Raw genomic sequence first — 69,338 nt, forward strand, 5'->3', positions numbered from 1 at the left:
CCGGGTGAGGGGAGGGAGGGAAATCCCAAAAAAATCCCCAAAAAAATACACCAAAAATCACCGAAAATCCCCAAAAAATCCACCAAAAATCACCCCAAACTGACCCCTGACTGGTGGGAGGGACTGAAAATCAAAAAAAATCCACAAAAATCCATCGAAAATCCCGAAAATCCCAAAAGTCCCCCAAAAAATCCACCCAAAATCACCCCAAACTGACCCTGACTGATGGGAGGGACTGAAAATCCCAAAAATCCCCAAAAAAATACCCCAAAAATCCCAAAAAAATCCCCAAAAAAATATACCGAAAATCACCAAAATCGACCAAAAATCACCCCAAAGGGACCCTGACTGGTGGGAGGGAGGGAAATCCCAAAAATCCCCAAAAAAATCACCCAAAAATCACCCCAAACTGACCCCCGAGGGAGGGGAGGGAGGGAAATCCCAAAAAAATCCCCAAAAAAATATACCGAAAATCACCAAAATCGACCAAAAATCACCCCAAAGGGACCCTGACTGGTGGGAGGGAGGGAAATCCCAAAAATCCCCAAAAAAATCACCCAAAAATCACCCCAAACTGACCCCCGAGGGAGGGGAGGGAGGGAAATCCCCAAAAAATCCCCAAAAAAATGCAGCAAAAATCACCAAAAATCCCCAAAAAATACATCAAAAATCACCGAAAATCCCCCAAAAAATACAGTGAAAATCACCAAAAATACACCAAAAATCACCCAAAATTACATTAAAAATCCCCAAAAATACACCAAAAATCACCCCAAAGGGACCCCCGAGGGAGGGGAGGGAGAGAAATCCCAAAAAAATACCCAAAAAAATGCAGCGAAAATCACCGAAAATCCCCAAAAAATACATCAAAAATACACCAAAAATCACCCAAAATCCAAAAAAAATACACCAAAAATCATCCCATGACCCCCCAGGGACCCCGAGTGATGGGAGGGAGGGAAAATCCAAAAAAATCCCAAAAAAATATACCGAAAATCACCAAAAATTCCCAAAAAAATACACCAAAAATCACCGAAAATCCCCAAAAAAATATACCGAAAATCACTGAAAATACACCAAAAATCACCCAAAATTACATTAAAAATCCCCAAAAATCCACCAAAAATCACCCCAAAGGGACCCCCGAGTGAGGGGAGGGAGGGAAATCCCAAAAAAATCCCAAAAAAAATCCCCAAAAAAATATAGCGAAAATCACCAAAAATACACCGAAAATCACTGAAAATCAAAAAAAAATACACCAAAAATACACCAAAAATCACCCAAAATACACCAAAAATCACCCAAATATCACCCCAAACTGACCCCCGAGTGAGGGGAGGGAGGGAAATCCCAAAAAAATCCTCCAAAAAAATGCAGCGAAAATCACCCAAAATCACCCAAAATCCAAAAAAAATACACCAAAAATACACCGAAAATCACCCAAATATCACCCCATGACCCCCCAGGGACCCCCGAGGGAGGGGAGGGAGGGAAATCCCAAAAAAACCCCCAAAAAAATATAGCGAAAATCACTGAAAATACACTAAAAATCACCGAAAATCCCCCAAAAAAATCCCCAAAAATACACCGAAAATCACCCAAATATCACCCAAAAATCCACCAAAAATCACCCAAAAATACACTGAAAATCACCCAAAAAATACACCAAAAATCACCCAAATATCACCCCAAACTGACCCCCGAGGGAGGGGAGGGAGGGAAATCCCAAAAAAATCCCCAAAAAAATACAGCGAAAATCACCAAAAATCCCGAAAAAATACACCGAAAATACACCGAAAATCACCGAAATCGACCAAAAATCACCTAAAAATCCTAAAAAATACACCAAAAATCACCCAAATATCCCCCCAAAGGGACCCCCGGGTGGTGGGAGGGAGGGAAAATCCAAAAAATCCTAAAAAAATACAGCGAAAATCACCAAAAATCCAAAAAAAATACAGCAAAAATCACTGAAAATCACCCAAAATCCAAAAAAAAATACACCAAAAATACACCGAAAATCACCCAAATATCACCCCAAACTGACCTCCGAGTGACGGGAGGGATTGAAAATCACCGAAAATCAAAAAAAAATACACCAAAAATCACCAAAAAATACACCCAAAATCACCCCAAAGGGACCCTGACTGGTGGGAGGGATTGAAAATCCCAAAAATCCCCCAAAAAAATCACCCAAAAATCACCCCAAACTGACCCCCGAGGGAGGGGAGGGAGGGAAATCCCAAAAAAATCCCCAAAAAAATACAGCGAAAATCACCGAAAATCACCCAAAATCCAAAAAAAATACACCAAAAATACACTGAAAATCACCCAAATATCACCCCATGACCCCCCAGGGACCCCCGAGGGAGGGGAGGGAGGGAAATCCCAAAAAAACCCCCAAAAAAATACACTGAAAATACACCGAAAATCACCGAAATCGACCAAAATCACCAAAAAAATACACCAAAAATCATCCCATGACCCCCCAAAGGGACCCTGACTGATGGGAGGGATTGAAATCCCAAAAATCCCCTAAAAAATACACCAAAAATCACCGAAAATCCCCAAAAAATACACCAAAAATCACCCAAAACTGACCCCTGACTGATGGGAGGGACTGAAAATCACTGAAAATCCAAAAAAAAGACACCAAAAATCCACCAAAAATCACCCAAAAATACACTGAAAATCACCCAAAAAATACACCAAAAATCACCCAAAAATACACCAAAAATCCCCAAAAAATCCACCGAAAATCCCCAAAAAATACACCAAAAATCCCCCCAAAATCCACCAAATATCACCCAAAAATCCACAAAAAATCCACCAAAAATCACCGAAAAAATACACCAAAAATCACCCCAAAGGGACCCTGAGTGAGGGGAGGGAGGGAAATCCCAAAAAAATCCCAAAAAAAATACAGCGAAAATCACCAAAAATCCCCAAAAAATACATCAAAAATCACCGAAAATCCCCAAAAAATACAGTGAAAATCACCAAAAATACACCGAAAATCACCCAAATATCACCCAAAAATCCACCAAAAATCACCCAAAAATACACTGAAAATCACCGAAAATCAAAAAAAAATCCACCAAAAATCCCCCAAAATCCCCCAAAAATACCCCAAAATCCCCCAAAAATCTCCCAAAAAATCCCCCAAACTGCCCCCAACCCCTGGGAATGCCCCAAACCCCCTGGAGCCCCAAAATGTCCCCAAAATGTCCCCAAATGTCCCCCTGGGGGTGATTTTGGGGCTCTGGGGGGATTCAGGACCTTCCTGATTGCTGCTTCTGTCCCCAGGGAGCTTCCGTGACACCAGTGAGTGACCTCTGTGTGACCTCTGTGTGACCTCTGTGTGACCCTGTGACCTTTGTGTGACCTCTGTGTGACCTCTGTGTCACCCTGTGTGACCCCAATGTCCCCCCCTGACCCCTCTGTGTGACCCCTGTGTGACTCTAATGTCCCCTCAGTGTCCCCTGTGACCTCTGTGTGACCCCTGTGTGACCCCTTTGTGACCCCTGTGTGACCCCAATGTCCCCCCGACCCCTCTGTGTGACCCCTGTGTGACTCTAATGTCCCCTCAGTGTCCCCTGTGACCTCTGTGTGACCTGTGTGTGACCTCTGTGTGACCCCTGTGTGACCCCACTGTCCCCTGTGACCTCTGTGTGACCTCTGTGTGACCTTTGTGACCTCTGTGTGACCTCTCTGTGACCCCTGTGTGACCCCAATGTCCCCCCCTGACCCCTCTGTGTGACCCCTGTGTGACCCCAATGTCCCCTCTGTGTCCCCAAATGTCCCCCCTTCCCCACAAATCCACCCCCGGACCCCCCAAATCCCCCCAGACCCCAATAGCCCCCCCATGACCCCCATCCCACTGACCCCCAAACCCCAAATCCCCCAGACCCTCACTGACCCCCCGTCCCCACCACCCCCAAATCCCCCTGTAGCCCCCTAGACCCCTCATGACCCCCAAATCCCCCAGACCCCAATAGCTGGACCCCCATCCCACTGACCCCCAAACTCCTCTATAGCCCCCAGACCCTCACATGACCCCAATCCCCACAACGACCCCCAAATTCCTCTATACCCCCAGACCCCTCTGGCCCTCACTGTCCCCCAAATCCCATGACCCCTCACTGACCCCCAAACTCCCACAGACCCCCAGACCCCAATAGCCCCCTGTGACCCACATCCCACTGACCCCAAATCCCAAATCCCCTCCAGACCCCTCACTGACCCCCCAAATCCCCCCAGACCCCTCACTGCCCCAAACTCCCATACAGCCCCAGACCCCAATAGCCCCCAGACCCCCAAACCACTGACCTCCAAACCCCCAAATCCCCCAGACCCCCAAATCCCTCACTGACCCCCAAGTCCCTATAGCCCCCAGACCCCAATAGCCCCCGTGACCCCCAAACCACTGACCCCCAAACCCCCATGTAGCCCCCAGACCCTCACTGACCCCCAAATCCCCCAATCACCCCCCAGACCCCAACAGCCCCCTGACCCCCATCCCACTGACCCCACTCCCCAAAAATCCCCAATCCTCCCCAAAGACCCCCGGACTGACCCCCACTGACCCCCGTCCCCCAATGACCCCCAAATCCCCCTTACAGCCCCCAGACCCCTCACTGACCCCCAAATCCCCCAGCCCCACAACGACCCCCAAACCCCCGAAATCCCCCAGACCTCTCACTGACCCCTCACTGACCCCCAAACCCCCTATAGCCCCCAGACCCCTCACTGACCCCCAAAACGACCCCAAACCCCATACAGCCCATAGAGCCCCCAGACCCCAATAGCCCCCAGACCCCCATCCCACTGACCCCCACCCCAAAAATCCCCCCAAACCTCCCAGAGAGCCCCGGAGCCCCAAAGGACCCCCAATCCCCCAAATGCCCCCGACGGCCCCCCCGTCCCCACAGAGCCCCGGGACCCCCTGGAGCCCCCAAATCCCAAACCTCCCCCAAATCCCCCCAAACCTCCCCAGAGACCCCGGAGCCCCCAAATCCCCCCAAACCTCCCAAATCCCCCAAACCCCTCCAAATCTCCCCGACTGACCCCCCGTCCCCGCAGAGCCCCCAAATGTCCCCCTTCCCCCAATCCCCCAAATCTCCCCCACTGACCCCTGTCCCCGCAGAGCCCCCGGGACCCCCTGGAGCCCCCAAACGACCCCACTCCCCAAAAATCCCCCCAAACCTCCCCAAAGACCCCCGGATCTCCCAAATGAGCCCCTAAACCTCCCAAATCCCCCATGACTGACCCCCCTGTCCCCTGCAGGGCCCCCACGACCCCCGGACCCCCAAATCCCCCCAAAGACCCCCAATCCCCCTACTGACCCCCCGTCCCAGCAGAGACCCCGGGACCCCGGAGCCCCCAAATCACCCTCCCTCCCCCAAAAATCCCCCCAAATGTCCCCCTTCCCCAAATGCCCCCCAAACCTCCCCAGATCCTCCCCAAACCCCCAAATCCCCACCCTGACCCCCTGTCCCTGCCAGAGCCCCCAAACGACCCCCTCCCCCGAAAAATCCCCCCAAAGCCTTTTCGGACCCCCAAATGACCTCCTTCCCCCCACCAAATACCCCCAAATCCTCCCCAAATCCCCCTGACCTCCTCCCCTGTCCCGCAGAGCCCCGGGACCCCCAAATGCCCCCCGGACTGACCCCCAAAATGATCCCCACTCCCCACAAATCCCCCAAAAGCTCCCCAAAATCCCCCAAATCTCCCCCAACCTCCCCAAGACCCTGGATCCCCCAAATGACCCCAATCCCCCAAACCTCCCCCTGTCCCCGCAGAGCCCCCCGGAACCCCTCGGACCCCCAAATCCCCCAAATCCCCCTTCACTGACCTCCCCCTGTCCCATGAGCCCCCGGGACCCCTCGGACCCCCAATTCCCCCAAACCTCCCCAAATCCCCCCAAACCCCCGACCTCCCCGTGTCCCCGACCCCCGGGACCCCCAAATCCCCCCAAACCTCCCCAAATCCCCAAACCCCCGCTAACCTCCCCCCTGTCCCCGCAGAGCCCCCCCGGGACCCCCCGGAGCCGCTGCCCCTCAACGGCAACTTCAACAACAGCTACAGCCTGCGGGGGGGTCCCGAGGCTGGGGGTGGGCACGGCTCGGGGGTCCCGGCTCGGGCGGGGGGCTGTCCGGCCGCGCCCCCCGACCCCGCGGCGCTGGAGAAGATGATCATCTCGGAGCTGGTGCACAACAACCTGCGGGGGGCGGCGGGGGGCTCCTCCTCCTCCTCCTCCTCCTCCCATCCCCCCCCGCCGCCCCCTCCCCCCCCCGGCGAGCCCCCCCCCGGCGCCCCCGAGCTGGGGCTGCTCTACCAGGAGCTGGCCAGGGGACCCCCGGCCGGGCTGCCCCCCCTGCCCGACCCCCGGCACGCCCCCCACCCGCCGCGGGACTACCCCGACAGCAGCCCCGAGGGGCTCCCGCCGCCCCCCGCCCCCCCGTACCTGGGGGGTCCCGGCCGAGCGCCCCCCCCGGCCCGGCGGCACAGCCCCGACACCTTCGGGGGCTCCGAGGGGGGCGCGGGGGGCGGCGAGCCCGACGGGCAGATGCAGCTGGTGACCAGCCTGTGAGACCCCCGCGCAGGGAGGGGGGCTCGGGGGGCTGGGGGTGCTCGGGGGGCAATCCGGGACCCCCGCTCATATGGGGCTGGGGGCGCTCGGGGGGCTGGGGGCACGCGGGGGGCAATCCGGGACCCCCCAGAGCTGGGGACACTTGGGGGTCACTCCAGGACCCCCCCCCGGATAGGGGCTGGGGGCATTTGGGGGTCTCTGGGCACTCGGGGGGCACTCCAGGACCCCCCCCCGGATGCTGGGGACACTTGGGGGTCAGTCCAGGACCCCTCCTCACACACGGGGGTCAGTCCGGGACCCCTGGGCACACAGGGGGCTGGGGACACTTGGGGGTCACTCCAGGACCCCCCAGAGCGCGAGGGGCTGGGGGAACTCGGGGTCCGGCCCCAAGCCAAGCCCCCTCCTCACGTGGGGGTCTGGGGACACTTGGGGGTCACTCCAGGACCCCCCAGAGCGCAAGGGGCTGGGGGGACAGGGGGGGCTGGGCTTGCACGAGGAGCCCCCTCGGTCAAGAGTCTGGGGGTCCTGGGGGTCTGGGGACACTTGGGGCTCTGGGGACACTTGGGGGTCTGGCCCCAAGCCAAGCCCCCTCCTCACACAAGGGTCTGGGGGTCCAGGGGGTCTGGGGACAGACGGGGGTCCGGCCCCAGGCCAAGCCCCCTCCTCGGTCAGGGGTCTGGGGGGTCCCTCAGGGCTCCGGGGTCACTCTGGGGTCACTCTGGGGTCCCTCGGGGGTCACTCGGGGGTCCGGCAGCCCCCAGCCAAGCCCCCTCCTCACTCGAGGAGCTCTCACAGCCAGCGGCCTCAAAGTCCAACTCGAGTGTCCATCCTCACCGGGGGTCCGGCCTGGCACGAGGGTCCAGCCTGGCACGAGGGTCCAGCGGCACGGCCTGGCACAAGGGTCCGGCGGCACTCCAGGACACCCCCTGGCACAAGGGTCTGGCCTGGCACGAGGGTCCGGTGGCAATCAAGGACACCCCTTGGCACGAGGGTCCAGCCTGGCACGAGGGTCTGGCGGCATGGCCTGGCACGAGGGTCCGGCGGCGATCAAGGACACCCTTTCACGAGGGTCCAGCCTGGCACGAGGGTCCAGCCTGGCACGAGGGTCCGGTGGCACTGCAGGACACCCCCTGGCACGAGGACAAAGGACCGAGCCACACCCCGGCCTTGCCCAGAGTGGACAGTGCGGCCTCAGGCCCGGCCTGGCCGAGGGACAGCGGCTGTGCCAGGGGCTGGACAGGCTGCCTTGGCACGAGGATTTGGTGTCACACGAGGATTTGGTGTCACACGAGGATTTCGGTGTCACACGAGGATTTCGGTGTCACACGAGGATTTGGTGTCACACGAGGATTTGGTGTCACACGACGATCTGGTGGCACTGGGGGACCTTGCACGAGCAGCCAGTGTCACCCGGGGCGTCGCACGAGGAGCAGGCCTGGCTGCCATTGTCACCGTCCCCTCATGGAGGAGCAGGCCGCCATTGTCACCGTCCCCTCAGGGACAGCCCGGCCGCCATTGTCACCGTCCCCTCACGGAGGAGCAGGCCGCCATTGTCACCGTCCCCTCACGGACAGCTCGGCCGCCATTGTCACCGTCCCCTCAGGGACTGGCCGGCCGCCATTGTCACTGTCCCCTCACGGAGGAGCAGGCCGCCATTGTCACCGTCCCCTCAGGGACAGCCCGGCCGCCATTGTCACCGTCCCCTCACGGAGGAGCAGGCCACCATTGTCACCGTCCCCTCAGGGACAGCCCGGCCGCCATTGTCACCGTCCCCTCAGGGACCGGCCGGCTGCTGTCCCCTCGCCCAGGACAGTGCCACAGGACCTTCCGGGGGTCTCTCCCGCCCCCCCTCGTGCCCCCAGCCCCCCAAACCTGGGGGGTTTTTTGGGGTCCCACCCCAGCCTGTCCCCCCCAAAAGCCATCCCCCAAAACGAGCCGGGGGGGCGGGGGGGGCATGAGACCCCCCAGGCTGAGGGGTGACCCCCCCGAGATGGGGAGAGACCCCCAAAAATGGGGAGAGACCCCCAAAAATGGGGAGAGACCCCCAAAACTGGGGAGCCCCCCCCAAAAAAAGAGACACATTTTCCTTGTAATATAATGTAAATGGACCAGCCCCCCCCCCGGGGAAACTGAGGCACGGGGGGGGGAACCCCAAAACCGCCCCCCCCACCCTCCCCGGGGGTCCCCCAAGCCCGGCGGGACCCCCCCTGGAAGCACAACCCCCCCCCAGCCGGGGGGGGCCTCGCCTCGCTGTACAGAGGGGGAGGGGAACCCCAAAATCGGGGGGGGGAAGGGCGAAGGGGACCCCCGAAAGTTTTGGGGACCCCCTAGGGTTTGGGGAACCCCAAAATTCACGGGACCCCCCAGTTTGGGGATCAACTTGGGGGGTACTTCCTGGGGTGGTGAGACCCCCCCGGATTTCGGGGACCCTCCGAGATTTTGGGGTCACCCCCGGATTTGGGGACCCCCCCGGATTTTGGGGACCCTCCGAGATTTTGGGGTCACCCCCAGATTTGGGGACCCCCCCGAATTTTGGGGACCCCCCCGGATTTCGGGGATCCCCCCGGATTTCGGGGATCCCCCCGGATTTTGGGGACCCCCCCCTAGGATTTCGGGGACCCCCCCAGCCCCGCTCGGGGGATTTGGGGACACGCGGGGGGGTGCAGCCCCTCCCCCGGTTTTGGGGTGTCCCCTCCCCCTCCCCTCAGACCCCAAAACCTCCTGGGGACCCCAAATTTGGGAGGGGGGAGGGGTTTTCCCCTCCCCTCCCCTCCCCCTCCCCCCCGATTTTGGGGTCTCCCTCCCCCTCCCTCCCCGGGTTGGGGTCCCCCTCCCCCTTCCCCCCAAAATTCTGCCAAACCAACTTTGGGTCGAGTGCGTCAAACCAACCAATCCGGAGCCGGAGGGGACACGGGGCCACCAGGGCCACCAGGGCCACCTAGGAGTCACCCAGGGCCACCCAGGGGTCACCCAGGGCCACCCAGGGCCACCAGGGGCCACTGAGGAGCCACTGAGGAGTCACCCAGGGCCACCAGGGCCACCTCAGGGGCACTGAGGAGCCATCCAGGGCCACCAAGGGCCACCAGGGGCCACCAAGGAGCCACCGAGGGCCACCCAGGAGCCACCCAGGGCCATCTAGGGCCACCAAGGAGTCACCCAGGGGCTACCTGGGGCCACCAAGGAGACACCCAGGGCCACCTCAGGGCCACCCGGGGCCACCCAGGGGACACCCAGGGCCACCTCAGGGGCACTGTGGCCACCAAGGGGATGGCCAGGGCCACCAGAGGGTCACCGAGGCCACCTAGAGGTCACCGCGGGGCCACCAAGGGATGCTGAGAGCCACCACAGGGACAGTCAGGATGGCCAGCACCACCCTGGGGACAGCCAGGGCCACCGAGGGGTCACTGCTGAAGCCACTGTGGCCACCAAAGGGCCACCAAAGGGACCAGAGGAGAGCCAGGGCCACCAGAGCCACGGAGGGGGTGGCCAGGGGTCGCCATGGGGACAGTCAGGGTCGCCATGGGGACGGTCAGGGCCACCTTGGGGATGGTCAGGGTCACCCTGGGGACAGTCAGGGTCGCCATGGGGACAGTCAGGGTCACCCTGGGGACAGTCACGGACAGGAACCAATAAAGGTGACACAGTTCTTGGAGCCACTGTCTGTGTTTGGGGACACCTGGGGGGGATTTGGGGACACCTGGGGGATTGGGGACACCTGGGGATTTGGGGACACCTGGGGGGTCGGAGGACAAAGGGGACGTGGGGGGTAAAGGGGTTGGGGGAGAACTTGGGGGGACATGGGGGACACGGAGGACATTGGGGACACAGAGGGGACACTGCGGGTGGGTAAGGGAGGCCTGGGGGTGTTTAGAGGCTGGGGGGACATGGGGACATTGGGGACACAGAGGAACACGGCAGGGGCTGGTCAGGGGCGTTTAGAGAGGCTGGGGGGACATGGAGGGGACAGAGGGGACACGGCAAGGGCTGGTCAGGGGGCGTTTAGAGGCTGGGGGACATGGGGAGAACTTGGGGGGACATTGGGGGACATTGGGGACACAGAGGGGACATGGCAAGGGTTGGTCAGGGAACTCTGGGGGTGTTTGAGGGGACACGGGGCACATGTAGGGACATTGGGGACATGGAGGGGACACGGCAAGGGCTGATCAAGGAACTCTGGGGGTGTTTGAGGGGACATTGGGGGACATTGGGGACATGGGGGACACGACAAGGGTTGGCCTGGGGGTGTTTGAGGAGGCTGGGGGGACATTGGGGACATTGAGGGGACATGGAGGGACATGGAGGGGACAGAGGGGACACGGCAAGGGCTGGCCAAGGGGGTGTTTAGAGAGGCTGAGGGGACATGGGGGGACATTGGGGACATGGGGGACACGACAAGGGTTGGTCAGCGAGGTGTTTGAGGAGGCTGGGGGGACATTAGGGACATTGGGGACACAGAGGGGACACGGCAAGGGTTGGTGTCCCCCCTGGCTGTGTCACCAGCACCACCTGTGTCACCCTGCTGAAGCTCAGGACCGAAAGCAGCACCACGACCAGCACCATTTCTCCCCAATTTCCCATTTCTCTCCCCATTTCTCCCCCAATTTCCCCCAATTTTCTCCCCCAATTTCCCCATTTCTCTCCCCATTTCTCTCTCTATTTCCCCAATTTCCCCCAATTTCCCCAATTTTCTCTCCCATTTCTCCCCAATTTCCCCCAATTTTCACTCCATTTCTCCCGACTTCCTCCCCATTTCTCCCCAATTTTCTCCCCATTTATCCCCAATTTCCCCATTTTTCTCATTTCTCTCCGCTTTTCTCTCCCAATTTCCTCAATTTTCTCCCCATTTCCCCATTTTTCTCCCCATTTCTCTCTCTATTTCCCCATTTCTCCCCAATTTTCTCCCCATTTCTCCCCCAAATCCCCCAATTTTCTCCCATTTCTCCCCAATTTCCCTCAATTTTCTCCCCATTTCTCTCTCTATTCCCCATTTTTCTCATTTCTCTCCCCATTTCCCCCAATTTTCCTCCCCATTTCTCTCACAATTTCTCCTCCATTTCTCTCCCCATTCCCCTTCATTTTCCTCCCCTTTTCTCTCACAATTTCTCCTCCATTTTTGTCTCCACTCTCACCATTTCTCTCTCAATTTCTCTCCCAATTTCTTCTCCATTTCTCTCTCAATTTCTCCTCAATTTCTCTCCCAATTTCCTCTCCGTTTCTCTCTCCATTTCTCTCAAATTCCCCTCAATTTCTCTCACCATTTTCTCCCCATTTCTCTCCCCATCCTCCCCACTTTTCTCTCCATTTCTTCCATTTCTCTCCCAATTTCCCCTCAATCTCTCCCCACCTCCCATTTCTCTCTATTCCCCCATTTCTCTCTCCATTTCTCTCTCAATTTCCCAATTTTCTCTCCATTTCTCCCTCTATTCCCCAATTTTCTCATTTCTCTCCCCATTTCTCCCCATTTCCCCAATTTTCTCCCCATTTCTCTCCAGTTTTCCCTATTCTTCACTCCATTTCTCCCCAATTTTCTCCCATTTCTCCCCCAATTCCCCATTTCTCTCTCTGTTCCCCATTTTTCTCATTTCTCTCCGCTTTTCTCTCCCAATTTCCTCAATTTTCTCCCCATTCCTCCCCATTTTTCTCCCCATTTCTCTCTCTATTTCCCCATTTCTCCCCAATTTTCTCCCCATTTCTCCCCAATTTTCTCCCATTTCTCCCCCAATTTCCCCATTTCTCTCCCCATTTCTCTCTCTATTTCCCCAATTTCCCCAATTTTCTCTCCCACTTCTCCCCATTTCCCCATTTTTCTCCCCATTTCTCTCCAGTTTTCCCTATTCTTCACTCCATTTCTCCCCAATTTTCTCCCATTTCTCCCCCAATTCCCCATTTCTCTCCCCATTTCTCTCTCTAGTCCCCATTTTTCTCATTTCTCTCTCCATTTCTCCATTTTCCTCCCCAATTTTCTCAATTTTCTCCCCATTTCTCTCCCATTTCTCTCCCATTTCTCCCCCATTCTCTCACTTTTCTCCCATTTCTCTCTCCCTTCTCCCTTCCCCTCACACCCTCCGCCATCTTGCCCGCCGCGCGCCGTGATGACGTCACTTCCCGCGCGCCGCTTCCCTCTCCTCCCTCAGGGCCACTTCCGGTTCCGGCGCGGCGGCGGCGAGAGAGGCGCGGGAGGTACCGGAGAGGCCTTGGGGACTTTGGGGACTTTGGGGGACATTTGGGGACTTTGGGGGACTTTTGGGGACATCTGGGGGACTCGGGGGGAGGGAGGCGCCGGCAGGGATCGCGCGGGGATCGGGAGATGCCGGGGAAGGGCCGAGCGGGGAGGCGGTGAGGCCTGAGGGGAACCGGAGAGGAACCGGAGAGAACCGGAGAGTCCTGGGAGGAACGGGAGAGATCTAGAGAGATCTAGAGAGGAACCGGAGAGATCTAGAGGGGAACCGGAGAGTCCCGGGAGAAACCGGAGAGATCTGGGGAGGAACGGGAGAGAACCGGAGAGATCTAGAGAGGAACCGGAGAGATGTAGAGAGATCCGGAGAGATCTAGAGAGGAACGGGAGAGATCAGGGGAGAAACCGGAGAGATCAGAGAGGAACTGGAGAGAACCGGAGAGGTCTAGAGAGGAACCGGAGAGGAACCGGAGAGGATCGGGGAGGAAACGGAGAGGTCAGAGAGAAACCGGAGAGATCTAGAGAGAACCGGAGAGGATCAGGGAGGAACCGGAGAGTGCTGGGGAGGAACGGGAGAGTCGTGGGAGGAACCGGAGAGGTCAGAGAGGAACCGGAGAGTGCTGGGGAGGAACGGGAGAGAACCGGAGAGGAACCGGAGAGATCTAGAGGGGAACTGGAGAGTCCCGGGAGAAACCGGAGAGATCTGGGGAGGAACGGGAGAGAACCGGAGAGATCTAGAGAGGAACCGGAGAGATCTAGGGAGATAAGGGAGGAACCGGAGAGGATCGGGGAGGAACCGGAGAGATCTAAAGAGGAACCGGAGAGATCTAGGGAGGATCTAGAGGGGAACCGGAGAGAACCGGGAGGAACCGGAGAGATCTAGAGGGGAACCGGAGAGAACCGGAGAGATCTGGGGAGATAAGGAAAGAACCGGAGAGGATCAGGGAGAAACCGGGGGCTCCCCCGTTAAATCCCCGTTAATTCCCGTTAAATTCCCGTTAATTCCCATTAATCAATTCCCCGTTAATCCCCGTTAATTCCCATTAATTCCCCGTTAATTCCCGTTAATCCCGTTAATTCCCGTTAAATCCCGTTAATTCCTGTTAAATCCCGTTAATTCCTGTTAATTCCCGTTAATCAATCCCCGTTAATTCCCGTTAATTCCCGTTAATTCCCGCTGTTTCCCGTTCCTCCCCCCTTTTCCCGATATTTTCCCCCTTTTTTTTCCTCCTTTTTCCCCTTTTTTTTCTCGTTTTTCCTTTTTCCCCCTTTTCCCTCCCATTTCCCTTTTCCGGTTCTTCTCCCTGTTCTTCCTCTCGTTTTCTCTTTCCATCCCTTTTTCCCATTTTCCAACCCATTTCCTCCTTTTTCCCCATTTTTCCCTCTTTTCCCATTTTCCACCCCATTTCCTCCTATTTTCCCCAATTTTTATCCCATTTCCTGCTGCTTTCCCCTCCTTTTCCACCCCATTTCCCCCCATTTTTCCCATTTTTCCCACTTTTCCCACTTTTTGCTATTTTTCCCATTTTTTCCCAATTTTCCCCCATTTTTCCACCCAATTTCCTTTTCTTTTTCCTCCCGTTTTTCCCCATTTTTTCCCTTTTTTCCTATTTTTTCTCATTTTTTCCCATTTTCTCCCCATTTTCCCACCCCATTTCCCATTTTTCCCCTTTTTTCCATTATATTTCCTCTTTTTTCCCATTTTTTCCCATTTTCCCCCATTTTTCCCATTTTCCCATCTTTTCCCATTTTTTCCCATTTTTCCCCATTTTCCCCCCTTTTTCTCCTTTTTCCCCATTTTCCCCCATTTTTTCCTATTATTTTTTCCCATTTTTCTCTATTTTTTCCCCATTTTTTCCCATTTTTTCCATTTTTCCCCATTTCCCCCATTTTTCCCATTTTCCCATTTTTTCCCATTTCCCCCTCTTTTTCCACCCCATTTCCTTTTCTTTTTCCTCCCATTTTCCCCATTTTTCCCCATTTTTTCCTCTTTTTTCCCATTTTTTCCATTTTTCCCATTTTTCCCCTTTTTTCCCATTTTCCCCATTTTTCCACCTTTTCCCCCTTTATTTTCCCCATTTTTCCATCCTATTTCCTCTTTTTTCCCATTTTTCCCCCATTTTCCCACCCCATTTCCCATTTTCCCCATTTTTCCCCTTTTTTCCATTTTCTCCCCATTTTTTCCTATTATTTTTTCCCATTTTTCCCACTTTTTCCCATTTTTTCCCCATTTCCCCCCATTTTTCCACCCAATTTCCTTTTCTTTTTCCTCCCATTTTTCCCATTTTTCCCCATTTTTCCCCATTTTTCCCCATTCCCCCCCCTTTTTCCCCATTTTTTCCTATTATTTCCCCCATTTTTCCCAAATTTTTCCTATTTTTCCCATTTTTTCCTATTTCCCCCTTTTTTCCCCATTTCCCCCCATTTTTCCACCCTATTTCCCCTTTTTTTCCCCATTTTCCCCATTTTCCCCATTTTCCCCCAAATTTTCCCATTTCCCATGTTTCTCTCATTTCCTCTCCCAGCCATGATCGAGGTTGTTTGTAACGATCGCCTGGGCAAGAAGGTTCGGGTGAAATGCAAGTATCCTTTGGGGGAATTGGGATTTTTGGGGTTTTTTTGGGGAGTTTTGGGGCTCTTGGGGGGATTTTGGGGAATTGTTTTGGATTTTTTGGGGATTTTTTGGGGTTTTTTTGGGGTTTTTTTGAGGATTTTGTGGGATTTTTTTGGGTTTTTTTGGGATTTTTTGGGGGTTTTTTGGGTTTTTTGGGGTTCTTTTGAGGATTTTGTGGGATTTTTGTGGGATTTTTTGGGGTTTTTTTGAGGATTTTATGGGATTTTTGGGGTTTTGGGGTTTTTGGGTTTTGGGGGATTTGAGGATTTTGTGGGATTTTGGGGGATTTTTTTGGGATTTTTGGGGCTCTTGGGGGGATTTTAGGGGGATTTTTGGGGAATTGTTTTGGATTTTTTGGGGATTTTGTGGGATTTTTTTTGTTTTTTGGGGTTTTTTGGGGGATTTTGTGGATTTTGGTTTTGTTTTGTTTTGGGGATTTTGGGGTTTTGGGGGGTTTTGTGGATTTTTGGGGTTTTTGGTTTTGGGATTTTGGGGTTTTTTGGAGGATTTTTGAGGAATTATTTTTGGATTTTTGGGGATTTTGTGGATTTTGGGGTTTGGGTTTTGGGGGATTTTGGGGAGGATTTTAGGGGTTTTCTGAGAATTTTGGGGGATTTTGTGGGGTTTGGGTTTTTGGGGGCTTTGGGGAATTTTGGGGGTGTTCTGGGAATTTTGGGTTTTTCGCTTTTTCTTGAGGATTTTGTGGGGATTTTGGTGATTTTGTGGGTTTTTTGGGGGGATTTTGTGGGTTTTTGGGTTTTTTTGGTGGGTTTTATGGGGTTTTTGGGGGATTTTATGGGTTTTTTTGTGTGTTTTTTGGGGGATTTTGTGGGTTTTTGGGGTTTTTGTTTTTTTATTTTATAGGTTTCTTTTGTGGGATTTTTGGGTTTTTTGTGGTTTGTTTTGCTTTTTGAGGGGATTTTGTGGGTTTTTTGTGGGTATTTTTTGGCTTTTTGGGGATTTTATGGCTTTTGTGGGTTTTTTGGGGTTTTTTTGGTTTTTTTGGGGTTTTTTGGGTTTTTTTGGGTTTTTGGGGGGTTTTTTGGGTTTTTTGGGTTCCCTTAACTCCCTCAGCCCCGAGGATTCCATCAGAGACCTCAAGAAGCTAATTGCAGCTCAGACTGGAACCCGATGGGACAAGATTGTCCTCAAGAAATGGTCAGTGAGGGGCTTTGGGGACATTGGGGACACACCTGGCAGGTCTGGGGACATTGGGGATACTTCTGGGGACATTGGGGACACATGGAGACACCTGGGACAGCTGGGGACACACCTGGGGACACCTGGGGGAGATTTGGGGACACACCTGGGGACAGTTGGGGATATCTGGGGACACAGCTGGGGACACCTGGGGGGTTTGGGGACACCTGGAGACACACCTAGGGACATCTGAGGGGCTTTGAGGACACCTGGGGGGGTTTGGGGACACTTGGGACATTGGGGACACACCTGGGGACACACTTGGGGACACCTGAGGACAGCTGGGGGGTTTGGGGACACCTGGGGATACCTGGGGGTATTTGGGGACACCTGGGGACACACCTGGGGACACCTGTGGGGACACCTGGGGATACATGGGGACATCTGGGGACATTGGGGACACATCTGGGGACAGCTGGGGGGTTTGGGGACATTGGGGACACACCTGGGGACACCTTGGGGAGATTTGGGGGCATTGGGGACACCTGGGGGTTCAGGGCGACACCTGAGGCTTTGGGGACACCTGGGGGACATCTAGGGGATTTGGGGACACCGCTGGGGAAAGCTGGGGACACCTGGGGAGATTTGGGGACACCTGGGAACACCTGGAGGGCATCTGGGGACACTGGGGACACACCTGGGGACAGTTGGGGGGACATCCTGGGGACACCTGGGGGATTTGGGGACACCTGGGAGACGCCTGGGGGCTGGGGACACCTGGGGACACACCTGGGGACACCTGGGGGGTTTGGGGACACCTCTGGGGACACACCTGGGGACATTGGGGGGCTTTGAGGACACCTGGGGGACACCTGGGGGGGTTTGGGGACACTTGGGGACATCTGGGGACACCTGGGGGACATCTTGGGGACACCTGGGGGTGGCAGTGATGTCACCTCTGGGGTTTTGGGGACACCTGGGGGGTGTGGGGGGGGCAGGACTGGATTTTGGAGTTTTGGGGACAAGGTGACACTGATCCCCTCCCCCCCCAGGTACACCATCTTCAAGGACCACGTGACGCTCGGGGACTGTATCCACCTGGGGACACAAAATCTGTCCCCAAAATCATTTAAATCCCAAAATCCACCCCAAAATCTGACCCCAAAATCATTGAAACCCCAAAATCCTTCAAACCCCAAAATCTGATCCCAAAATCCTTCAAACCCCAGAAATACCCCAAAATCTGTCCCCAAATAATTTAAATCCCAAAAATACCCCAAAATCTGACCCTAAATCCTTCAAACCCCAAAAATATCCCAAAATCATTTAAATCCCCAAAATACCCCAAAATCCACCCCAAAATCATTCAAACCCCAAAAATACCCCAAAATCTGACCCTAAATCCTTCAAACCCCAAAAATATCCCAAAATCATTTAAATCCCCAAAATACCCCAAAATCCACCCCAAAATCATTCAAACCCCAAAAATACCCCAAAATCTGATCCCAAAATCATTTAAACCCCAAAAATACCCTAAAATCTGTCCCCAAAATCCATCAGAGCACAAAAATACCCCAAAATCTGACCCCAAATCATTTAAATCCCAAAAATACCCCAAAATCCTTCAAACCCCAAAAATACCCCAAAATCTGACCCCAAAATCATTAAAATCCCAGAAATACCCCAAAATCTGACCCTAAAATCATTTAAACCCCAAAAATACCCCAAAATCATTCAAACCCCAAAAATACCCCAAAATCTGACCCCAAAATCATTTAAATCCCAAAAATACCCCAAAATCTGACCCTAAAATCATTCAAACCCCAAAAACACCTCCAAATCCTTCAAATCCCAAAAAATCCCCAAAATCTGACCCCAAAATCGTTCTAACCCGAAAATACCCCAAAATCTGACCCTAAAATCCTTCAGAGCCCAAAAATACCCCAAAATCTGACCCCAAATCATTAAAATCCAAAAAATACCCCAAAATCATTCAAACCCCAAAAATACCCCAAAATCCTTCAAATCCCAAAAAATCCCCAAAATCTGACCCTAAAATCGTTTTAACCCGAAAAATACCCCAAAATCTGACCCCAAAATCATTCTAACTCCAAAAATACCCCAAAACCCTCCCCAAAGTCCTTCAACCCAAAATCCCTCCCCAGAATCCTTCAAACCCCAGAAATACTCCAAAACCCTTCAAACCCCAGAAATACCCCAAAATCTTTCAAACCCCAAAATCATTTAAATCCCAAAAATACCCCAAAATCCTTCAAACCCCAAAAATACCCCAAAATCTGACCCCAAAATCATTTAAACCCCAGAAATACCCCAAAACCCCTTTTCAAAATCCATCAGACCCCAAAAATACCCCAAAATCTGTCCCCAAAATCCATCAGACCCCAAAATCCATCAACCCCCAAAACCTGTCCCCAAAATCTTTCAAACCCCAAAAATACCCCAAAACCCATCAAACCTCAAAATCCTTCAACCCCAAAAATACCCCAAAATCCATCAACCCCAAAAAATAACCCCAAAATCCTTCAACCCAAAATCCATCAAACCCAAAGTCCTACAGCCCCAAAAATACCCCAAAATCCTTCAAACCCAAAAATTCCCCCAAAATCCTTCGACCCCAAAGCCCCTCCCCAAAATCCATCAAACCCCAAAATCCCCCCAAAAATCCCATAGAATCCATCAAACCCTAAATTTTTCAACCCCAAAATTCCCCCCAAAACCTCTCCCCAAAATCCTTCAGTCCCAAAAAATCCCCCAAAATCTTTCAACCCAAAAATTCCCCAAAATCCATCAAACCCAAAAAATCCCCAAAATCCATCAATCCAAAAATTCCTTTTCAAAATCCATCAAACCCAAAAAATCCCCAAAACTCCCCAAAATCCATCAAACCCAAAAAATCCCCAAAATCCTTCAATCCCAAAACTCCCCAAAATCCATCAAACCCCCCAAAAACCCCCAAAAATCCTTTTTCCTTAACTTCATCTCCAGATGAGATCCACGACGGGATGAACCTCGAGCTCTACTACCAATAGCCCAGTCCAAACCAGTATAAACCAGTATAAACCAGTTTGCTCCCCAAAATCCCCATTTTTCGCCCTAAAACTGCTGTGATTTTTCCTCCCAGTCCCTCCCAGTATAAACCAGTCTAAACCAGTTCTGTTTTTCTCCCCCAAAATCCCCATTTTTCACCCCAAAACCGCCGTGATTTTTCCTCCCAGTCCCTCCCAGTATAAACCAGTTTTCTCCCCAAAATCTCCATTTTTCACCCCAAAACCGCCGCGATTTTTCCTCCCAGTCCAAACCAGTCCAAACCAGTATAAACCAGTCCAAACCAGTTCCCTTTTCTCTCCAAAATCCCCACTTTTCACCCCAAAACCGCTGTGATTTTTCTCCTCCCGCCCCGTTTGTTACAAATAAAGCTGTTTTGGGGTAAATTCAGTGGTTTTTAGGGAATTTGGAACGGGAAAGCTCCGCTCTGGGTTTGTTCAGCGCTGAGGATTCTGGGAGGAAACGTCGGGTGGAGTTTGGACCGACTGGGTGGCGATATATCGCGATATTGTGGCGATATTGTGGTGATATATCGCGATAGCGGGATTTTTGTGGCGATATATCGCGATATCGGGTTGTTGTGGTGATATATCGTGATATCGGGATTTTTGTGGCGATATATCGTGATAGCGGGATTATGGTGGCGATGTATCGCGATAAGCGAGATTTGGTGGCGACATATCGTGATGTGACGTCGGGATATCGGGATGTCGTGGCGATATATCGCGATATCGGGATTTTTGTGGCGATATATCGCGATATTGTGGTGATATATCGTGATGTGATGTCGGGATATCGGGATGTTGTGGCGATGTGTCGCGATATCGGGGTTTACGGTGATATATCAAGACGTGACGTAGGGATATTGGGATTTTATGGTGATATATCGCGATATTGGGATTTTGTGGCGATACATCGCGATGTGACGTCGGGATATCGGGATGTCGGGATGTTGTGGCGATATATCGTGATATCGGGGTTTACGGTGATATATCGCGACGTGACGTTGGGATATCGGGATTTTATGGCAATACGTCGTGACGTGACGTGAGGATATTGCGATATTGTGGCGATATGTCGTGATGTGGCGTCAGGATATTGGGATGTCGTGGCGATATGTCACAATATTGGGGTTTATGGCGATATATCGCGACATGATATCGCGATACTGTGGCAATGTGATGTGACATCAGGATATCGCAATATTGTGATATATTGTGATGTGACGACAGGATATTGCGATATTGTGGTGATATATTGCGATGTCACGTCGGGATATCGGGATGTCGTGGCGATATGTCACGATATCGGGGTTTACGGTGAGATATCGCAATGTGATATCGTGATTTTGTGGCGATATGTCGTGATGTGGCATCAGGATATCGCGATATTGTGGCGATATGTCGTGATGTGACATCGGGATATCGCGATATTGTGATATATCGTGATGTGACGTCGGGATATCGGGACGTCGTGGCGATATGTCACGATATCGGGGTTTATGGTGATATATCATGACATGACTTAGGGATATCGGGATATTTTGTGGCGATATATCGTGATGTGACATTAGGATATCGCGATATTGTGATATATCGTGATGTGATGTCAGGATATCGGGATGTGTTGATATGTTGTGACGTCGGGGTTTACGGTGATATATCGCGACATGACATAGGGATATCGGGATTTTATGGCGATATATCGCAATAGCGGGATTTTGTGGCGATATATCGCGATATTGGGATTTTGTGGCGATACATCACGATGTGACATTGGGATATCGGGATGTCGGGATGTTGTGGCGATATATTGTGATGTGACGTCGGGATATCGGGATGTCGTGGCGATATATCATGATATCGGGGTTTACGGTGATATATCGCGACGTGACGTTGGGATATCGGGATTTTATGGCAATACGTCGTGATTTGATGTGAGGATATTGCGATATTGTGGCGATATGTCGTGATGTGACATCGGGATATTGCGATATTGTGATATATCGCCATGTGACGTCGGGATATTGGGATGTCATGGCGCTATGTCGCGATATCAGGGTTTACGGTGATATATCGCGACATGATATCACGATTTTGTGGTGATATGTCGTGATGTGACGTCAGGATATCGCGATACTGTGGCGATACGTCGTGATGTGACATCAGGATATCACGATACTGTGGCGATATATCGTGATGTGATGTCAGGATATCGGGGTGTCGTGGCGATATGTCGCGATATCGGGGTTTACGGTGATATATCGCGACGTGATATCGCGATATTGTGGCGAGATGTGATGTGACGTCAGGATATCGCGATATTGTGATATATCGCGATGTGACGTTGGGATATCGGGATTTTGTGGCGAAATGTCGCGATATCGGGGTTTATGGTGAGATATCACGACATGACGCAGGTATATCGGGATTTTGTGGCGATATATCGTGATGTGACGTCGGGATATCGGGATCTCATGGCGATATGTCACGATATCAGGGTTTACGGTGAGGTATCGCGACATGATGTCAGGATATCGCGATATCGTGGCGATATGTCGTGATGCGACGTCGGGATGTCACGATATTGTGATATATTGCGATATGACATCGGGATATTGGGATCTTGTGGCGATGTGTTGCGATATCGGGGTTTACGGTGATATATCGCGACATGATGTGGCGATATCGGGATTTTATGGCGATATATCGCGATGTGACGTTGGGATATCAGGATGCGATGTCAGGATATCGCGATATTGCGGCGATAGATCGCGATGTGACGTCGGGATATCGGGATTTTGTGGCGATATGTCGCGATATCAGGGTTTTACGGCGATATGTCGCGATGTCACGTCGGGATATCGCGATATTGTGGCGATAGATCACGATGTCACGTCGGGATGTCGTGACTTTGGGGCGATACGTCACGATATCGGGGTTTACGGTGACATATCGCGACGTGACGTTGGGATGTCAGGATTTTATGGCAGTATATCGCGATATGACGTCGGGATATCGCGATATGGTGGCGATCTATCGCGATGTGGTGTTGGGATATCAGGGTTTCTGGTGCTATATCGCGATGTGGTGTCGGTATATCGCGATATGGTGGCGATATATCGCGATGTGGTGTCGCGATATCGCGATACGGTGGCGACACGCCCGCATGTCACGGGGGTCGCTCAGCCCGAACCCCGAAGCTCCCGCAAGGCAACCCAGAGCTCCTCACGCGGACAAAACCCACGACAGACGGAAATCGCGGCGATAAGGAGGAATATCGCGACAGAGGAGCCGCGGACGGCTCTGAGCAGGCGCTCAGCGGGGCAGCCCCGTCGCTATGGCAACGGCGGGTGGCCAATCAGGCGCTGAGCCGGGCAGCCCCGTCGCTATGGCAACGGCGGGTGGCCAATCAGGCGCTGAGCGGGGCAGCCCCGTCGCTATGGCAACGGCGGGTGGCCAATCAGGCGCTGAGCCGGGCAGCCCCGTCGCTATGGCAACGGGGGCCTTCCTGAGGGCAGAGCAAGATGGCGGCGCCCGTGGGGAGAGCGGCGCTGGGTGAGGAACGGGCGGGAGCGGCGGGAGCGAGAGACGGGCCGGGGGAGCGACGGGAGCCCCGGGAGGGAAGAGCCGGGAGAGCCTCGGGACCCTCGGGAGCCCCCTGAACCGGAGAGAGGAGCCGGGGGAGCTCCGGGGTGCCCGGGAGGGAGGGACGAGGGAGCCCCGGGAACCCCTGAACTGGCGAGAAGGCACGGGAGAGCCCTGGAACTCCCGGGAATGACGGGCCGGGAGAGCCCCGGGACCCTCGGGAGGGAAGGGCTGGAGAAGCTCCGGGACGCTCGGGAGGGGAGAGCCGGGAGAACCTTGGGACCCTCGGGACCCCCCGAACCGGAGAGAATGGCCGGGAGAGCTCCGGGACCCTCGGGAGGGAGGGAAGGGCCGGGAGAGCTCCGGGACCCCTAAACCGGAGAGGCTGGCCCGGGGAGCTCCGGGACCCCCTGAACCGGAGAGAAGGGCCGGGGGATCCCCGGGACCCTCGGGAGGGAGGGAAGGGCCGGGAGAGCTCCGGGACCCCTGAACTGGAGGGAATGGTGGGCCGGGGGACCCTCGGGATCCCCTGAACCGGAAGGGAAGAACCGGGGGGAGTCCCGGGACCACCTGAACCGGAGAGAGGAGCCGGGGGAGCGCCGGGACCCCTGGGAGGGAAGGGCTGGAGGAGCTCCGGGACCCTCAGGAGGGAGGGAAGAGCCGGAGGAGCTCTGGGACCCCCGAACCGGCGGGAATGGCCTCGGACCCCAATAGCGCCTCCCGCTGCTCGCAGGTGTGCGCTGGGTGCGGAGCTGATCCTGCCGGAGCTGCACCTGGGGATCACCTGGGGATCACCTGGGGATCACCTGGGGATCATCGGGGGATCGTGGACGGGCTGGGAGTGCCATGGTGAGCGGGTGGGGATGGGATGGGTGGAGATACAGGTGGGATGGGCTGGGGTGCAGGTGGGATCCAGGTGAGTGTGACTGTGCTGGGATCCAGGTGGGATGAGCTGGAATCCAGGTGGGGTGGGTGGGGATCCAGGTAGAATCCAAGTGGGATTGACTGGGATCCAGGTGGGGTGGACTGGGTTGGGATCCAGGTGGGTGGGATGGATGGGGATCCAGGTGGGATCCAGGTGGGATGGGCTGGGATCCAGGTGGGATCCAGGTGAGTGTGACTGGGCTGGGATCCAGGTGGGATGCAGGTGGGATGGGCTGGGATGCAGGTAGAATCCAGGTGGGATGGACTGAGGTCCAGGTGGGATCCAGGTACAATCCAGGTGGGATGGGCTAGGATCCAGGTGAGTGGGACTGGGCTGGGATCCAGGTGGGATGAACTGGAATCCAGGTGGGGTGGGTGGGGATCCAGGCGGGATAGACTGGGATGCAGGTAAGATCCAGGTGGGATGGACAGGGATCCAGGTGGGATCCAAGAGAGTGTGACTGCGCTGGGAATCCAGGTAGGATGGGTTGGGATGAGTGAGGATCCAGGTGGGATGCAGGTGGGATGGACTGGGATCCAGGTGAGTGTGGCTGGGCTGGGATGCAGGTACAATCCAGGTGGGATGGACTGGGATCCAGGTGGGATCCAGGTACAATGCAGGTGGAATGGACTCAGATCCAGGTGAGTGTGGCTGGGCTGGGATCCAGGTGGGATCCAGGTGGGATGGACTGCGATCCAGGTGGGATCCAGGTGGGTGTGACTGTGCTGGGATCCAGGTAGAATTCATTAACCTGGCTCTAGTGTGTGGGGAAATCCAGGTGTGTTCATTTCTCCCAAAACAATTTGTGTTTCTCCACAGGCTGCCAAGGCCCGAGGCAGGTTGTCAGGTGAGCACCTCACCTGTCCCCATTGTCCTCACCTGTCCTCAGCTGTCTCCATCGCCCTCACCTGTCCCCACCTGTCCCCATCCCCCTCACCTGTCCCCACCTGTCCCCATCCCCCTCACCTGTCCCCACCTGTTCCCATCCCCCTCACCTGTCCCCACCTGTCCTCACCTGTCCCCACCTGTGCTCACCTGTCCCCATCCTCCTCACCTGTCCTCACCTGTACCCACTTGTGCTCACCTGTCCCCACCTATCCCTGTCCCCACCTGTCCCCATCACCCTCACCTGTCCCCATCCCCTCACCTGTCCCCACCTGTCCCCACCTGCTCTCCGGGGCTCCTGGCTCCCTGGCAGTGCCGGGGTGGAGCAGGGCAGGTGGGACAGGGAATGTTCAGGTTAAAACCAGGAGCTTTTCCCACCTGTCTGGGGAGGGGAGCTCACCTGGGCTCACCTGGGCTTTGTCCTGCTGCAGATCCCATTGAGGATGTGCTGGGAGACCTCCTGGGATCTGACGGTAAAGTGGGGATCACCTGGATGGGATCACCTGTTGGGAATCACCTGGGGGGAATCCCCTGCCCTGGGATCACCTGGGGGGAATCACCTGGATGGGATCACCTGGGGGGAATCACCTGGGGGGAATCACCTGCCCTGGGATCACCTGGATGGGATCACCTGGATGGGATCACCTGGGGGGAATCCTCTGCCTTGGAATCACCTGGAAGGGATCTGCTGAGAATCACCTGGGTGGAATCACCCGGAGGGAATCACCTGTTGGGAATCACCTGGAGGGAATCCTCTGCCCTGGGATCACCTGGATGGGATCACCTGTTGGGAATCACCTGGAGAGAATCCCCCATTCCCACCTGGCTCCATGTCCATCCCTGACTCCTCCCTCCTTTCCAGAGGAGCCTCCAGCCTCACCTTCCCGCAGCTCCCAGGATCCTTTCCTGCAGGTGAGCCACAGGTGAGCTATCCCTGTCCCCCCAAATCCCACAGGTGAGCTCTCCCCATCCCCCCAAATCCCCCAGGTGAGCCCAGGTGAGCTCTCCCTGTCCCCCAAATCCCACAGGTGAGCCCAGGTGAGCTCTCCTCTGATCCCCTCAGCCCTTCCCATCCCTGGGTGAACCTCATCACTCCAGGTGTTCCCACCTGGGAGCACCTGCAGCTCTCCTCACCTGGGCTGTGCACAGGTGGGGGTTGGATGAGGATTCCAGAGGGAAATTCCTGTCAGAAAACGGGAAATTTCCAGGAGAAAATGGGAAATTCCCGGCGGAAAATGGGAAAATTCTGGCGGAAAACGGGAAATTTCCAGGAGAAAACAGGAAATTCCCGGTGGAAAACAGGAAATTCCCAGTAGAAAACGGGAAATTCCTGGCGGAAAACGGGAAATTCCTGTCCAAAAACAGGGAATTCCCCTTGGAAAACAGGAAATTCCCGGCGGAAAATGGGAAATTCCCATCAGAAAACAGGAAATTCCCGGTGGAAAACAGGAAATTCCCAGTAGAAAACGGGAAATTCCTGGCGGAAAACAGGAAATTCCTGTCCAAAACCAGGAAATTCTTGCCGGAAAACAGGAAATTCCCATCGGAAAACGGGAAATTCCCGGCGGAAAATGGGAAATTCCCAGTAGAAAACAGGAAATTCTTGTCGGAAAACAGGAAATTCCCATCGGAAAACGGGAAATTCCCGGCGGAGAAGGTGGAAGCGGCGCAGGTGAGCACGGGCAGAATTCCCGAGGGTTTTGGGAATCTCACCTGTGCGGCAGGTGAGGCAGCAGCTCCCCCCGGCCAGGTGGATGACCAGGATGGCCTGGATGACCAGGATGACCTCGATGAGCTGGACGCAGAAATCCTGGGAATGGCCAGAGCCGGCTCCAGGCCAGGGAAACACCCCGGGAAGGGGTTGGAGCCCCGAAAAGGTACAGGGAGTTCTGATTGGTGTTTGGGAGCAGACCCCGTTCCGTGGGATGGACTGTTCCTGACCCTGTTCCTGTGGGATCAGACCCATTCCCTGTTCCGATCAAACCCCATTCCATGTGATCAAACCCCATTCCCGTGGGATCAGACCCCATTCCTGTGGGATCAGACCCATTCCATGGGATCAAACCCCATTCCATAGGATCAAACCCATTCCCTGTTCCTTTCAGACCCATTCCCATAGGATCAAACCCCATTCCATGGCACCAAACCCCATTCCTTGTTCCCTTTGCAGCCATTCCCATGGAATCAGAGCTGTTCCCATGAAACCAAACCCCATTCCTGTGGGACCAAAACCCATTCCCTGTTCCTTTCAAACCCGTTCCCATGAGATCAAACCCCATTCCCATGGGATTAAACCCATTCCCTGTTCCTTTCAGACCCATTTCCATAGGATCAAACCCATTCCCATGGGACCAAACCCATTCCCATATATTCAAACCCCATTCCATGGAATCAAACCCCATTCCCTGTTCCTTTCAAACCCTATTCCCATAGGATCAAACCCCATTCCATGGAATTAAACCCCATTCCCATGGGATCAAACCCCATTCCGTGGAATCAAACCCCATCCTCATAGGATCAAACCCATTCCCTGTTCCTTTCAAACCCCATTCCATGGGATCAAACCCATTCCTATGGGATCAAACCCCATTCCCATAGGACCAAACCCCATTCTCTGTTCCTTTCAAACCTGTTCCCATAGGATCAAACCCCATTCCTATAGGATCAAGCCCATTCCATTATATCAAACCCATTCCCATAGGATCAAACCCTATTCCCATATATTCAAACCCCATTCCCATGGGATCAAACCCATTCCTGGTTCCTTTCAAACCCATTCCCATGGGATCAAACCCCATTCCTTGTTCCCTTTGCAGCCATTCCCTTGGAATCCAACCCCATTCCCATGAAACCAAACCCCATTCCATGGGATCAAACCCATTCCCATGAGATCAAACCCCATTCCCGTGGGATCAGATGCCATTCCATGGGATCAAACCCCATTCCTATAGGATCAAACCCCATTCCCATGAGACCAAACCCAATCCCATAGGATCAAACCCTATTCCCATATATTCAAACCCCATTCCTTGTTCCCTTTGCAGCCATTCCCTTGGAATCCAACCCCATTCCGTGGGACCAAACCCCATTGCCTGTTCCTTTCAAACCCCATTCCCACAGGATCAAACCCCATTCCATGGGATCAAACCCCATTCCCATATATTCAAACCCCATTCCCATATATTCAAACCCCATTCCATGGGATCAAAACCCCATTCCCATAGGATCAAACCCCATTCCCATGGGATCAAACCCTATTCCCATATATTCAAACCCTATTCCATGGGATCAAACCCCATTCCCATAGGACCAAACCCCATTCTCTGTTCCTTTCAAACCCCTTCCCATAGGATCAAACCCCATTCCTATAGGATCAAGCCCATTCCATTATATCAAACCCCATCCCATAGGATCAAACCCTATTCCCATATATTCAAACCCCATTCCCATGGGATCAAACCCATTCCTGGTTCCTTTCAAACCCATTCCCATGGGATCAAACCCCATTCCTTGTTCCCTTTGCAGCCATTCCCTTGGAATCCAACCCCATTCCCATGAAACCAAACCCCATTCCATGGGATCAAACCCATTCCCATGAGATCAAACCCCATTCCCGTGGGATCAGATGCCATTCCATGGGATCAAACCCCATTCCTATAGGATCAAACCCCATTCCCATGAGACCAAACCCAATCCCATAGGATCAAACCCTATTCCCATATATTCAAACCCCATTCCTTGTTCCCTTTGCAGCCATTCCCTTGGAATCCAACCCCATTCCGTGGGACCAAACCCCATTGCCTGTTCCTTTCAAACCCCATTCCCACAGGATCAAACCCCATTCCATGGGATCAAACCCCATTCCCATATATTCAAACCCCATTCCCATATATTCAAACCCCATTCCATGGGATCAAAACCCCATTCCCATAGGATCAAACCCCATTCCCATGGGATCAAACCCTATTCCCATATATTCAAACCCTATTCCATGGGATCAAACCCCATTCCCATAGGACCAAACCCCATTCTCTGTTCCTTTCAAACCCCTTCCCATAGGATCAAACCCCATTCCTATAGGATCAAGCCCATTCCATTATATCAAACCCCATCCCATAGGATCAAACCCATTCCCATAGGATCAAACCCCATTCCCTGTTCCTTTCAAACCCATTCCTATGAGATCAAACCCCATTCCCATAGGATCAAACCCCATTCCCTGTTCCTTTCAAACCCTATTCCCATAGGATCAAACCCATTCCCGTAGGATCAAACCCCATTCCCATGGGATCAAACCCCAATTCCCATGAGATCAAACCCAATCCCATAGGATCAAACCCTATTCCCATATATTCAAACCCCATTCCCTGTTCCGATCAAACCCCATTCCCGTGGGATCAAACCCCATTCCATAGGATCAAACCCATTCCCATAGGATCAAACCCATTCCCTGTTCCTTTCAGACCCATTCCCATAGGATCAAACCCCATTCCATGGCACCAAACCCCATTCCTTGTTCCCTTTGCAGCCATTCCCATGGAATCAGAGCTGTTCTCATGAAACCAAACCCCATTCCTGTGGGACCAAAACCCATTCCGTGTTCCTTTCAAACCCGTTCCCGTGAGATCAAACCCCATTCCCATAGGATCAAAACCCCATTCCCATAGGATCAAACCCCATTCCCATGTTCTCAAACCCCATCCCCTGTTCCCCAGCCCCTCTCCCTGAATCCCCTCAGCCCCAGTGGGATCTCTGATTTTCCCTCCTTGTCCTCCAGGGGAATTCCCAAATCCCAGAGATTCCCTGGAAAAGCCAAACCCGGAGGAGGAGCTTGGGGACAGCTCTGGGGACAAAGCGGGACGGAGCAGGGACAGCGGTGAGGGGGACATGGGGACACGGAGATGGCCAGGGCTGGGGACACCTGGTGACACCTGAATGTCCCAGAGCTGGCTGGTGACACCTGGAGCTGTCCCAGAGTTGGTGACACCTTGAGATGTCCCAAATCCAATTGGTGACATCCAGGGATGTCCCAGAGCCGTTTGGTGACACCCAGAGATCCCCAGAGTTCTAGGAATGTCCCAGAGCCAGTTGGTGACACTCAGAGATTCCCAGGGTTGGTGACACCCAGGGATGTCCCAGAGTTGGTGACACCTGGAGATGTCCTAAATCCAAGTGTTGGTGACATCTGGGGATGTCCCAGGGTTGGTGACATCTAGGGATGTCCCCAGTCCAGTCGATGACTCCCAGAGGTGTCCCAGAGCTGGTTGGTGACATCTGGAGCTGTCCCCGAGTTTGTGACATTCAGGGATGTCCCAGAGCTGGTTGGTGACACCTGGAGCTGTCCCAGATCCAATTGGTGACATCCAGGGATGTCCCAGAGCCGCTTGGTGACACCTGGAGATGTCCCCAGTCCGGTTGGTGACATCTGGAGATGTCCCAGAGCTGGCTGGTGACACCTGGAGCTGTCCCCGAGTTTGTGACATTCAGGGATGTCCCAGAGTTGGTGACACCTGGAGATGTCCCAAATCCAATTGGTGACACCCAGGGATGTCCCAGAGCCGTTTGGTGACACCTGGAGCTGTCCCCAGTCCAGCTGGTGACACCCAGAGATATCTCAGCATTGGTGACATTCAGAGATGTCCCAGATCCAGTCAGTGACACTCAGGGACATCCCAGATTTGGTGACACCCAGGGCTGTCCAGGTGCTGGTGACACCCAGAGATGTCCCAGAGCCAGTGGGTGACACCTAGAGATGTCCCAGTGCTGGTGACACCTCGACATGTCCCACAGTTAGTGACACCTGGAGATGTCCCCAATCCCATTGGTGATGCCTGGAGATGTTCCAGAGCTGGTGACAGCTGGACATGTCCCCAGTCCTGTTGGTGACACCTAAAGATGTCCCATAGTTGGTGACACCTGGCGATGTCCCCAATCCTGTCAGTGACACCTAGAGATGTCCCAGTGCTGATGACACCTGGACATGTCCCTAGTTCCGTCAGTGACCCCTTGGGATGTCCCCAATCCCTTTGGTGACACCTGAGCTGTCCCAGAGCTGGTGACACCCGGACATGTCCCCAATCCTGTTGGTGACACCTGGAGCTGTCCCAGAGCTGGTGACACCCAGACACATCCCAGAGCCAGTAGGTGACACCTAGAGATGTCCCCAATCCCGTCAGTGACACCTAGAGATGTCCCAGTGCTGGTGACACCCAGGGATGTCCTAGAGCCAGTAGGTGACACCTAGAGATGTCCCAGTGCTGGTGACACCTCGACAGGTCCCCAGTCCCATTGGTGACACCTGGACATGTCCCAGTGCTGGTGACACCTGGAGACGTCCCCAGCACTGTTGTGACATCTGGACATGTCCCAGAGCTGGTGACAGCCAGGGATGTCCCCAATCCCATTGGTGACACCTGGACATGTCCCAGAGCTGGTGACACCTGGACATGTCCCCAATCCCATCGGTGACACCTGGACATGTCCCAGAGCTGGTGACACCTGGACATGTCCCCAGTCCTGTTGGTGACACCCGGACATGTCCCCAGTTCTATCAGTGACACCCAGGGACGTCCCCAGTTCCTTCGGTGACACCTGGAGCTGTCCCAGAGCTGGTGACACCCAGGGATGTCCCCAATCCCGTCAGTGACACCTGGACATGTCCCAGATGCCATCGCTGCCATCCCCCCAGCTGCAGCCCCGCTACACCCCGATGTCACCTTTGGGGACGACGTGGATGACATGATGGATGCCCTGGGACTGGGCAGCGCCGAGGGAGCCGCGAGGGACAGGGGGTGAGGGACAGGGACAGGGGGACAGAGGGGACAGGGACAGGGGGACAGCAGGGTGGGGACAGGGACAGGGGGACAGGGACAGCGGGGTGGGGACAGGGGGATGGGGACAGAGGCGTGGGGACAGCAACAGGGACAGCGGGGTGGGGACAGCAGGACAGCAGGATGGGGATAGGGACAGCGGGGTGGGGACAGCGACAGGGACAGCGGGATGGGGACAGGGGGACAGGGACCCCGGGGTGGGGACAGCGGCAGAGGGGTGGGGACAGCAACAGGGGGACAGTGGGGTGAAGACAACAGGGTGGGGACGGGGACAGGGACAGCGGGGTGAGGAGGGGACAGCAGGGTGGGGATGGGGACAGGGGGACAGGGACAGGGGGACAGCGACAGCGGGGTGGGGACAGCGGGGAGAAGACAAGGACAGGGGGACAGTGGGGTGGGGACAGCGACAGGGACAGCGGGGTGGGGACGGCGACAGAGGGACAGTGACGGGGACAGCAGGGTGAGGACAGGGACGGGGACAGTGGGGTGGGGACAGCGAAAGGGGGACAGCAACAGGGGGACAGCGGGCTGGGGACAGGGACAGGGGACAGGCAGCTGGGGACAGTGGGATAAGGACAGGGACAGGGGGACAGCGGGATGGGGACAGGGACAGGGGGACACCAGTGTCACCTCTGTGCCACCCCACCAGGCAGGGGCTCCAGAAGCTGCTGGGAGGAGGATCTGCGGGGAAAACTGCGGGAAAGGCGGAATTCCAGCCGGATCCCAAAAACCAGGAGCAGCCAGGAATGATGGAATTTGGGATGGATCCCAAAGTCCGGGAGCAGCCAGGTGAGCACGGCCGGGGTGAGGATTCCATGGGAAGTATTTCCGCAGGGAAAATCCCTTCGGGAATTCCAGCAGAGGGTTTCCCAGAGGGACAATCCCATTGGGAATTCCCAGGGAGTTTTTTCCCAGAAGGACAATTCTGTCAGGAATTCCCAGGGAGGATTTCCCAGAGGATCAATCCCATCAGGAATTCCAACAGTTTTTTCCTAGAAGGACAATCCCGTCAGGAATTCCCAGGGAGGATTCCCCAGAAGGAGAATCCCATCGGGAATTCCAGCAGTTTTTTCCCAGAGGGACAATCCCATCGGGATTTCCAACAAAGGTTTTTCCCAGAGGCTCAATCCCATCAGGAATTCCAGCAGGTTTTTCCAGAGGGTCAATCCCATCAGGAATTCCCAGGGAGGTTTTTCCCAGGAGGACAATCCCATCAGGAATTCCATCAGAGGGTCTTCCAGAGGCTCAATTCCATCAGAAATTCCGAGAGAATATTTTCCAGAGGGTCGCATCAGGAATTCCAAGAGAATGTTTTCCAGAGGGTCAATCCCATCAGGAATTCCAACAGTTTTTTCCCAGAAGGACAATCCCGTTGGGAATTCCCAGGGAGGATTTCCCAGAGGGACAGTCCCATCAGAAATTCCAACAGCTTTTTTCCCAGAGGCTCAATCCCATCAGGAATTCCCAGGGAGGATTTCCCAGAAGGGTCAATCCCATCAGGAATTCCCAGGGAGGATTTTCCCAGAGGGACAATCCCATTGGGAATTCCCAGGGAGGATTTTCCAGAGGATCAATCCCATCAGGAATTCCAACAGTTTTTTCCCAGAGGCTCAATCCCATCAGGAATTCCCAAGGAGTTTTTTCCCAGAAGCACAATCCCGTCAGGAATTCCACGAGAATGTTTTCCAGAGGGTCAATCCCATTGGGAATTCCAAGAGAATGTTTCCCAGAAGGACAATCCCATCAGGAATTCCCAGGGAGGATTTTCCAGATGGTCAATCCCATCAGGAATTCCAACAGGATTCCCCAGATGGTCAATCCCATCAGGAATTCCAACAGGATTCCCCAGATGGTCAATCCCATCAGGAATTCCCAAGGATTTTTTTCCCAGAGGGACAATCCCATCAGAATTGTCACTCTCCCGTTCTCCCGGCAGGACCGGCCGCAGCTCGGGATGTTCCGGAATTTTCCTTCGGATCCTACGAGCCCTCGGTGGCCTCGGGGGCTGGGCGGAGACGGCCGAGGTACCCAGGGGGGAATGTCCCCTGCCTGCCTGTCCCCAGTGTCCCCAATGCCCCCTGTCCAGTCCCCAGTATCCCCAATGCCCCAGTGTCCCCAGTGTCCCCAATGTCCCCAATGCCCCAGTGTCCCCAATGTCCCCAATGCCCCAGTATCCCCAATGCCCCAGTGTCCCCAGTGTCCCCAATGTCCCCAATGCCCCAGTGTCCCCAATGTCCCCAGTGTCCCCAATGCCCCACTGTACCCAGTGTCCCCTGCCTGTCCCAGTGTCCCCAGTGTCCCCAATGCCCCGTGTCCAGCTCCCAGTGTCCCCAGTGTCCCCTGCCTGTCCCGTGTCCCCTCCCAGTCCCCAGTGTCCCCAGTGCCCCCTGTCCAACCCCCAGTGTCCCCTGCCTGTCCCCAGTGTCCCCAATGTCCCACTGTACCCAGTGTCCCCTGCCTGTCCCCAGTGTCTCCTCCCTGCCCAGTCCCCAGTGTCCCCTCAGTGGCCAGCAGGGTCCCTTGGCTGGTCCCCAGGGGACACGCACAGGCAGTGTCCCCAGTGTCCCCACTGTCCCTCTCATCCAATGTCCCTGGTGTCCCCAGGGTCCCTTGGCGAGTCCCCAATGTCCCCAGTGTCCCCAGTGTCCCCTGCCCAGTCCTCAGTGTCTCCAATGCCCCAATGTCCCCAGTGTCCCCAATGTCCCTGATGTCCCCAATATCCCCAGAGCCCCCATTGTCCCCATATCCCCACTGTCCCCAGTGTCCCCTGCTCACTCAGTGTCTCCAATGCCCAAATGTCCTCAATGTCTCTAGTGTCCCCCAGTGTCCCCAGTGTCCCTGATGTCTCCATATCCCCAGTGTCCCCCGTGTCCCTGCTCACTCCTCAGTGTCTCCAATGCCCCAATGTCCCTAGTGTCCCCCAATGTCCCCCGATGTCCCCAGTGTCCCTGATGTCCCCAGTGCCCCCAGTGTCCCCAGTGTCCCCAGTGTCCCCTGCTCACTCAGTGTCTCCTACGCCCAAATGTCCTCAATGTCCCCAGTGTCCCCAGCTATCCCCAATGTCCCCATGCCCCCAGTGTCCCCATGTCCCCAGTGTCCCTGATGTCCCCCATGTCCCCAGCTATCCCCAGTGTCCCCAGTGTCCCCATGTCCCCAGTGTCCCCAGTGTCCCCAGTGTCCCTCTCCCGCAGGTTCCCAGCTGCCAGCAGCTCTCGCCGTCCCTCCGGGGCTGCCTGGCTGGGGCTGAAGGACGACGATTTCCTGGGATTGGGATCCAAGGATGAGGATTTCCCCAGATTGGGGTCAAAGAAAAAGGATTTCCCAGGACCAGGATCAAAGGAAGAGGATTTTCTGGATTTGGTATCAAAGAAAAAGGATTTCCTGGGATTGGGATCGAAGAACGAGGATTTCCCAGGATTAGGACAGAAGAACAAAGATTTCCCAGAATTGGGATTGAAGGATGAGGATTTCCCGGGATTGGGATCCAAGGATGAGGATTTCCCAGGATTGGGATCGAAGAAAAAAGATTTCCCAGAATTGGGATCAAAGGAAGTGGATTTCCCAGATTTGGTATCAAAGAAAAAGGATTTCCTGGGATTGGGATTGAAGGATGAGGATATCCCAGGATTGGGATCAAAAGATAAGGATCTTCTGGGATTGGGATCGAAGGACAAGGATTTCCCAGGACTGGGACAGAAGAAAAAGGATTTCCCAGGATTGGGATTGAAGGATGAGGATTTCCCGGGATTAGGACAGAAGGACAAGGATTTCCTGGGATTGGGATCAAAGAACAAGGATTTCCCAGGATTGGGACAGAAGGACAAGGATTTCCCAGGACTGGGATCGCAGCAGGAGGATTTCCCAGGATCGGGATCAAAGAACAAGGATTTCCCAGGATTGGGATCGCAGCAAGAGGATTTCCCAGGATTAGGACAGAAGGACAAGGATTTCCCAGGACTGGGATCGCAGCAGGAGGATTTCCCGGGATTAGGACAGAAGGACAAGGATTTCCCAGGACTGGGATCGCAGCAGGAGGCTCTCCCTGTAGGATCAGCCGCTGACCCCCCAGGGCAGGAGGATCCCGGCTGGCTCGGCGCTGCCCTGGCGCGGAAACGATCGCGGGAATCCCGGGAATCCCGGGAATGGCGGGGAAAGGCTGCGGAGAGGAATTCCCGGGAATTCCCGAACAGCCCGGCAGGGCGGGCAGAGCCACCTGAGCCCGGCAGGTAAAGGATTGCCCGGGAAATCCCACCTGGGATTTGGGGTTGGGCCGCGGTTCCCAGCCTGGGGTGTCCCCAGGTGATGTCCGTGTCCCCAGGTGTCCCCAGGTGTCCCCAGATGCCCCCAGGTGTGACATGGACTGTCCCTGTCCCAGATTTCCCCCACCTGAGCTCTTCCCGGGCAGTGGCTGCCCTGGCTCAGCTCACCTGGGGCACAGGTGGCACCTGGTGACATCCTCAGGGGACATCCAGGATGGAGGTGTGAGAGGGGACAGGTGACATGGGACAGGTGACATGGCACAGGTGGCACAGGTGACATGGGACAGGTGACACAGGACAGGTTGGACAGGTGACACAGCACAGGTGACATGGGAGACAGGTGACACAGCACAGGTGGCACAGGTGACATGGGAGAGGTGGGGTGGGACAGGTGACACAGGACAGGTTGGACAGGTGACAGCACAGGTGACACAGCACAGGTGACACAGGTGACACAGCACAGGGGATACAGCACAGGTGATACAGTTGACATGGGACAGGTGATACAGGACAGGTGACATAGGTGACACAACACAGGTAGCGTGGGGCAGGTGACACAGATAAGATGGGACAGGTGACAGGACAGGTTGGACAGGTGACAGCACAGGTGACATGGTACAGGTGACACAGCGCAGGTGATACAGCACAGGTGACATGGGACAGGTGACACAGGTGACACAGGTGACACAGTACAGGTGACAGCACAGGTGGCACAGGTGACATGGGACAGGTGGCACAGCACAGGTGACATGGTACAGGTGACACTGCACAGGTGACATAGCACAGGTGGCACAGATGACACAGCACAGGTGGCACAGGTGACACAGGTGACACAGGTGACATAGCACAGGTGGCACAGGTTACACAGCACAGGTGGCACAGCACAGGTGACACAGGTGACATAGGTGACACAGGTGACACAGCACAGGTGACACAGGTGACACAGGTGACACAGCACAGGTGGCACAGGTGGCACAGGTGACACGGCACAGGTGGCACAGGTGGCACAGGTGACATGGCACAGGTGACACAGGTGGCACAGCACAGGTGACACAGCACAGGTGACACAGGTGACACAGGTGACACAGCACAGGTGACACAGGTGACACGGCACAGGTGACACAGGTGACACAGCACAGGTGGCACAGGTGACATGGCACAGGTGACACAGGTGACAGGGCCAGGTTGAGGCAGGTCCCACCCCTCCTCATTCCCTGTGGCATTCCTTTCCCCATCCAGGCTGGAGCTCCCCGGCGGGACAAAGCCCTGCAGGCAGGGGACACCAGGTGAGGCCTGCTGGGGTCACCTGGGGACACCTGGGGATGGCATGGGATAATGGGATAATGGGAAAATGGGATAGTGGGATAATGGGATGATGGGATAATGGGATAATGGGATGGAATGGGGTCCATGGGATGGGATGGGATGGGATGGGATGGGATGGTGGGATGGGATAATGGGAAAATGGGATAATGGGATAATGGGATGGTATAGTGGGATGGGATAATGGGATGATGGGATAATAGGATAACGGGATAATGGGATGGCATAATGGAATAATGGGATGGTATAGTGGGATGGGATGGGATAATGGGATGATGGGATAATGGGATAATGGGATGGTATAGTGGGATGAGATAATGGGATAATAGGATGAGATAATGGGATAATGGGATGGATGGGGTGGGATGGGATAATGGGATAATGGGATGATGGGATGTTGGTATAGTGGGATGGGATAATGGGATGGGATGATTGGATAATGGGATGAGACAATGAGATAGTGGGATAATGGGATAATGGGATGGGATAATGGGATAATGGGATGATGAGATAATGGGATGAGATAATGGGATGATGAGATAATGGGATAATGGGATAATGGGATGAGATAATGGGATAATGGGATGATGGGATGATGAGATAATGGGATGAGATAATGGGAGCCATGGGATAATGGGATAATGGGATGGGATGATGGGATGGGGTGGGATGGGATAATGGGATCATGGGATAGTGGGATGGGATGGCATCCATGGAATGGGATGGGATGATGGGATGGGATGGGATGGGATGGGATGGGATGGGATGGGATGGGATAATAGGATAGGATGGGATGGTGGGATGGGATAATGGGATGGGTGGATTGGATCCATGGGATGGGATAATGGGATGGGATCCACAGGATGGTTCCTGCTGCCCACCCTAAATTACAGATTTATCCCATTTCCCATGATTTATCCCATTTCCCCTGCCCAGCAGAACAGGAGGTTCCGGATCCTGCTGCACCTGCTCAGGTGGGTCCTGGGCAGGGACAGGGACAGGGCCAGGGACAGGGAGGTGTCCCTGGGGATCCCTTGGGAATGGGGAAGGGGCTGGGCCTGGGTCAGCATTCCCGGGACAGGGCAGGAATCCGGGAGTTCTGCCATCCCATGGATCCCACCCCACCGAATCCCATCCCATGGATCTTACCCTGTCCCATTATCCCGTTATCCCGTTATCCCATGGATCTCATCCCATGGATTCCATCCCATTATCCCATTATCCCATGGATTCCATCCCATTCTCCCCTTATCCCATTATCCCATTATCCCATTATCTCATCCCATTATCCCATCATCCCATCCCATCCCATCCCATTATCCCATGGAACTCACCCCATGGATTCCATCCCATTATCCCGTTATCCCATCCCAATCCATCCCATCATCCCATTATCCCATTATCCCATGGATCCCATTATCCTGTTATCCCATCCCAATCCATCCCATTATCCCATTATCACATTCCATTATCTCATTATCCCATTTTCCCATCATCCCATCCCACCCCATCCCATTATCCCATGGATCTCATCCCATGGATTCCATCCCATTATCCCCTTATCCCCTTATCCCCTTATCCCATTATCCCCTTATCCCATTATCCCCTTATCCCATTATCCCATTCCAATCCATCCCATTATCCCATTATCCCATTATCCCATCCCAATCCATCCCGTTATCCCATCCCATTATCCCATTATCCCGTCATCCCATTATCCCATTACCCCGTTACCCCGTTACCCCGTTATCCCATTATCCCATTATTATCCCGTTATCCCCTTATCCCATTCCCCATGGATTTATCCCATTCCCCATGGATCTATCCCATTTCCTGTGGATCTGTCTCATTCCCCATGGATCTGTCTCATTTTCATGGATTTATCCCACTATCCCCACCAGGAGACTGGCCGAGCTCTCCCGCCCTGGCTCTGCCCGGAGGCTCCAGCAGCTTTCCCAGCCCAGAAGCACCAGGAGGATCCAGGAGCTCTGCCGTCCCAGCCCCGCCAGGAGGATTCCAGAACTTTCCAGTCCCACCCACACCAGGATTCCAGAACACTCCAATCCCATCCACACCAGGATTCCAGAACTTTCCAATCCCACCCACACCAGGAGGATTCCAGAACTTTCCAATCCCATCCACACCAGGATGATTCCAGAACTTTCCAATCCCATCCACACCAGGATTCCAGAACTTTCCAATCCCACCCACGCCAGGACGATTCCCAAATTTTCCAATCCCATCCACGCCAGGAGGATTCCAGAACTTTCCAGTCCCACCCACACCAGGATGATTCCAGAACTCTCCCATCCCATCCACACCAGGAGGATTCCAGAACTCTCCAATCCCATCCACACCATGATTCCCAAGCTCTCCAGTCCCATCCATGCCAGGAGGATTCCCAAATTCTCCAATCCCACCCACGCCAGGAGCGTCCCAGCTGTGGGATCACCCTGCTCAGCCTCCAGGCCCGGGTGGAAGAGCTGGAAAACCAGGTGGGAACTGAGGGGCTCACCTGGGGTCACCCGTGGTGTCACCTGGGGTCACCTGAGGGTCCCTAGGGCAGGAGGAGGGGCTGTGTCCCTGCTCTGAGCAGCTCCAGGAGAGGTTGGAGGTGGCTGTTGGAGCTCCATCCCCATCCCAGCAGCTCCAGGAGAGGCTGGAGGTGGCTGAGAGAGCTCTGGGAGGGGTTGGAGGTGGCTGTTGGAGCTCCATCTCCATCCCAGCAGCTCTGGGCGCTGGAGGTGGCTGTGGGAGCTCCATCCTCATCCTAGAGCTCCAGGAGAGACTGGAGGTGGCTGATGGAGCTCCAGAAGACCAGAGGTGGCTGTGGGAGCTCCATCCTCATCCTGGCAGCTCCAGAGCTCCAGGAGAGGTTGGAGGTGGCTGTCAGAGCTCCATCCCCATCCCAGCAGTTCTGGGCGCTGGAGGTGGCTGAGGGAGCTCCATCCTCATCCTGGCAGCTCCAGCAGAGGCTGGAGGTGGCTGATGGAGCTCCAGGAGACCAGAGGTGGCTGTGGGAGCTCCATCTTCATCCCAGCAGCTCCAGAGCTCCAGGAGAGGCTGGAGGTGGCTGATGGAGCTCCATCCTCATCCCGGCAGTTCCGGGAGGCCAGAAGTGGCTGATGGAGCTCCATCCCCATCCCAGCAGCTCTGGAGCTGCAGGACAGGCTGGAGGTGGCTGAGGGAGCTCCATCTCCATCCCAGCAGCTCCAGAGCTCCAGGAGAGGCTGGAGGTGGCTGTTGGAGCTCCATCTCCATCCCAGCAGCTCTGGGCGCTGGAGCTGGCTGTTGGAGCTCCATCCTCATCCCAGCAGCTCTGGGAGAGGCTGGAGGTGGCTGATGGAGCTCCAGGAGACCAGAGGTGGCTGTGGGAGCTCCATCCTCATCCCGGAGCTCCAGGAGAGGCTGGAGGTGGCTGATGGAGCTCCGTGTTCATCCTGGAGCTCTGGGAGAGGCTGGAGGTGGCTGATGGAGCTCCATCCCCATCCTGGCAGCTCCATCCTCATGCCAGCAGCTCCAGGAGAGGCTGGAGGTGGCTGTTGGAGCTCCATCCTCATCCCAGCAGCTCCGGAGCTCCAGGAGAGACTGGAGGTGGCTGATGGAGCTCCATCCCCATCCCAGCAGCTCTGGGAGACCAGAGGTGTCTGACGGAGCTCCATCCTCATTCCTGCAGCTGCGGGCGCTGGAGGTGGAGCGGGAGCAGCAGGGAGAGATCCTGGAGCATCTCCAGAGGCAGCAGCAGGGCCTGGATGTCCCGGGGAGCTCCCACAGGTAAGGGATCCCATTTCCCATGGATTTATCCCATTTCCCATGGATTTATCCCGTTTTCTGTGCCCAGCAGAGCAGGAGGTGTTGGATCCTGCTGCTCCCAGTTCCCCTGGGATCACTGGGAATGCTGGGATCTTCCTGGGCAGGAGGCAGGGGAAGGTGGAGGAGCAGCAGGAGAGAGCTGAAATCCCATCCCGGAGCCAGGAGATGACCCAGGATCACCCCAAATCCCGGGATCACCCCAAATCCTGGGATCACCCCAAATCCTGGGATCACCCCAGATCCCAGGATCACCCCAGATCCCAGGATCACCCCAGATCCCAGCAGCAGGACGAGCAGCTCGCAGGTAAATTCCCTCCTGGTGCAGAATTCCATGGGACCCTCTGCTCCGACCCGTGGGATCCAGAGGATCATGGGGTTTTCCAATGGGGTTTTCCTGTGGGATTTTTCATAGGGTTTCCCATGGATTTGCTAAGGGGGTTTTCCAATGGGGTTTCCCCAAGGGGTTTTCTATGGGATTTTGCAATGTGGTTTCCCATGGGGTTTTCCATGTGGTTTTCCACTGAATTTTCTATGAGGTTTTCCAATGGAGTTTTCCATGTGGTTTTCCAATGGGGTTTTCTATGGGGTTTTCCATGCGGTTTTCCATTGGGTTTTCCAATGTTTTCTATGGGTTTTTCTATGGGGTTTCCAAGGGGGTTTCCCATGGGGTTTTCCAGTGGGGTTTCCCAATGGGTTTTCTATGGGATTTTCCAGTGGGGTTTCCCAAGGGGTTTTCTATGGGATTTTCCAGTGGGGTTTCCCAAGGGGTTTTCTATGGGGTTTCCAATGGGGTTTTCCATGGAGTTTTCCATGGGCTTTTCCAACGGGTTTTCCAATGATGTTTCCCATGGGGTTTCCTATGGGTTTTTCCTTGGGGTTTCCCTATGGAGTTTTCCATTTTGTTTTCCAGTGGGGTTTCCAATGGTGTTTCCCATGTGGTTTCCCATGGGGTTTCCTATGGGATTTTCCACGAGGTTTTCCATGGGGTTTTCCAATGGGATTTTCCAATGGTGTTTTCCATGGTGTTTTCCATGGGGTTTCCAATGGAATTTTCCATGGGGTGTTCCATGGGGTTTTCCATGGGGTTTTCCAATGGGGTTTTCCATGGGATTTTCCATTGGGTTTTCTATGGGGTTTCCAATGGGGTTTTCCAGTGGGGTTATCTATGGGGTGTTCCATGGGATTTTCCAATGGGGTTTCCCATGGGGTTTTCCAATGATGTTTTCCGTGGGGTTTCCCATGGGGTTTTCCAATGGGGTTTCCCAATGGGTTTTCTATGGGGTTTTCCATGGGGTTTTCCATGGATTTTCTAAGGGGGTTTTCCAGTGGGGTTTCCCAATGGGTTTTCTGTGGGATTTTCCAGTGGGGTTTCCAAGGGGGTTTCCTATGGGGTTTTCCAAGAGGGTTTCCAATGGGTTTTTCTATGTGGTTTTCCACTGAGTTTATTGTGGGGTTTTCCAATGGAGTTTTCCATGAGGTTTTCCAATGGGTTTTTCCATGTGGTTTTCCATTGGGTTTTCTATGGGGTTTTCCATGGGATTTTCCAATGGGGTTTTCCACGAGGTTTTCCATGGGATTTTCTGTGGTGTTTTCCATGGGTTTTCTATGGAGTGTTCCCTGGGGTTTTCCATGGGGTTTTCATGGATGGAGGATCCCAGCTCCCCCATCCAGGGCTCTCTCTCAGCGCTCCAGGCCAGGCTGCAGCAGCTGCAGCAGGATGCAGAGCAGGAGCAGAGCCGGCTGCAGCAGGCTGTGGCTGACCTGGAGATCAGGCTGGGAGAGCAGGAGCAGCTCCTGGAGCAGGTGAGGGCCAGAGCAGAGCTGGGGCTGTGGCCGTGTCCCTGTCCCTGTCCCTGTCCCTGTCCCACAGCCGTGTCCGTGTCCCTTCCCGGCAGGAGAGGCTCCCTGCCTGTCCCTCCTGTGTCCGTGTCCATGTGTATGTCACATGTCCCTGTCCCATATCTGTGTCCTTGTCCATCTCACTGTCCTGTGTCCATGTCCCTGTCACGTGTCTATGTCCCATGTCAGTGTCCATGTCTGTGTCCATGTCCCGTGTCCCTTGTCCACGTCCATGCCTCGTCTCTGTGTCCATGTCCCCTGTCCATGTCCCTGTCCCATGTCTGTGTGCCATGATCATGTCCCTGTCCGTGTCCACGCCCCGTGTCCATGTCCCGTGTCTATGTCCCATGTCCGTGTCCCGTGTCCACGCCCTGCATCTGTGTCCCATGTCTGTGTCCCAGTCCCGTGTCCTCGTCCCATGTCCATGTCCCATGTCCGTTTCCATGTCCCATGTCTGTATCCCATGTCTGTGTCCGTGTCCATCTCCACGCCCCGTGTCCATCTCCCGTGTCCATGTCCCTGCCCCCTATCCAGTCCCATGTCCATATCCTTGTCCTGTGTCCATGTCCACGACTTATGTCTGTGTCCCAAATCCGTGTCCGTGTCCCATGTCCCTGTCTGGTCCCTACGCTGCCCTGTCCACGTCCCTGTCCACGTCCCTGTCCAGTCCCTAAGCCACCATGTCCCTGTCCCATGTCCCTGTCCCTGTGTGGTCCCTAAGCCACTGTGTCCCTGTCCGTGTCCCTGTCCCATGTCCATGTCCCTGTCCGGTCCCTAAGCCGCCATGTCCCTGTCCGTGTCCCTGTCCCATGTCCCCGTCCCTGTCCCTGCCCCCTGTCCAGTCCCATGTCCGTGTCCCTGTCCATGTCCTTGTCCTGTGTCCGTGTCCCTGTCCATGTCCATGTCCCTGTCCAGTCCCTAAGCCACCTGTCCCTGTCCGTGTCCCATGTCCCTGTCCCTGTGTGGTCCCTAAGCCACTGTGTCCCTGCCTATGTCCGTGTCCCTGTCCCCTGTCTGTGTCCCTGTCCCATGTCCCTGTCCAGTCCCTAAGCCACTGTGTCTCTGTCCCTGTTCGTGTCCCATGTCCCTCTCCGTGTCCCTCTCTGTGTCCCTGTCCATGTCCGGTCCCTAAGCCGCCGTGTCCCTGTCCCATGTCCCTGTCCATGTCCCTGTCCATGTCCCTGTCCGTGTCCCTGTCCCTGTCCAGTCCCTAAGCCACCTGTCCCATATCCCTATCCCCGTGCGGTCCCTAAGCCACTGTGTCCCTGTCCATGTCCCTGTCCCATGTCCCTGTCCCTGTCCCATGTCTATGTCCCTGTCCCTCTCCAGTCCCTAAGCTGCCTGTCCCTGTCCCGTGTCCCTGTCCCGTGTCCCTGTCCATGTCCCTGTCCCTGTCCCTGTCCCATGTCCCTGTCCCTGTCCCCGTGTGGTCCCTAAGCCGCTGTCCGGCCGCAGGAGCGCCGCCAGGCCGCGGCTGAGCGCCGCCGGGCAGAGTGTCTGCGGGACGCGCTGGGCGAGCAGCGCCGGCTGACCGCTGAGCTGCTGACCGCCGAGAGAGCCGCGCTGGAGCAGGCCAAGGTCAGCGGGAACGCAGATCCAGGGTGGATTCCCACGGAATTCCGGGATTTGGGGGCTGGAATGGCCTCTGGGAGAGACTGGGATGGGGATTGGAGCCACTGGGGGAACTGGGCTGGGAAAAGGGCTTGGGATGGGACTGGATGGGAGAAAAACTGGGAAAAGGGATTGGGATGGAACTGGGAAAAGGGTTTGGAATGGGCCAGGATGGGAATGGGACTGGGAAAAGGGTTTGGAATGGGCCAGGATGGGAGAAAAACTGGGAAAAGAGATTGGGATGGGACTAGGAAGAGGGCTTGGGATGGGATTGGATAGGAATGGGGCTGAGAAAAGGGTTTGGAATGGCCCAGGATAGGAGAAAAACTGGGAAAAGGGCTTGGACTGGGACTGGATGGGAGAAAAACTGGGAAAAGGGATTGGGATGGGACTAGGAAAAGAGCTTGGAATGGGACTGGATAGGAATGGGGCTGAGAAAAGGGTTTGGAATGGGACTGGGTGGGAGAAAAACTGGGAAAAGGGTTTGGAATGGGACTGGGAAAAGGGCTTGGAATGGGACTGGATGGGAGAAAAACTGGGAAAAGGGCTTGGAATGGGCCAGGATAGGAGAAAAACTGGGAAAAGGACTTGGAATGGGGCTGGGAAAAGGGCTTGGAATGGGACTGGGTGGGGATGGGACTGGGAAAAGGGTTTGGAATGGGCCAGGATGGGAATGGGACTAGGAAAAGGGTTTGGAATGGGGCTGAGAAAAGAGCTTGGAATGGGCCAGGATGGGGATGGGACTAGGAAAAGGGTTTGGAATGGGACTGGATGGGAGGAGAACTGGGAAAAGGGCTTGGAAATGGGGTAGGGTAGGAGTGGGACTGGGAAAAGGGCTTGGACTGGGCCAGGACAGGGAAACCCCGCGGGAAGCAGAGCCCGGAGCTCGGAGCTGTCCCCGTCGCGCAGGCCGCGTGGCTGGAGGAGCAGCGCGCGGAGCTCCGCGATCGCTCCGAGGAGCGGAGGCGGCTGGCGGCGGCCTGGGCAGAGCTCCACGCGCGGGAGCGGCGCAGCCAGGAGCGGGAGGAGCGCGGCGAGGAGCGAGCCCTGAGCGCGGAGTCGGCCCTGCGGAGCCTGGCCAAGGTCCCCGAGCCCAGCCGGGTGGGGCTGTCCCTCGGGAAGGTGTGACACCTCGGGTGACACTGCTGTCCCCACGCCCTCCCAGGAGCAAGCGGAGCTGAAGTTCCGCAGCCGAGAGCTGAGATCCAAGGAGGAGCAGCTGGCGAGGGACAGGGAGGAGCTGGAGGAGGCGCGGCGGGAGCTGCGGCTGGAGAAGGAGAAGGTTCTCCGCGCGGAGCAGCGCCTGCGGGAGCGCGAGGGACAGCTCCGCGCCAGGGCCGAGGTGAGGCCGGAGCTCCGGGCCGGGAGCGGAGCTGCAGCTCCACGTCCTGCTGGCTCCACGCGGAGCTGGGGGCTGCTGGAGCTCCGTTCCCCGCTCCTGGTGCTGGAGCTCCGTTCCCCGCTCCCGGTGCTGGAGCTCCATTCCCCACTCCCGGTGCTGGAGCTCCGTTCCCCGCTCCCGGTGCTGGAGCTCCGTTCCCCGCTCCCGGTGCTGGAGCTCCGTTCCCTGCTCCCGGTGCTGGAGCTCCGTTCCCTGCTCCCGGTGCTGGAGCTCCGTTCCCCACTCCCGGTGCCATCCCCGCAGCGCGCGGAGCAGCAGCAGCAGCAGCAGCAGCAGGACACGGAGCTCCGGGCGCTGCGGGAAGCGCGGAGCATCCACGCCGAGCAGCGCCGGCGCCTCGGGGAGCTGCAGGAGCAGCTGGAGCAGCTGAGGCAGCAGGAGCAGCGGCTGCACCAGGTGAGTGCTCCTTCTGCAGCCTGGGGAGTCACACCTGGAGCTGAAACCTTTCCCAAAAGAACCTTTGCCAATGGAGCCTTTCCCAACAGAACCTTTCCCAGAAGAACCTTTTCCCAACAGATCCTTTCCCAAAAGGTCCTTTCCCAACAGAACCTTTTCCAAAAGAACCTTTCCCAATGGAACCTTTCCCAACAGAACCTTTTCCTAACAAAACCTTTCCCAACAGAACATTTCCCAGCAGAACCTTTCCCAAAAGAACTTTTCCCCAAAAGAACTTTTCCCAAAGGAACCTTTCCCAACAAAACCTTTCCCAAAAGAACTTTTCCAAAAGAACCTTTCCCAAAACAACCTTTTCCCAACGAAACCTTTCCCAACAGAACCTTTCCTAAAAGAACCTTTTCCCAAAACAACCTTTTTCCAAAAGATTCTTTCCCCTCAGAACGTTTCCCAGCCCCACCTCTCCTCCTTTCCCGGCAGCAGGACGGGCTGATCCTGGCTGGGCAGAGGGAGAAGCTGCAGCAGCTGCAGGATGAGCTGAGCCCTGCTGGCACTGCGGGGACACTGCTGGGGACAGTCCCCATCCGCGCCCTGGGTGAGGATCCTGGGCTGGGGATTGGGTTAATTGGGATTTGAGTGTTCCCAGTTCGGTTTTACTGGGATCTGAGTGTTCCCAGTTCGGTTTTACTGGGAGCTGAGCAATCCCAGTTTGGTTTTACTGGGAGCTGAGAGCTCCCAGTTTGATGTTACTGGGATCTGAGCAATCCCAGTTTGGTTTTACTGGGAGCTGAGTGTTCCCAGTTTGGTTTTACTGGGATCTGAGAGCTTCCAGTTTGGTTTTACTGGGAGCTGAGCAATCCCAGTTTGGTTTTACTGGGATCTGAGTGTTCCCTGTTTGGTTTCACTGGGATCTGAGCAATCCCAGTTTGGTTTTACTGGGATCTGAGAGCTTCCAGTTTGGTTTTACTGGGATCTGAGCATTCCCAGTTTGGTTTAATTGGGATCCCAGTGCTCCCAGTTTGGTTTTACTGGGAGCTGAGAGCTCCCAGTTTGGTGTTACTGGGATCTGAGCAATCCCAGTTTGGTTTTACTGGGAGCTGAGCATTCGCAGTTTGGTTTTACTGGGAGCTGAGCATTCCCAGTTTGGTTTCATTGGGATCCCAGTGCTCCCAGTTTGGTTCCATTGGGATCCCAGTGCTCCCAGTTTGGTTTTACTGGGATCTGAGCATTCCCAGTTTGGTTTTACTGGGATCTGAGAGCTCCCAGTTTGGTTTTACTGGGAGCTGAGAGCTCCCAGTTTGGTTTCATGGTGATCCCAGTGCTCCCAGTTTGCTTTTTTTGGGATCTGAGAGCTCCCAGTTTGGTTTCACTGGGATCCCAGTGCTCCCAGTTTGGTTTTTTGGGATCCCAGCCCTCCCTGGCTGCTCCCACCCCGTGCAGTGTGACACCCACAGTGACACTGGTGACATCTCTCTCACCCACAGTGACACTGGTGACACCTCTCTCTCTCTCCAGTGACACTGGTGACACCTCTCTCTGTCCATCAGTGACACTGGTGACATCTCTCTGTCACCCACAGTGACACTGGTGACACCTCTCTCTGACCCGCAGTGACACTGGTGACACCTCTCTGTCTCACTCGGTGACACTGGTGACACCTCTGTCACCCACAGTGACACTGGTGACATCTCTCTCTGTCACCCACAGTGACACTGGTGACATCTCTCTCTCTCTGCAGCAGTGACACTGGTGACACCTCTCTGTCACCCGCAGTGACACTGGTGACATCTCTCCAGTGACACTGATGACACCTCTGTCACCCGCAGTGACACTGGTGTCACCTCTCTCTCTCCAGCAGTGACACTGGTGACACCTCTCTCTGACCCACAGTGACACTGGTGACACCTCTGTCACCCACAGTGACACTGGTGACACCTCTCTCACCCACAGTGACACTGGTGACACCTCTCTCTGTCCAGTGACACTGGTGACACCTCTCTCTCCAGCAGTGACACTGGTGACATCTCTCTCTCTCCAGTGACACTGGTGACATCTCTCTGTCACCCACAGTGACACTGGTGACACCTCTCTCTCTGTCACCCACAGTGACACTGGTGACATCTCTCCCTCTCTCTGTCCCCAGCTGCTCCTGGAGGATTCCTGCCCGGCTTGCTGTCCCCCCTGGGGCTGCTCCTTGGGGACAGAGGTGACACTGGGGACCCTGGGGACAGCCTGGCCTCGGCGGCGCTCTACGGACACCTCGTGCTGCTCAAGCACCGCGCCCTGATGGTCAGGGGACAGCGGGGACAGGGGCAGGGACCCCAGAGGGACCCCAGAGTGACCCCAAAGTGACCCCAGAGGGACCCCAGAGGGACCCCAGAGTGACCCCAGAGGGACCCCAGAGTGACCCCAAAGGGACCCCAAAGTGACCCCAGGGGGACCCCAAAGGGACCCCAAAGTGACCCCAAAGTGACCCCAGAGTGACCCCAGAGTGACCCCAAAGGGACCCCAAAGGGCTGGGAATGTCCCCAAAGGGCTGGGAGTGACCCCAGAGGGACCCCAAAGGGCAGGGAGTGACCCCAGAGTGACCCCAAAGGGGTGGGAGTGACCCCAGAGTGACCCCAGAGTGACCCCAAAGGGGTGGGAGTGACCCCAGAGTGACCCCAGGTGAAAAGGGGTGGGAGTGACCCCAGAGTGACCCCAAAGAGTGACCCCAAAGGGCAGAGAGTGACGCCAGTGTGACCCCAAAGGGCTGGGAATGTCCCCAGAGGGCTGGGAGTGACCCCAGTGTGACCCCAGAGTGACCCCAGAGTGACCCCAAAGGGGTGGGAGTGACCCCAAAGGACAGGGTGGGAATGACCCCAAAGGGCTGGGAAATGACCCCAAAATGTCCCCAAAGGGCAGGGAAATGACCCCAAAGTGACCCTAAAGGGCTGGGAAAGACCACAAAGAACAGGGAATGACCCCGAAGGGCTGGGAATGACCCCAAATGGAACCCAGAGGGTGGGAAATGACCCCAAAGGGCAGGGAAATGACCCCAAAATGACCCCAAAGGGCTGGGAAATGACCCCAAATGGACCCCAGAGGGTGGGAAATGACCCCAAAATGACCCCAAAGAGCAGGGAAATGACCCCAAAGGGCTGGAAAATTACCCCAGAGGGCTGGGAGTGACCCTAAAGGACAGGGAAATGACCCCAAAATGACCCTAAAGGGCTGGGAAAGACCACAAAGAACAGGGAATGACCCCAAAGGACTGGAAATTACCTTAAAGGGCTGGGAGTGACCCCAAAATGACCCCAAAGGGCAGGGAAGTGACCCTAAAGGGCAGGAAATGACCCCAAAGTGTCCCCAAAGGGTTTGGGAAATGACCCCAAATGGCCCAGAAATGACCCCAAATGGCCCAGAAATGACCCCAAATGGCCCCAAAGGGCTGAGAAATGACCCCAAAAAGACCCCAAAGAGCAGGGAAATGATCCCAAAGGGCAGGAAATGACCCCAAAGAGCTGGGAATGTCCCCAAAGGGCAGGGAGTGACCCCAAAGGGCTGAGAAATGACCCCAAAGTGACCCTAAAGGGCTGGGAAAGACCACAAAGAACAGGGAATGACCCCGAAGGGCTGGGAATGACCCCAAATGGAACCCAGAGGGTGGGAAATGACCCCAAAATGACCCCAAAGGACTGGGAGTGACCCCGAAGGGCTGGGAATGACCCCAAATGGACCCCAAAGGGCTGGGAAATGACCCCAAAGGGCAGGGAAATGACCCCAAAATGACCCCAAAGGGCTGGGAAATGACCCCAAAGGGCAGGGAAATGACCCCAAAATGACCCCAAAGGGCTGGGAAATGACCCCAAAGGGCAGGGAAATGACCCCAAAATGACCCCAAAGGGCTGGGAAATGACCCCAGAGGGCTGGGAGTGACCCTAAAGGACAGGGAAATGACCCCAAAGGGGTGGGAAATTACCCCAAAATGACCCTAAAGGACAGGGAATGACCACAAAGAACAGGGAAGTGACCCTAAAGGGCAGGAAATGACCCCAAAATGTCCCCAAAGGGCTGGGAAATGACCCCAAAGTGACCCTAAAGGGCAGGAAATGACCCCAAAATGTCCCCAAAGGGTTTGGGAAATGACCCCAAATGGCCCAGAAATGACCCCAAAATGACCCCAAAGGGCTGGGAATTGGCTGTGGGGGAGCTGGGATGGGAAAGGGGTTTGGGATTGTGTGGGAAAAGGGTTTGGGATTGTGGAAAAGAGTTTGGGATTGTGGGAAAAGGGTTTGGGATTGTGGGAAATGGGTTTGGAATTGTGGGAAATGGGTTTGGAATTGTGTGGGAAAAGGTTTGGAAATGGGAAAAGGGTTTGGGATTGTGGGAAAAGGGTTTGGGATTGTGGGAAAGGGTTTGGGATTGTGGAAAAAGGGTTTGGAAATGTCTGGGAAAAGGGTTTGGGATTGTGGAAAAAGGGTTTGGGATTGTGTGGGAAAAGGTTTGGAATTGTGGAAAAAGGTTTGGGATTGTGGAAAAAGGGTTTGGGATTGTGGGAAAAGGGTTTGGGATTGTGTGGGAAAAGGTTTGGAAATGGGAAAAGGGTTTGGGATTGTGGGAAAAGGGTTTGGGATTGTGGAAAAAGGGTTTGGAAATGTCTGGGAAAAGGGTTTGGAAATGGGAAAAGGGTTTGGGGTTGGGTGGGAAATGGATTTGGGATCAACCAGGTGGGTCTGGATGGGATTTGGGATCAACCAGGTGGGATCAGGGCTGGAAAAGGAGCTCAGAACCTTCTGGAAAGTTCCTTGAACCACCTGCTTGGCTCTCAGAACCTTCTGGAAAGTTCCCTGAACCACCTGCTTGGCTCTCAGAACCTTCTGGAAAGTTCTCTGAACCACCTGCTTGGCTCTCAGAACCTTCTAGAAAGTTCCTTGAGCCACCTGATGGCTCTCAGAACCTTCTGGAAAGTTCCTTGAACCACCTGCTTGGCTCACCCATCCCTCCTCCTCTCCTCAGGATCACGATTTCCTGGAGAACGAGAGTTTCTTCCTGGAATCCCTGAGGAAAAAACCCTAAAAATTCCCTGCTGGATCCCTCGGGATTTCTGTTTGCTCTGCGGAGCCACCAGAGTAAATTCAGAGTGGAATTTCCACTGAAATAAATGTATTTTTGTAAAAAATAAAGTCTGCTGGGAAGTTCATCCTGCAGTGGGGAGAGTTTAGGGGTTTTAAAGGAGTTAAGGATTTTAACGGATGGGATTTTGGGGAGAAATTCCTACCTGGGATGGGGAGAGTTGAAGGGTTTTATAATGAAATTTGGATGGGATTTTGGGGAGAAATTCCTGCCTGGAAATCACTGGGATGGAGAGAGTTTCAGGGTTTTGAAACTGGAAATTTGGATGGGATTTTGAGAAGAAAATTCCTGTTTTGAGGCACTGAGATGGGGAGAGTTTCAGGATTTTAAAATTGGAGATTTAGATTTGATTTTGGGGAGAAATTCCTGCTTAGAAGTCGCAGGGATGGAGAGAGTTTGGGGGTTTTAAAGGATTGGATTTTGGGAATAAATTCCTACCTGTGAGGTGCTGGAATTGGGAGAGTTTAGGGGTTTTGAAATTTTGGAAATTCGGATGGGATTTTGGGGAGAAATTCCTACCTGGGATGGGGAGAGTTGAAGGGTTTTATAATGAAATTTGGATGAGATTTTGGGGAGAAATTCCTGCCTGGAAATCGCTGGGGTGGAGAGAGTTTAGGGGTTTTAGAACTGGAAATTTGGATGGAATTTTGGGGAGAAATTTCTGTCTACAAGGGGCTGGAATGGGGAGAGTTTGAGGATTTTAAAACTGGAGATTTAGATTTGATTTTGGGGAGAAATTCCTGCTTTGAGGCACTGGAATGGGGAGAGTTTAAGGATTTTAAAATTGGAAATTTAGATGGGATTTTGGGGAGATTTAGATGGGATTTTGGGGAGAAATTCCTGCCTGGAAATCGCTGGGGTGGAGAGAGTTTAGGGGTTTTAAAACTGGAAATTTGGATGGGATTTTGGGGAGCAATGTGTCCCTCCTGTCCCCTCCCTGTCCCCACACGTGTCCCCCCCCACCAGTGTCCCCTCTGTCCCCTCCCGTGTCCCTCCCCAGGGGACAGCCGGCAGTGGTGGCAATGCCACCGGACACCTGTCACCGTGAGGGGACACTTGTCACCTGGGTGTGACACACCTGTCACCGTGAGGGGACACCTGCCACACCTGCAGCCCCCCCATGTCCCTGTCCCTGTCACTGTGCCGTGTCACCTCCCCCTGCTGACAACGGCGACAGGGAGGACAGGAGGTGGCCGGAGGGGGGGACAGGAAGGAGGTGGCGGTGCTCTTCCTGCGGGGCTTTGTCACCAACCTTGGGGACATCGCGGGGTGGGGGAGGGCGGGGAGACCCTGGGGACACCTTGGGGACAACCTGGGGACACCCTGGGGACACCTTGGGGACAGGGACAGCACGGCAGGGCCGTGGGGACAGCATGGGGACACCCTGGGGACACCATGGGGACAACCTGGGGACAACCTGGGGACACCATGGGGACATCCTGGGGACATCCTGGCCTTGGGGACACACTGGCCACTGCCCTGGGGACACTCAGGACATGGGGACATCCCGGTGACAGAGACAGCCTGGACACCACCCTGGGGACACCCTGGGCTTGGGGACACTCAGGACATCACCCTGGGGACACTCAGGACATGGGGACAGCCTGGTGACAGGGACACCTCAGCCTTGGGGACATCCTGGTGACAGGGACAGCCTGGATATCACCATGGGGACACTCAGGACATGGGGACACCTTGAGGACACCTTGAGGACACCCTGGGGACACCCTGGCCTTGGGGACACTCAGGACATGGGGACAGCCTGGTGACAGGGACACCCTGGATGTCACCCTGGGCGTCACCCTGGGCCTGGTGACAGGGACACCTTGGCCATGGGGACATCCCAGTGCCACCACTCTGGGGACACCCAATGTCCCCCCCGGCCCTGGTTGGGGACAATCCTGCAGTGTCACCTCCGGGGGGGGAGGGGACATCAGGAGGGACAGCTTGGGGACATTGGGGACAGCTTGGGGACAATGTATGGCAATGTTGAGACCGGGCTGGGCAAAGGTGTGACCACCCCTGTCCCTGATGTCCCTAATGTCACCTCCCTGTCCCCAGTGTCACCTCTCCAGTGTCACCTCCCCATCCCGATGTCACCTCCCTGTCCTCAGTGTCACCTCACCTGTGTCTCCAATGTCACCTCCCTGATGTCCCTAATGTCACCTTCCTGTCCCCAGTGTCACCTCTCTGTCCCCAGTGTCACCTCACCTGTGTCTCCAATGTCACCTCCCCGTCCCAATGTCACCATTCTGTCCCCAATACCACCTCCCTGGTGTCACCTTCCTAGCGCCAGTGTCACCTCCCCGATGTGCCAAATGTCACCAACCTGCCCCCAAATGTCCCCTCTCCGTCCCCAGTGTCACCTCCCCGGTGTCCCCAAATGTCCCCAATGTCACTCTCTCTCCCCCCAGGACTCTCCGGATGAAAATCCCTGAGAGCCTCTCGCCCCTCCCCCACCCCTGCCCCTCCCCCTCCCAAAGGGGGCGTGGCCTGGGTTGGCTTGACCTGGGTGGGCGTGGCCTCGGTGGGCGTGGTCTGGGTGGAATTGACCTGACTGGGTGTGGCTTGGAATGGGCGTGGCCTGGGTGGGCGTGACCTGGGATTGACCAGACCGGGTGTGGCCTGAGTGGGCGTGGCCCGGATGGGCGTGGCCTAGGTGTGAGTGACCCGTCTGGGCGTGGCCTCGGTGGGCGTGGTCTAGGGTGACTTGACCGGACTGGGCGTGGCCTGGATGGGCGTGGCCTAGGCTGGCTTGACCTGGGAGGGTGGGACCTGAGTGGGCGTGGCCCGGATTGGATTGACCTGGGTGGGCGTGGCCTGTGTTGGAGTGCCATGATGGGCGTGGCCTGGGCGCGGTTTAAATGGGCGTGGCCTGAGTGGGCGTGGCCTGGGGCAGAGTGACTTGAGTGGGCGTGGCCTCGGTGGGCGTGGCTTAGTCTTGCCCGGGTGGGTGGGGCTTCGGTGGGCGTGGACTAGGTGGGCGTGGCCTGTGTGGGTGTGGCTTGGCTTGACCTGCCTGGGCGTGGCCAGGGCGGGACGTCGATGGGTGTTGTCCTGGTGGGCGTGGTCTTGGTGGGCGTGGCCTGGGTTAGGTGTGGTTGGCCTGAATGGGCGTGGCCTGGGCTGGATTGACCTGATTAGGTGTGGCCCGGGGTGGGCGTGGCCTGGGGTGGATTTGCCTGGGTGGGCGTGGTCTAGATCCGATTGACCTGAGTGGGCGTGGCCTGAGTGGGCGTGGCTTGGCCTTGCCTGGGTGGGCGTGCCCCGGGCTGGACTGATGTGAATGGGCGTGGCCCGGGGGTGGGCGTGGCCTGAATTGGCTTGACTGGGCGTGGCCTTGGTGGGCGTGGCCCGGGTGGGCGTGGCTGCAGCTCGAGGCCATCCGGGTGTCCCTCGCGGTGGGAATTTGGGGAGAATTCGCCTGTCAATCAACTCTCCGCCAATCCCCGCTCTCCCCGGGGAGTTCCTTTGCTCTCATTGGTGTTTCTCGCTGTCAATCAAACCATCAGCCAATCACAGTGAATCTCCAGGCAGACAAACACTTCCGGGTTTGGGGAGGGAGCGACTCCTATTGGCTCCCGTGTGTGTCAATCACGGCGCTCAGCCAATCACAGCAGGGCTCTCCGCTCGGCGCTTCCGGGTTTGGCTCGTGCTCCGCTCTGATTGGTTGGCGTCGGTGTCAATCAGAGCCATCGGCCAATCGCAGCGCGGGGGCGGTGAGGGTGGGGGATGGGAGCGGCGAGAGGCGCTGCGGTGTCACCTGAGTGTCCCTTAGCGTCACCTGTCACCTCTGTGTCACCTGAGTGTCACCCGAGTGTCACCTCTGTCCCTCTCAGTGTCCCCTCAAGGTCCCCCCAGTGTCCCTCAGTGTCACCCACTGTCCCCTGTCACCCCAGTGTCCCTCAATGTCCCCCAGTGTCACCCCAGTGTCCCTTCTGTCACCTCCCATGTCCCCTCAATGTCCCCACAGTGTCCCCACTCTGTCCCCTCAATGTCCCCTCTGTGTCACCCTCATTGTCCCCTCCCAATCCTGTGTCCACTCTGTGTCCCCCAGTGTCACCGCAGTGTCACCTTTGTCCCTCTCAGTGTCCCCCAGTGTCCCTCATTATCCACTCTGTCCCCCCCAGTGTCCCCTCTGTGTCACCCTCATTGTCCCCTCCCAATCCTGTGTCCCTCAGCGTCACCTCATTGTCCCTTCTGTCCCTCTCAGTGTCCCCTACAGTGTCCCGTCACCTTCCCTGTCCCCCCGATGTCCCTCATTGTCCCCAATGTCCCCCCAGTGTCCCCTGTGTCGCTCATTGTCCCCTCTGTCCCCCAGTGTCCACTCTGTCACCTTCCCTGTCCCCCCAGTGTCCCTCATTGTCCCCTACAGTGTCCCTCAATGTCCCCTCTGTCACCCCAGTGTCCCTGCAGTGTCCCCTCTTTGTCACCCTCATTGTCCCCTCCCAGTCCTGTGTCCCCTCTGTCACCCCAGTGTCACCACAGTGTCACCTTTGTCCCTCTCAGTGTCCCCCAGGGTCCCTCATTGTCCCCTACAATGTCCCTCATTGTCCCCTCTGTCCCCCCAGTGTCCCCTCTGTGTCACCCTCATTGTCCCCTCCCAATCCTGTGTCCCTCAGTGTCACCTCATTGTCCCTTCTGTCCCTCTCAGTGTCCCCTCTGTGTCCCCCACAGTGTCCCTCATTGTCCCCCAGTGTCCACTCTGTGTCCCTCAGTGTCACCCCATTGTCCCCTCTGTCACCTTCCATGTGTCCCTCAGTGTCCCCTCGTCCCCTCCAGTGTCCCTCAATGTCCCCATTGTCCCCTACAGTGTCCCCAGTGTCCCCCCAGTGTCCCTCAGTGTCCCCAGTGTCCCCTTGTGTCCCCCCAGTGTCACCTCTGTCACCTTCTATGTCCCCTCAGTGTCCCCAGTGTCCCCTGTCCCTCCCCCAGCACAGCTGGCAGTGCCACTTGTCACCCCAGGGCCACCAAACTGGGGACATTGGGGAGGATTTGGGGATTTTTGGGGATTTTTTGGGAGATTTTGGGGTTTTTGGGGAGAATTTGGGGATTTTTTGGGGTTTTTTTTGGGAGAATTTGGGATTTTTTGGGAGAATTTGGGTTTTTTTGAGGAGAATTTTGGGGTTTTTTGGGGAGAATTTTGGGTTTTTGGGGAGAATTTGGTGTTTTTTGGGGAGAATTTGGTGTTTTTTGGGGAGATTTGGGGTTTTTTTGGGAGCGATTTGAGTTTTTTGGGAGAATTTGGAGGTTTTGGGAGAAATTTGGGTTTTTTGGGGACAGATTTGGAGTTTTGGGGTTTTTGGGGGAATTTTGGGGTTTTTTGGTGAGGATTTTTGGTAATTTTTTGGGGGATTTTCAGGGTTTTTTGCAGGACTTTTTGGGGTTTTTTGGGGTGATTTTGGAGTCAATTTTGGGGGAATTTGGGGTGATTTTGGGGGATTTTGCAGTTTGGGGCTCAAGGAGGATTTTTTGGGGATATTTTTTGGGGGGATTTTTGGGATTTAGCCCATTTTTGGGGTTGAATTTGGGGATTTTTGGGATCCCAGCAGGTATTTTTTTGGTACAAAATCCACCGTTTTGGGGCAAATCTCAGAATTCCAAGGTGGTTTTTTTTGGGAATTCCGCCAAAATTCCCGAATTTTGGGGTTCCAGAGCGGAGCTTTTGGGGTCAGTTCAAGGATTTTTGGGATTTTTGGGGTTTTTTTTGGGATTTCCTGTATTTCTGTACAGCAGCAGTGGGGGAGGGGAGGTGTGCTCCCCACAAGTGTCCCAATCAGCCCAAAATTTGGGATCCACCCGGGAAATTCGGGATCCAGCCTGGGAATTTGGGATCCATTTGGGGATTTTGGGGTCCATCCATGGGATTTGGGATTCATTTGGGATCCATTTGGGATCCATTTGGGCTCCAGGATCCATCCAGGAAATTTGGGATCCACCCTGGTAAATTTAGGATCCATCCTGGAAATTTGGGATCTGTCTGGGAAATTCGGGATCCATCCAGGGGTTCAGAGTCCATCCAAGGTGTCCAAGACCCATTTGGGATTCATCCAGGAAATTTGGGATCCATCCATGGGATTTGGGATCCATTTGGGGATTTTGGGATCCATTTGGGTGTCCAGAATCCAGCCAAGAGATTTGGGATCCATCCAGGAAATTTGGGGTCCATTTGGGGCTCCATGATCCAGCCGGGGGATTTGGGATCCATCCAGGAAATTTGGGGTCCATTTGGGGAATTTGGGGTCCATTTGGGTCTCCAGGATCCATCCAGGAAATTTGGGATCCACCCTGGTAAATTTAGGATCCATCCTGGAAATTTGGGATCTGTCTGGGAAATTCGGGATCCATCCAGGGGGTTCAGAGTCCATCCAAGGTGTCCAAGATCCATTTGGGATCCATTTGGGAATTTTGGGATCCATTTGGGGAATTTGGGATCCATTTGGGGCTCCAGAATCCAGCCAGGGGATTTGGGATCCATCCAGGAAATTTGGGATCCATCCATGGGATTTGGGGTCCATCCAAGGGATTTGGGATTCATTTGGGATCCATTTGGGATCCATTTGGGCTCCAGGATCCATCCAGGAAATTTGGGATCCATCATGGGAATTTGGGATCCATCCTGGAAATTTGGGATTCATCCTGGAAATTTGGGATCCCTCTGGGAAATTTGGGATCCATCCAGGGGGTTCAGAGTCCATCCAAGGTGTCCAAGATCCATTTGGGGTCCATTTGGGAATTTTGGGATCCACCCTGGGAATTTGGGGTTCATTTGGGGCTCCAGAGGGGTCTGGGATTCCTCCTGGAAATTTGGGAATCATCCTGGAAATTTGGGATCCATTTGGGGGTTCAGAGTCCATCCAAGGTGTCCAAGATCCATTTGGGATTCATCCAGGAAATTTGGGATCCATTTGGGGATTTTGGGATCCATTTGGGTGTCCAGAATCCAGCCAGGGGATTTGGGATCCATCCAGGAAATTTGGGATCCATCCTGGAAATTTGGGATCCATTTGGGGAATTTGGGATTTATCCTGGAAATGTGGGATTTATCCAGGAGGTCGAGTCCATCCAAGGTGTCCAAGATCCATTTGGGATTCATTTGGGATCCATCCAAGGGATTTGGGATTCATCCTGGAAATTTGGGATCCATCCAGGGGGTTCAGAGTCCATCCAAGGTGTCCAAGATCCATTTGGGGTCCATTTGGGGGATTTGGGATCCATCATGGGAATTCGGGATCCATTTGGGATCCTTTGGGGTTTCAGTGACATCCTGAGGTCCCCGCAGTGTCCCAGGGAGCTGAGCTGGCACTGTCCCCTCCTGGGTCACTCTGTGTCACAGCTGGTGGTGGCCTTGGGTGTCCTTGTCCTGGGATTGTCCTTGTCCAGGATTGTCCTTGTCCCTGGGGTGTCCTTGTCCTGGAGTGTCCTTGTCCTGGGATTGTCCTGGGATTGTCCTTGTCCTTGTCCTGGGATTGTCCTTGTCCTGGCATTGTCCTTGTCCTGGGGTGTCCTTGTCCCAGAGGACTGTCCCTGTCCCTGCTCTGTCCCTGTCCCATCCCTGTCCCTGTCCCTGCTCTGTCCCTGTCCCCAGATCCAGCGCTGTCCCAGGTGTCCCCAGCCTGGGATCTGTCCCTGTCCCTGTCCCTGTCCCCAGATCCAGCACTGTCCCAGGTGTCCCCAGCCTGGGATCTGTCCCTGTCCCTGTCCCAGGACTGTCCCTGTCCCCAGATCCAGATCTGTCCCAGGTGTCCCAGGATCCAACGGTGTCACCAATCTGTCCCCATCCCTGTCCCATCCTGTCCCTAACTGTCCCCATCCCTGTCACCTCCTGTCCCCATCTTGTCCCCCTCCCTGTCCCTAACTGTCCCCATCTCTGTCCCCCTCCCTGTCCCATCCTGTCCCATCCTGTCCCCACCCTGTCCCCATCCTGTCCCTAACTGTCCCCATCCCCTGGTGTCCCTCAGTGTCCCCTGGCACCCCCTGGCTCTGTCCCTGATGTCCCCAATGTCCCCACAGGTCCCTGGAGTGGCTCCTCCGGCTGATTTTAATGTCCCCAATGTCCCTCAGGTCACGGTGCAGGGGTGACCCCGATGTCCCCAATGTCCCCTCAGGTCACTGTGCAGGGGTGACCCCAATGTCCCTAATATCCCCAGTGTCCCCAGTGTCCCTCAGGTCACGGTGCTGGGGTCTCCCCAATGTCCCCAATGTCCCTTCAGGTCACTGCACCGGAGGTGACCCCGATGTCCCCAATGTCCCCAGTGTCCCCTCAGGTCACCGTGCAGGGGTGATCCCTGATGTCCCCAATGTCCCCTCAGGTCACGGTGCTGGGGTGACCCCGATGTCCCCAGTGTCCCCAATGTCCCTCAGGTCACGGTGCAGGGGTTGGCCCCTCAGGCTCACTGTCACTGCTGTCCCCAATAATGTCCCTGCTGTCCCCAATGCCCCTGATGTCCCCAATGCCCCCGATGTCCCCAATGTCCCCAATACCCCTGATATCCCCAATGTCCCCAATGCCCCCAATGTCCCCAATGTCCCCAATACCCCTGATATCCCCAATGTCCCCAATGTCCCCAATGTCCCCGATGTCCCCGATGTCGCCGAGGTCCCCGATGTCCCCAGGGCTGAGGTTGAAGGGTGGCAGCTCCTCGTCCGACGAGCCCAGCGAGTCCTCGTCCCCAAGCTGTGTCCCCAAGGCCACCGGGGCCAAGGCCAGCGGGCCTCGCAGCAGCCGCAGCTGGGGACAGAGGGGACATTGGGGACATCAGGGACAGAGGGGGACATTGGGGACATTGGGGACATTGGGGACATTGGGGACAGATGGGGATATGGGGGACATTGGGGACAGATGGGGACATTGGGGACAGATGGGGATATGGGGGACATTGGGGACAGATGGGGACATCGGGGACAGGGATGAGGACATGGCCAGGGTTGGGTGGTCCCCGGCCCCCTCCTCCCCGTGTCACTGGGGGTGTCCCCAAGGTGTCCCCAGGATGTCCCCAAGCTGTCCCCACCTGTGCCCGCCCATGGCTGATGTGTCCCCAGCCCCTCAGCATGTCCCCAAGGTGTCCCCGGGATGTCCCCATGGTGTCCCCCCATGTCCCCAGGATGTCCCCATGATGTCCCCAGGGTGTCCCACCTGTGCCCGCAGGTGGCCAATGTGTCCCCAGCCCCTCACCATGTCCCCAGGGTGTCCCCATGGTGTCCCCCCATGTCCCCAAGGTGTCCCCAAGCTGTCCCCACCTGTGCCCGCAGGTGGCCAATGTGTCCCCAGCCCCTCACCATGTCCCCATGCTGTCCCCATGGTGTCCCCACCATGTCCCCAGGGTGTCCCCAAGCTGTCTCCAGCCCCTCACCATGTCCCCCCATGTCCCCAGGGTGTCCCCAGGATGTCCCCAGGGTGTCCCCCCATGTCCCCAAGGTGTCCCCCCATGTCCCCAGGATGTCCCCCCATGTCCCCATGGTGTCCCCAAGGTGTCCCCCCATGTCCCCAAGGTGTCCCCATGTCCCACCTGTGCCCGCAGGTGGCCGATGTGTCCCCAGGATGTCCCCAGGGTGTCCCCCCATGTCCCCAAGATGTCCCCATGGTATCCCCACGATGTCCCCCCATGTCCCCAGGATGTCCCCAGGGTGTCCCCAGGATGTCCCCCCATGTCCCCAGGGTGTCCCCACCATGTCCCCATGTACCCAGGGTTTCCCCCCATGTCCCCAAGGTGTCCCCATGTCCCACCTGTGCCCGCAGGTGGCCGATGTGTCCCCGCAGGTGTCGGATGTACTGCGCAGTGTCCGAGTGCTCCAGCTGGCCCTGCAGGCGTCCCTCCTCCCTCTGGGGACAAGGGACACTGATGTCACCTCAGGGACATTGCTGTCACCTCAGGGACACTGCCAGCCCCTCGGTGTCCCCTCTGTCCCCCCAGGTCCCCTCCTGCCCCACTGTGTCCCCTCTGTGCCTCCCTGTCCCCCATGTCCCCCTATGTCCCCAGTGTCCCGATGTCCCCTTGTCCCCCCATGTCCCCCAGTGTCCTCCTGTCCCCCGATGTCCCCATGTCCCTCATGTCCCCAAATCCCATTCTGTCACCCCCATGTCCTCCATGTCCCGCATATCCCAGTGCCCCCATGTCCCCCAATGTCCCCATGTCCCCTGATGTCCCCTGATGTCCCCCCAATGTCCTCGATGTCTGTCCCACTGTCCTGTCCCTGTCCATGTCCATGTCAGTGTCCCAATGTCCCCCTGTCCCCCAATGTCCCCATGTCCCCCAATGTCCCCCCATGTCCCCATACCTGGATCTCCAGCTCAGCCACTCTCTGTCTCATCTCAGCCAGAGCAGCCATGCTGTCAGCCTCGCGCAGCCGCACTGCCATCACCTCCTCCTTGCTCTGGGGACATCAGGGGACACCACTGTCACCATGGGGACATCCCCCTGACACCCAGGGACACCATGGGGACACCCAAGGACACCCACTGCAGCTCCGGGTTGTCCCCAACATCCCCAGTATCCCCAATGGCCCCAACATCCCCAGTGTCCGCAATGTCCCCAATGCCCCCAGTGTCCCCAATGCCCCCAATGTCCCCAATGTCCCCAGTGTCCCCAGTGTCCCCAACATCCCCATTGTCCTCAGTGTCCCCAACATCCCCAGTGTCCCCAATGTCCCCAATGTCCCCAGTGTCCCCAGTGTCCCCAACATCCCCAATGCCCCCAACGTCCCCAATGTCCCCAATGCCCCCAGTGTCCCCAGTGTCCCCAATGCCCCCAACATCCCCATTGTCCCCAGTGTCCCCAATGTCCCCAATGTCCCACACACACCTTGCACTGCTCCTCAGCATGTTTCCTCTGGCTCTCGCTGAGCTGAGCCTGCAGCCCCTGGGTGTCCCCAGTGTCCCCAACATCCCCATTGTCCCCAACGTCCCCATTGTCCCCAATGTCCCCATTGTCCCCAATGTCCCCGATGTCCCCAATGTCTCCAACATCCCCATTGTCCCCAATGTCCCCAGTGTCCCCAATGTCCCCAATGTCCCCAAGCTGTCCCCAAACCTTGCACTGCTCCTCAGCATGTTTCCTCTGGCTCTCGCTCAGCTGAGCCTGCAGCCCCTGGGTGTCCCCAATGTCCCTAGTGTCCCCAACGTCCCCAGTGTCCCCAACATCCCCAACGTCCCCAATGCCCCCAATGTCCCCAGTGTCCCCAATGTCCCCAAGCCCACCTTGCACTGCTCCTCAGCATGTTTCCTCTGGCTCTCGCTGAGCTGAGCCTGCAGCCCCTGGGTGTCCCCAATGTCCCCAATATCCCCAACATCCCCATTGTCCCCAGTGTCCCCAATGTCCCACACATACCTTGCACTGCTCCTCGGCGTGTTTCCTCTGGCTCTCGCTGAGCTGAGCCTGCAGCCCCTGGGTGTCCCTAGTGTCCCCAATGTCCCCAGTGTCCCCACTGTCCCCAATGTCCCTAGTGTCCCCAGTGTCCCCAATGTCCCCAGTGTCCCCAGTGTCCCCAGTGTCCCCAGTGTCCCACACATACCTTGCACTGCTCCTCAGCATGTTTCCTCTGGCTCTCGCTGAGCTGAGCCTGCAGCCCCTGGCTCTGGGCAGCAGCGACACGGAGCTGTTCCCTCAGCCCGGCACAGGCCTGCTCTGCTCGGCCCAAAACTGACCGCTGGATACGGCCCTGGAACGGGATAGACACAGGTTAAACCCGGGTTAAATGTGGGATAAATGTGGGATAAAGCTCTGCTCTGCCCAGCCCAGCACAGAGCTGTTCCCTCAGCCCGGCACAGGCCTGCTCTGCCCGGCCCAGGACTGAGCGCTGGATACGGCCCTGGAACGGGATAGACAAGGGATAAATCTGGGATAGATCTGGGATAAATGTGGGATAAAGCTCTGCTCTGCTCGGCCCAGAACTGACCGCTGGATACGGCCCTGGAACGGGATAAACACGGGTTAAACCCGGGATAAACACCTGAGATAAATGTGGGATAAATGTGGGATAAATGTGGGATAAAGCTCTGCTCTGCCCGGCCCAGAACTGACCGCTGGATACGGCCCTGGAACGGGATAAATATGGGATAAACCCGGGATAAATCTGGGATAAATATGGGTTAAATGTGGGATAAATCGGGGATAGAAAACCAGGGATAAATCTGGGATAAATGTGGGATAAATCTGGGATAAACACCAGGGATAAATCTGGGATAAAGCTTTGCTCTGCCCGGCCCAGGACTGAGTGCTGGATACGGCCCTGGAACGGGATAAATGTGGGAGAAATGTCCCTCCCAGCCCATCCCAGTTCATTTCCAGTCCATCCCAGTTTGTCCCAGTTCCTCACCTGGCTCTCCAGCTGCAGCACTCGGTGTCTCAGCACTCCCAGTCCATCCCAGTTTGTCCCAGTTTGTCCCAGTTCCTCACCTGGCTCTCCAGCTGCAGCACTCGGTGTCTCAGCTCTCTCAGTCCATCCCAGTTTGTCCCAGTCCGTCCCAGTTTGTCCCAGTTTGTCCCAGTTTGTCCCAGTTAGGCTCACCTGGCTCTCCAGCTGCAGCACTCGGTGTCTCAGCTCTCCCAGTCTGTCCCAGTTTGTCCCAGTTAGGCTCACCTGGCTCTCCAGCTGCAGCACTCGGTGTCTCAGCACTCCCAGTCCATCCCAGTTTGTCCCAGTTTGTCCCAGTTGCTCACCTGGCTCTCCAGCTGCAGCACTCGGTGTCTCAGCACTCCCAGTCCATCCCAGTTTGTCCCAGTTTGTCCCAGTTCCTCACCTGGCTCTCCAGCTGCAGCACTCGGTGTCTCAGCTCTCTCAGTCCATCCCAGTTTGTCCCAGTCCGTCCCAGTTTGTCCCAGTCCGTCCCAGTTTGTCCCAGTTTGTCCCAGTTAGGCTCACCTGGCTCTCCAGCTGCAGCACTCGGTGTCTCAGCTCTCCCAGTCTGTCCCAGTTTGTCCCAGTTTGTCCCAGTTCCTCACCTGGCTCTCCAGCTGCAGCACTCGGTGTCTCAGCACTCCCAGTCTGTCCCAGTTTGTCCCAGTTAGGCTCACCTGGCTCTCCAGCTGCAGCACTCGGTGTCTCAGCACTCCCAGTCCATCCCAGTTTGTCCCAGTTTGTCCCAGTTCCTCACCTGGCTCTCCAGCTGCAGCACTCGGTGTCTCAGCTCTCTCAGTCCATCCCAGTTTGTCCCAGTCCGTCCCAGTTTGTCCCAGTTTGTCCCAGTTTGTCCCAGTTAGGCTCACCTGGCTCTCCAGCTGCAGCACTCGGTGTCTCAGCTCTCCCAGTCTGTCCCAGTTTGTCCCAGTTTGTCCCAGTTTGTCCCAGTTCCTCACCTGGCTCTCCAGCTGCAGCACTCGGTGTCTCAGCACTCCCAGTCCATCCCAGTTTGTCCCAGTTCCTCACCTGGCTCTCCAGCTGCAGCACTCGGTGTCTCAGCACTCCCAGTCTGTCCCAGTCTGTCCCAGTTTGTCCCAGTTAGGCTCACCTGGCTCTCCAGCTGCAGCACTCGGTGTCTCAGCTCTCCCAGTTTGTCCCAGTTTGTCCCAGTTTGTCCCAGTTCACTCACCTGGCTCTCCAGCTGCAGCACTCGGTGTCTCAGCACTCCCAGTCTGTCCCAGTCTGTCCCAGTCTGTCCCAGTTTGTCCCAGTTTGTCCCAGTTAGGCTCACCTGGCTCTCCAGCTGCAGCACTCTGTGTCTCAGCACTCCCAGTTTGTCCCAGTTTGTCCCAGTTTGTCCCAGTTCCTCACCTGGCTCTCCAGCTGCAGCACTCTGTGTCTCAGCACTCCCAGTTTGTCCCAGTTTGTCCCAGTCTGTCCCAGTCTGTCCCAGTTTGTCCCAGTTTGTCCCAGTTAGGCTCACCTGGCTCTCCAGCTGCAGCACTCGGTGTCTCAGCACTCCCAGTTTGTCCCAGTTTGTCCCAGTTTGTCCCAGTTCCTCACCTGGCTCTCCAGCTGCAGCACTCTGTGTCTCAGCTCTCTCAGCTCCGCCTGGCTTTGGCTCTCTCTGATCTTTGCTCCCAAAACTGCTTCCTGCAGCGTCTGGGGGGGATCCTGCCAGCGACCGCTGTGACACTGCTGGGGACATTGGGGACATTGGGGACACTGAGGGGATCCTGCCAGCGACCGCTGTGACACTGCTGGGGACATTGGGGACATTGGGGACACTGAGGGGATCCTGCCAGCGACCGCTGTGACACTGCTGGGGACATTGGGGACATTGGGGACACTGCTGGGGACATTGGGGACACTGAGGGGACATGGAGACATCCCCAATGTCCCTGCTATCCCTAATATCCCAACACCCCCAACACCCCCAATGTCCCCAGGTGTCCCCAATGTCCCTGATATCCCCAACACCCCCAATGTCCCCTGTGTCCTCTATGTCCCCAGTGTCCCCACTGTCCCAAATATCCCCAAATGTCTCCAGTATCCCCAATGTCCCCAACATCCCCAGTGTCCCCACTGTCCCAAATGTCCCCAATGTCCCCAGTATCCCCAATGTCCCTGATATCCCCTGTGTCCCCAGTGTCCCCATGTCACCCCAGTGTCCCCAGCTCACCTGCCAGGTGTCCCCAATGTCCCCAGTCTCCCCAATGTCCCTGACACCCCCAGTGTCCCCAATATCCCCAATGTCCCCAACATCCCTGATATCCCCAACACCCCCAATGTCCCCAGTGTCCCCATGTCACCCCATGTCCCCAGCTCACCTGCCAGGTGTCCCCGAGCTCCTTCACCTGTCTCTGCAGGTCCCCCAGGGCTCGCAGTGCCTCAGCCTCTCAGTGCCAGGTGTCCCCTGTGTCCCCAATGTCCCCAATGTCCCTGATACCCCCATTGTCCCCAATGTCCCCATGTCACCCCATGTCACCTCTGTCCCCAGCTCACCTGCCAGGTGTCCCCGAGCTCCTTCACCTGTCTCTGCAGCTCCCCCAGAGCTGTCAGTGCCTCAGCCTCTCTCAGTGCCAGGTGTCCCCTGTGTCCCCAATGTCCCCAATATCCCCACTGTCCCTGACACCCCCAGTGTCCCCATGTCCCCATGTCCCCAGCTCACCTGCCAGGTGTCCCCGAGCTCCTTCACCTGTCTCTGCAGGTCCCCCAGGGCTCGCAGCGCCTCAGCCTCTCTCAAGCTCAGCCCCTGCAGCTCCTCCTGCAGCCGAACCACGTTGGCCTCGTCGGGCAGCAGCGTCTGCCGCTGGGGACAGGGACAGTGTGTGACAATGGGGACACCAATGGGGACAGCAGCGTCTGCCGCTGGGGACAGCACGGTGACATCAGTGTGACAATTGTGACAATGGGGACAGCAGCGTCTGCCGCTGGGGACAGCACGGTGACATCAGTGTGACATTGGGGACACCAATGGGGACAGCAGCGTCTGCCGCTGGGGACAGGGACAGTGTGTGACATTGGGGACACCAATGGGGACAGCAGCGTCTGCCGCTGGGGACAGGGACAGTGTGTGACATTGGGGACACCAGGAGGGACAGCAGCGTCTGCCGCTGGGGACATTGGGGACAGCAGTGTGACATTGGGGACATGGGGACAGCAGGAGGGACAGCAATGGGGACATGGGGACAGCGTGTGACATTGGGGACACCAATGGGGACAGCAGCGTCTGCCACTGGGGACAGCACGGTGACATCAGGGTGACATCAGTGTGACAATGGGGACACCAACGGGGACAGCAGCGTCTGCCGCTGGGGACAGGGACAGTGTGTGACATTGGGGACAGCAGGAGGGACAGCAGGGTGACATTGGGGACATGGGGACATGAGACAGCAGCGTCTGCCGCTGGGGACAGCAGGGTGACATCAGTGTGACAACAGGGACATGGGGACAGCATGTGACAATGGGGACACCAATGGGGACAGCAGCGTCTGCCGCTGGGGACAGCACAGTGACATCAGGGTGACATTGGGGACAGCAGGGACAGCAGCGTCTGCCACTGGGGACATGGGGACACAAGTGTGACATTGGGGACAGCAGGGTGATATTGGGGACAGCAGGGTTACATTGGGGACATGGGGACAGGGGGACATCAATGGGGACATGGGGACAGCAGCATCTGCCGCTGGGGACAGGGGACAGCGGGGTGACATTGGGGACAGGGGACAGCAGGGTGACAATGGGGACATGGGGAGAGCAGAGTGACAATGGGGAGAGCAGTGGGGACAGTGGGGGGACATCAGGGTGACAGCCAGGGACAGCAATGGGGACACCCCAGGCAGTGGCTGTTCCTCTGGGGACATCCTTGGGGACATTCACAGGGCCACCCAAGGCCACCTGTGTCCCCAAGGCCACCTGTGTCCCCAAGGCCACCTGGGTCACCCTCCCTGTTCCCAGAGCCCCTCCCTGTCCCCAAGGCCTCTCTGTGTCCCCAAGGCCATTTGCTGTCCCCAGTGTCACCTTCTCCGTGTGCAGGACCTTGTCCTGAGCCCTCCCTGTCCCCACAGTGTCCCCACAGTGTCCCCAAATTGTCCCCAAATGTCACCTTCTCCATGTCCAGGACCTTGTCCTGCATCTCATTCAGCCCTCCCTGTCCCCACAGTGTCCCCAAATGTCCCCGAATGTCACCTTCTCCATGTCCAGGACCTTGTCCTGAGCCCTCCCTGTCCCCAGTGTCCCCAGTGTCCCCAAATGTCACCTTCTCCATGTCCAGGACCTTCTCCTGAGCCCTCCCTGTCCCCACAGTGTCCCCAAATGTCCCCAGATGTCCCCAAATGTCACCTTCTCCATGTCCAGGACCTTGTCCTGCATCTCCTTCAGCGCTCCCAGCGTTTCGCTCTCCCTGAGCCGCGATTGCTCCAGCTCTGTCTCCAGCTGCGACACAAACTCCTCGCTCAGCCGGGGATTGCCCTGGGAAAAGTGTCACCAAATGTCACCAGGTGTCACCAGGTGTCACTGAGCATCATCACCGCACAGCCACAACCAGCAGGGGTTACCCTGTGTCACCAAATGTCACCAAATGTCACCAAACATCATCATCGCATAGCTATGAACTCCTCGCTCAGCCGGGGATTGCCCTGGGAAAAGTGGCACCAAATGTCACCAGGTGTCACTGAGGACCATCTCCGAACAGCCACAACAACCCTGTGTCACCAAATGTCACCAAATGTCACTGAAAATCATCACGGCATAGCTATGAACTCCTCGCTCAGACAGGGGTTGCCCTGGGAAAAGTGTCACCAAATGTCACCAGGTGTCACCAGGTGTCACCAGGTGTCACTGAGAATCATCTCTGAACAGCCACAACAACCCTGTGCCACCAAATGTCACCAAATGTCACCAAATGTCACCAAACATCATCACCGCAGAGCTATGAACTCCTCGCTCAGATGGGGGTTGCCCTGGGAAAAGTGTCACCAAGTGTCACCAGGTGTCACCAAAACTGTCACCAGGTGTCACTGAGGACCATCTCCGAACAGCCACAACAACCCTGTGTCACCAAATGTCACCAAATGTCACCAAACATCATCACTGCAGAGCTATGAACTCCTCACTCAGACAGGGGTTACCCTGGGAAAAGTGTCACCAAATGTCACCAGGTGTCACCAAAACTGTCACCAGATGTCACTGAGCATCATCTCCGCACAGCCGCAACAACCCTGTGTCACCAAATGTCACCAAATGTCACTGAAAATCATCACTGCAGAGCTATGAACTCCTCGCTCAGATGGGGGTTACCCTGGGAATAGTGTCACCAAAAGTCATCAAATGTCACCAGGTGTCACCAGGTGTCACTGAGGACCATCTCCGAACAGCCACAACAACCCTGTGCCACCAAAATGTCACCAAATGTCACCAAATATCATC

The 69,338-nt window shown here is 55.8% G+C and overlaps 4 protein-coding genes and 2 long non-coding RNA genes across 6 annotated transcripts in view; 5 read left to right on the top strand and 1 right to left on the bottom strand.

The window, feature by feature from the left end:
- LOC146422606 (adhesion G protein-coupled receptor L1-like) overlaps positions 1 to 6,632 on the top strand; it is a 186,512-nt gene extending 179,880 nt beyond the window's left edge. Inside the window, exons 24-25 of the mRNA XM_085045766.1 lie at positions 3,307 to 3,324; positions 6,027 to 6,632. Coding sequence (XP_084901892.1) covers positions 3,307 to 3,324; positions 6,027 to 6,592 — 584 coding nt within the window. The 3' untranslated portion in view covers positions 6,593 to 6,632. The remainder of the gene's footprint in view (positions 1 to 3,306; positions 3,325 to 6,026) is intronic.
- Positions 6,633 to 12,709: 6,077 nt separating this feature from the next.
- Positions 12,710 to 19,969, top strand: LOC146422614 (ubiquitin-like protein 5). The gene is made up of 5 exons (XM_085045999.1): positions 12,710 to 12,772; positions 15,293 to 15,350; positions 16,456 to 16,539; positions 17,574 to 17,611; positions 19,528 to 19,969. The coding sequence occupies exons 2-5, from the start codon at positions 15,295 to 15,297 to the stop codon at positions 19,569 to 19,571; spliced, it is 222 nt and encodes a 73-aa protein (XP_084902125.1). The 5' UTR covers positions 12,710 to 12,772; positions 15,293 to 15,294; the 3' UTR covers positions 19,572 to 19,969.
- Positions 19,970 to 24,130: 4,161 nt separating this feature from the next.
- Positions 24,131 to 25,007, top strand: LOC146422615 (uncharacterized). Its single transcript, XR_014848049.1, has 3 exons — positions 24,131 to 24,310; positions 24,375 to 24,396; positions 24,778 to 25,007. It is a non-coding gene; the product is annotated as an uncharacterized LOC146422615 (long non-coding RNA).
- A 339-nt stretch (positions 25,008 to 25,346) lies between these two features.
- On the top strand, positions 25,347 to 51,619 carry LOC146422616 (uncharacterized). The gene is made up of 22 exons (XM_085045941.1): positions 25,347 to 25,457; positions 25,847 to 25,907; positions 26,518 to 26,656; positions 26,735 to 26,861; positions 29,762 to 29,860; positions 31,649 to 31,775; positions 32,464 to 32,603; positions 33,751 to 33,838; positions 35,006 to 36,040; positions 37,313 to 37,359; positions 38,333 to 38,370; positions 39,298 to 39,891; positions 41,073 to 41,170; positions 41,314 to 41,513; positions 42,894 to 43,012; positions 44,504 to 44,626; positions 45,569 to 45,742; positions 45,825 to 46,127; positions 46,329 to 46,457; positions 46,935 to 47,049; positions 48,598 to 48,743; positions 51,453 to 51,619. The coding sequence occupies exons 4-22, from the start codon at positions 26,801 to 26,803 to the stop codon at positions 51,510 to 51,512; spliced, it is 3,696 nt and encodes a 1,231-aa protein (XP_084902067.1). The 5' UTR covers positions 25,347 to 25,457; positions 25,847 to 25,907; positions 26,518 to 26,656; positions 26,735 to 26,800; the 3' UTR covers positions 51,513 to 51,619.
- LOC146422617 (uncharacterized) lies at positions 40,442 to 41,061 on the top strand. Its single transcript, XR_014848050.1, has 3 exons — positions 40,442 to 40,497; positions 40,714 to 40,760; positions 40,932 to 41,061. It is a non-coding gene; the product is annotated as an uncharacterized LOC146422617 (long non-coding RNA).
- An 8,197-nt stretch (positions 51,620 to 59,816) lies between the features above and the next one.
- LOC146422618 (EVI5-like protein) overlaps positions 59,817 to 69,338 on the bottom strand; it is a 60,441-nt gene continuing 50,919 nt past the window's right edge. Inside the window, exons 13-19 of the mRNA XM_085046004.1 lie at positions 68,253 to 68,381; positions 66,580 to 66,720; positions 65,472 to 65,606; positions 63,081 to 63,227; positions 61,848 to 61,943; positions 61,297 to 61,392; positions 59,817 to 60,300 (exon numbers count right to left, since the gene is read on the bottom strand). Of these exons, the coding sequence (XP_084902130.1) occupies positions 59,935 to 60,300; positions 61,297 to 61,392; positions 61,848 to 61,943; positions 63,081 to 63,227; positions 65,472 to 65,606; positions 66,580 to 66,720; positions 68,253 to 68,381 (1,110 nt within the window). The 3' untranslated portion in view covers positions 59,817 to 59,934. The remainder of the gene's footprint in view (positions 60,301 to 61,296; positions 61,393 to 61,847; positions 61,944 to 63,080; positions 63,228 to 65,471; positions 65,607 to 66,579; positions 66,721 to 68,252; positions 68,382 to 69,338) is intronic.

Source organism: Lichenostomus cassidix, unplaced genomic scaffold, assembly GCF_008360975.1.
Source record: "Lichenostomus cassidix isolate B80296 unplaced genomic scaffold, HeHo_3.0 HiC_scaffold_39, whole genome shotgun sequence".
NCBI lineage: Eukaryota > Metazoa > Chordata > Aves > Passeriformes > Meliphagidae > Lichenostomus > Lichenostomus cassidix.

Coding starts and splice junctions, on each gene's coding strand:
- LOC146422616 (XM_085045941.1), top strand. CDS start 26,801: ATGGCCAGAGCCGGCTCCAGGCCAGGGAAACACCCCGGGAAGGGGTTG. Junction 33,839..35,005: donor GCTGGGCGGAGACGGCCGAG/GTACCCAGGGGG, acceptor CCTCTCCCGCAG/GTTCCCAGCTGCCAGCAGCT. Junction 46,458..46,934: donor AGGAGCAGCGGCTGCACCAG/GTGAGTGCTCCT, acceptor CTTTCCCGGCAG/CAGGACGGGCTGATCCTGGC.
- LOC146422614 (XM_085045999.1), top strand. CDS start 15,295: ATGATCGAGGTTGTTTGTAACGATCGCCTGGGCAAGAAGGTTCGGGTG. Junction 15,351..16,455: donor AAGGTTCGGGTGAAATGCAA/GTATCCTTTGGG, acceptor TAACTCCCTCAG/CCCCGAGGATTCCATCAGAG. Junction 17,612..19,527: donor CCACGTGACGCTCGGGGACT/GTATCCACCTGG, acceptor CTTCATCTCCAG/ATGAGATCCACGACGGGATG.